Below are 71,093 nucleotides of genomic sequence, written 5' to 3'. Positions count from 1 at the left end.
GCTAGCACATGCAACATGATAACACGAAGCAAGAAGTATCCACCTGGGCACCATTGAGGACACTATGAGCTTTTAGATAATAAGATGTTTCTCATGAAAAATGATTATGCAAACAGAGAGTCACAAGGTGCACAACAATCAAATGGACATGACAGCATCGGTTTAGAGATGCCCTGGCACATCTATTAAAATTTGTGCAAATAATTATGCATAGCATATTACTTGTTGGAGTCTAGGATGCCAATTTTATATCAAACATTTAGATCCCTAGAGCCAAAGATAGTGAACTTTTGTAGTGTATAAACTATAAGATCTTGAAAATAAGGCCCAATATGAATTCTTGTGACCAGTATACAAAGAGTCATGGCAAGCAACTAGCTGTTTGTAATTTCTATTGCGAGAGGACAAGTACAAAATTTGCCCATCATGTGGATTGTTATGAAAAAATTCTCCATCTTAACTAATTGAAAATCAGTTATAGTGTTCTATATTTAAGCAAAGCATATAGAATTACAAAAATGATCCTGCTTCCTCAACAATAGGCAAAGACCTAGAAGAGAAAATATTCACATCTTGGAAACAGCTCCAAACAACATCATTGTCAAGAAAAATTAAAGAGTGGAAAACCAATATAGTTAGAAGTAAAATAGAAAACCTTAGCCCAAGAAACCCTCTTGTACTGATTAGCATGCTGCTGTACGATCCTCCTATGTATTTGCACCCAGTCATCTCCCAACAAATCCTTCGCTTCTGACCTGTAAATAAGATTTTAAAACTGCAAATTAGCATGAAAAGATTTTCACTATCTCTTGAATAAAACACTCTGAATTTGAAACAACCTCCGCACAGATCTCACTATATAGTGAATGTTGTTCATCAGAAATAGTTGAGTTAGTGCAGGATCTCTGTACTGTTTGGATTTCCCATCCAAGTTATTCTGAAGAGCCTGCATAATCCTTGTAGTTACTGTTGCCAACTGAGCTTCTGGATCACTTGCATCAAACTCTTGAAAGAGTTGCTTCAATGTTGATTGGTAACTGTGTAAATTGAAAGACAAATGATGAGATGCAAATTGCAAAATATTTTGAAAGAAAATCAGGTACCACAACCAACTGCAAGGAGAAGCCAGTTTACAACATTCAAGAAAGGGGCTACAAGAGAATGAATAGTATTGGAAATTGCTAGTGCGTGCTTCAGAAAATAAAGTAGGAGAGCTTTAAGAACAGAATTCAAAGGTAAGGAAATGCTACTTAAAATTCAGTTCAACAACGAAAGTATCTTATCCCAAATACTGGTAATATCAAACAATTCAAAGAAAGGGAATGCTTGGACTAACTCGGGCAACTCAAAAATTATGAAAATAAAGTTATTAAACTCTATATGATAAATTAAAGATTCTTGAAAAAAAAAAAATGAAGAAAAAAGAAATCACAACTTACTCGAATAGAAACTTCACGTAGTTTATCACATAGCTAGTCAGAGGATGTACAGTTCCATCAAGAACAGCAGTTTTGGTAGCATCTTTTTCGACCGCTTCTTCAAAATCACCAAAGGTTTCCTGAGCTGTCTGAGCTAGCCGCTTTGTCAAACTCAATGCAGTTTCCCGCATTTCAATGCAAGCTTTACTACCAAATAGTGATTCAATCTGCACATAGGAAGAAACAAAAGAATAATAATGAATAAAAGAAGAAATAGAACAAAAAAAAAAAAGAAAAAGAGAAATACACGCGCATATACACAAGTTATATATTATGGATGTTATGGTTTTATTAGAAAAGCAAAGCAAACACCATTGCCAGGGGAAAATGGTCAGAATGCAAACACAACGCTCAATTGAATATATCAGGTCCATTTATGAACTTGATCAAAGAAGAAACAGACGCGACCATTTTAAATTCTAATGACGGCAGCCCAGCGATTTGGTCAGTTAAACAAAATATGTGTATCAGTTTTGTTCTCATGTTTGCAACCCCTTTATAATTTATAAAGGCTGGAGTGGATCCTAAAGAAATCCCACTTCCTGGAAATTCTTGCTCCTATCAGACCATTTGTAACAATATCCACCAATCCACACGTGATGCATGAACAATGACAGTTGTGTACCATAGTCAGTAGCTAGGTCACGGTGAGACAAGCTGTTTATCATTACAATAGGTTTCAAATGGAAGTGCAGTGATTTATGCAGCTGAGGCATCCTGAGATTCCATTATGATCCAATTCTGACTAGTAATAGATACCAGGAAAGAGCATAACATCAATGGTTCAGCATATTTGGATTCCTATCGAGATCTGGTGATAGAATGCAGGGTCTTCCAAAAGTGGAACAAGTGTTAGAAGTGGTTATATTTTCATGTTTACAACCCCTTTTCCAAGCTACTTGGAATGCTTGTACCAGGAGCTCCATGCCAAAATTACAAATGTTTCAGAACTCTTAAGTTAAAACAGAAATAACGACTTAAATAATAATGTGTGTCATATAATTTTGTAACCAAAAACAAAAAAGAAAATTCTGTATAATTTGTAAAATTATACCTCTTTTTGAAGTTCCCTCATAATCTCATACATATCTAACAAAACAAATAATTTCTCAGGAGATCTCTTGCTTTTGGCTATGGCCTCTCCAAAACTAAGCAGCACAGCTACACTATTTACAGTGACTTCAGCAAATACTTGATCCCTAAGAGAATCAACACCAGCAAGTACTTGATCACAAATTTTCTTTTCCCCAGCAAATAGCAGTTTGACCTGTTTGAAACATTTCAATACAGTAGAGAAATCAAAAGAACAAAAAGTAATTCTCATAAACACTGAGAAAAACAATCGGCTAGACTGCATTTTCATTTAAAATCCTTACAGCAATCCGCATGTAATGTATCCAATTCCCAATCTTGGCCTCCAGAACCTCCCATTGCATTTTCTGGACATCATCTTTGCTGAGTCTCTCAACACCTAATTTCCTAAGGCTCTGCTCCAAAACTGAGGCACGGATGTCCCTAACATTTGTAATCAGCATATATTGCCATCAATAATTCCCAACTATAATGAAAATAAATAATACTCAACATGAACACCAAAATTTTAGTTATAACGTATTAATGCATTAAAAGGTAATCCTTCCATAAAAAGACTAGCAGTGTTAAGTTCTTCTATATGGCACTCTTCAGAATATATATATATATATATATATATATATATATATATATATATATTATCATTTTGGTGCTAAATTTTGCATCAAACTATTTCCATTAAATGAAGGATGAGGCAAGTGCAGATTTTCCTGGGTTAAATGCATATACAACTCTACTATTCGTGATCAAAGACTCAAAACTCAAGACCGTATAAAATTCACTATTCCTATCCACACAGAATAAGTTGGAAAAAATACCACAACACAACCAACAATAAATTTTCTTAAAGTTATTTTTGTTTTACCCTGGATCAAGTTGTCCTCAGACAAATTACTATATGTGCATCGCAAACTTTTATGTATTGCATTAACTGAGTCAGAGAGTCGTAATGAAACTTAATTAAAAAAGCAAACACGCATGCGCACACACACACACACACACACACAAACACACATATACATAGAAGATGACAAAAAATGGCATGACTTTACAGTGAGGAGGAAAAAGAATCACCTGTAGATTCTAAAAAGTTGTTGCTGATGGCCAGCCTGAACCATTTGTTGAGCTAGATCATGTAATAGTGGCAGAACCCTTGGAGGAATAAGAGTTGGAACTGTGTAAATGGGAGCTTCTGAGCTCTTGTTGTTCTCAGTACTCTTTGCATTAGCTGCTCCTTGGTGCCTAGGCGATCCTGAAGATGGTCGTAGAGAGTTGGGAAGGCAATCAAACAGATGATCAGGTTCCACGGGCTTGCTGTAATATCACAAGAAGCATAATTTACTTCAGGGACTAAACTAGTCAAATTATTATCAAACATGATAATGCACATCCATAGTCCCTCTAAACTTAAAAAAAAATCCATATGCATATGGATTAAAATCAAAGAAAATTACTGCTCTTACTGTCCTTTGTCCCATGGTTAAGAAAAGGCCAATTTCTTGATAAACTCAAAATTTTCCAAAAGTTAAATCAATATATATTTGAGAGAAATTGCTAATTATATTTTTGGGAAACAATATTCAGCACAATTAACAGAACTTTAGATATCCAAAATAAACAACCTGTAATTATTTAGTAGTTGTCTAAACTCTTCTTCTAGCTTTGAGATAGCCTTAGCAAGTAATTGATTGGCATGGTTAACCACCCCATCACTACTCTTAAAATTCTTATTGCTGCTAAAAAACTTGACATTGCTTTTCAGCTGTTCAATTGCCTCTAAATACATTTCTAAGTCTTCATGTGGCCCTCTCAGAATTTTAGCCTCTGCCTACATAATCAAATTTCCAAATTGAAAAGAAAAAAAAAAAGTTAGAAATTATCCAAACAACCACATTGCATTTCTTAATTTTAAGGGGAAACGAATTAACTGATTGAGCTATTAAATATTCAAAATGGCTAACAGAGATTAAACATACTGTTTCCAAAAAAGATTCAGAACAAACAAGACTGGGGTAAAATGGTCTCAGATTCTCCCAATGGTATATCACTTCGCATTTCTAATTCAGCTTTACAATTTATTATTAATTTATAATTAATGCAAAACGTAATATCCAAATGAGAAATAAAAGATTGGTTCGAGATCCAAATTCAATACAATTACGCACAAAAAGAAAGAGAACGAACCTTCCGTGTAACGTCGAATTGAGTCAAGATAACCTCAGCGGCTTTCAATGATTTATCGATATTCTCATGCGCTCTTCTAATAGAATGCGTTCTTATCTACAGATACCAAAAAAGAAAAAGCGCCATTGTATTAGATCTCATTATGCATAGTAACATAAGTATATAATGTACCTGAGTAGGACGCATGGCGGTTTCGAGGGCGGAGAGGCGGTGGTCAAAGGAGCCGAGAATGGCGACCATACTATCAGTGATGGTTTGGCTTTTTTGCAACGCTTCTTTCATGAACGTTGCTCGCTCCCGAAGCAATTCCATCGTGTGAGGAACTCCCATTTTTGTTTTTCAGTTTCCTTTGCCGTTCTCTTTCTTTTCGTTTGTGTCCTTTGTTCTTTTTGAATTTGATGGATCGATATTACGGATTACAGAAATGTAAGGAATTTGTTTCCTCCGGTTTTTTGGTTTTCATTTCCGTCCTGAAAGGAAATGCAGTGCTGCAGGTGGGGACAAAATATGAAGTAGTTACGAAGAGACATATCGATTGACACAAAATATCATTAGTAAATATTAAATGTTCTTCAATTTTTTAATAATTAATAACATTATTCATATTATTTCAAATAATAAAAATTTTAATCCTAAGGTATAACATGGTTGACATGAATATCTTACTCCTTAACTAAGGATTTGAGCTCGAATCCTCGACATAAAATATCTTTAAATACTAAAAAATGAGCATGTTATCCTTTTGTGGAATTACTTACGCGAATTCATATTAACTGAACATTGGACTTTGTATTTTAAATGATTTAATACCAAAAAAAATTAAATTTTCTACTTTCTTCTTTTTTAGTAATTACTTACAATAATAATATAATTTAATGATATTATCATTAATAAAAAAATTTTAAATCATTTTTCTTATACGTGGTTCTTAATAGAAAAAATATTCATAAAATGAATAGGAATAGATAAAAAACTATTGAAAATTTTAAACCTAAAATTTTGATGTGGTTATTAATTTTTAAAAAGACAAATTTTAAAAAATTTGAATTTTTAATTATTAGAAAAAAAATAAATCAAACAGTTTGTTCATTAATAAAATAAATTATTATGGGATTATTAATTATTGAATTCTGTCAATACATACGAGTAGATAAAATTTATATCTCAAAACTTTGGAATGTAATAAAAAGAATAAAAATAATAAATTCATATAATACTGTTTTTGAATTCCTTTAAAATAATATTATTTTTATTCTATAATACTAATCACATTTAAAAAAAATAATTCATTTTATAATATTTGTCGTATACGTGAATTCAAGGACTGATTTAAATTTAATATTTTAAAGATTTTGAACAGTAGGTTTTCAATCAATCGGCCATGTTTAGTTCCGAAGGAATGTGGATTTTTCAGGGTCCATTTCCGTTAGGTTGGTGGGCCCGATTCTTTGCGGACCCTTCACCAACATTACATTTTTCTCTTTTCTTCCCTTAATTAAAATATATCATATTTGTTTTTTGATATTTACTGGTCATGTGCCTGGACTTGCGCAGAATGTATAAATTTATTAGTATGTATGATCCATCCTATTTGTACCATTTTGAATTTTACATTATTTAAAAAAATTATTAAATTTGTTTAAATTATAATAAATTATTAATTAAATTGACTATATTACTCTTAATTTAATACTAATTTTCAAAAAAATTATTAAACTGAAGTAATAATTATTGGTTATATACAAAGGCAATCGTCAAAAAAAATATTTATTATTCCTTGAATCCACATATATGACAAATATTATGAAACAAATTATTTTTTCAAATGTGATAAGTATTATAAAATAAAAATAATATTATTTTAAACGAATCCAAAACAGTATTATATGAATTTATTATTTTTATTACATTCCAAATTTTTGAGATATAAATTTTATTTACTTGTGTGTATTGACAGAATTCAATAATTAATAATCCCATAATAATTTATTTTATTAATGAAAAAACTCTTTGATTTATCTTTTTTCTAATAATTAACAATTCAAAATTTTTAAAATTTGTGTTTTTAAAATTTAATAACCACATCTAAATTTTAGGTTTAAAATTTTCAAAAGTTTTTTATCTATTCCTATTCATGTTCTGAATCTTTTTTCTATTAAGAACCACGTATAAGAAAAATGATTTAAAATTTTTTTATTAATGATAATATCATTAAATTATATTATTACTGTAATTAATTACTAAAAAAGAAGAAAGTAGAAATTTTTTTTTTTTTTGGTATTAAATCATTTAATATATAAAGTCCAACCGTTCAACTAATATGAATTCGCGTAAATAATTCCACAAAAGGGTAAAATGCTTATTTTTTAGTATTTAAAGACATTTTATGTCGAGGATTCGAGCTCAAATCCTTAGTTAAGGAATAAGATATTCATGTCAACCCATATTATACCTTGGGATTAAAATTTTTTTATTTGAAATAATATTAATAATATTATTAATTATTAAAAAAATTGAAAGAACATTCAATATTTACTAATGATATTTTGAGTAAATCGAATGTCTCTTGTCTAAGCATGACTGGTTCATTAAATCGTCGGTTTTGATTCATGGAACCAATGGTTTAAAATTTTTAAAATGTTGAATCTGAACTAGCTTTTAACCGTCGGTTCCAGTTTCGATCGGTTTCGATTACGGTTTTTGGTGATATATTTTTATAAAAAAAAAATCGATTATAAGGTTATATCTTTCTTCGTAAATATTAATATGAGCATAAAAATTATTGGTAAATTTTATTTTAAATAAATTTTAAAATACTCATACTCATATAAGAATAAAATTAATTAATTTTACAAAATAATCAAATAAATTATCACTTTATTTTTTTTAAATGTTATTAATTAAATAAATTATAAGAAAATTTTGAAAAATGTTTCAAAAGAATGTAATTTTAAACTTAGTAAATAATTTAAAAGGGTAAAAAAAAGTTAAAAACAATATAAGTTTAGATTAAATATTTCTCTCGTTTTTTGACCATTTTACTTTAGATTTTTAACTTTTAAAGTAAAGTGTATTTAAAAAAAATAAAAATCTTAAGTAAAGTATAACATGTAGTAAAATAATGTTGAGACTTTTAGAGATGTATAAAATAGGCTAAGTGATTATCATTTTGAAAATAAAAATATAAAATTTCCAGTTCCAACCGGACTGGACCCGCCGGTGCCGAGCCGATTTAGATTCATATTTTAACATTCATATGAATCTTAACCGGTTTTTGTACCACTGGTTTTGGTTTAAAATTTTGAACCGCTAAATTTTGATTCAGTTTCGATTAGAATGAATCGGTGGCCATGCCTAATAAGGGTAAATCCTAAGCCGGCTCATGACGCACACAGGGCTTTGAACTAACTAAAACCCATGTGCAAGGGGCTATTAACACCAGCCCAAATATCAAGCTCAAACTGAAGGCGCGAATTGGCAAAGTTTTTGAAAAAGTTCATTGTATCTGCTAAGAGGGTCATTTATGCCTAAAATCCATAAAAAGTAAATGTTCAACATTTTTTAATTTTTATATAAATTTTTTAGAATATTTCTTGTTTGGCGTACACTTCTATAATTTTTATAAATAAGGAGTGACTCCACTGTAAAAAACACGTAAATTTTTTATCAACAAATTAAATTGTTTAACCGCATTCAAATCACTTGTATCCCCTTTTTTTTTCTAATTTCTTATATTTCTCTCTTCCCTTTCATAATTATTTTTTCACTCGTGAACTTTTCTTATTTTCATTCTCTTCTTTTCGAGCCAAACAAGCCCCGATGCATTTGTCCACTATCTGTACGTACTCCTAATAGATGTAGACCCAACAGACCCCATAACAATTTTAGACTAATCAACATTGTAAGTATTATATATCAAATAATATAATTAAAAAAGAGGACAAAATTATAATGGAGAATGATATTTTATCAACGGAGAAATCATTATTTACTAATCATTATTTACTGTTAGTTTTTTAATCCTTACACTACAAAATTTTGTTTATTATCGACGGAAAAATCCATTGGAAAAATATAAAAATCCGTCGCTAATTTTCAAATCCCGTCAATAATGAATTAACGCTTATTTATACCGAATAAATTTTTAAATTTTTTCAAGTTTCGTTGGTATCTATTGTTAATTGATTGGTAAATTAGAGACGGAATATGTTTCTTTGATAATTTATCGTTAATTGATTAGTAATCCGTTGATAAATTATTAAATTAGACGTGATTTTATGGCCTTTTTTTTTTACCTGCTAAATTTAAAATTCCTCGGTAAATTTCATTGTTAATCTATTGCTAATCCATTAGTAAAAATAAAAATTTAGCATGAACATTTGACGCTATGAATTACTTGCATAATTCAAATTCATCAATAATATGTCACTAATTACCAATGAAAAAGTTTCATCATAAAAATCCGTCGGTAAATGTCAAATTTCTAGTAGTGCTAATAATCCATTGGATTAAATTATAAACCACAACTTGTTAACGGCTAATTAAATACAAAATAACATAGTTCAAATAGTCTATATTTTAGTAGAATAGATTATTCGAGATATATTTAACAAAATAATAAGGTCGCAACGTAATTCACTAAAAAACATAACTAAAAATAATCAATGAATTTGTCAACTCCACCTCAGAAACAAACAAATTTAAAAAAAAAAAAAAAAGAGAAAAGAATTAAACTTATTAATAGTATAAAAGAAATTATTTGAAGAAAGAGAAGCACCGTAATATTAATTATTCATTAGTTACAAGCAGTAAGTGGGGTGGACTATATATCAATCAATGGATGCAATAAATCCAAGAACCATTAACAACCAACATATATGAAAATTGACATTGATGGATTCCATGTTGATGCTTTTCATCTTCTCAATAGTCATATCTGAATTAATTGTAGCTATGTAAAGGCTCCGTAAATAGATAGAGGAAGAAAGAGAGTAAGAGTCACACCACTTCTGCTAGTGTAGATTTTGATCACCGACTGTTTGCTCCTAAAAGAGTTAATTTGCTTAAAGGTGAATATGCACAATAAAGTAATGAAGTTATGGTTGATTAATTAGAGGGAAGAGATTAATGTTTATTCGTCTTTCTATAGTTATAACTAGCAATATCCCCGTGCAGTGTTTAAAATGTTTCAAATAGTGTTGGAAATTATTACCACACATGCATTGTGAATATGAAAAGTTAAATCTCTTGTAGTATGTATATTGAGTTCTTATATAGACTAAGTGTTTAATAAACACATTACGAGTGACATGTCATGTCTTACAGTGAGTCAAAGCAATCCTAAGAAAGAAAATACAAGCTAACTATGGGCAGTGGAATACGAGACATATGAATGAATCGAAACATATATCAAAAAAGGAGAAACTAATCATCAGAGGCACCTTTTAATGGAATGGCTTGAAGTGGTGGAATGGCCTGGAGAATTGGAAGAACTCCAGGATTAAGTGTACTCGCTTAACGGAAATCCGAGGATGAATGACCTCTTGGGAAGTTTTTCATTTGACCTGTATAGAATAAAATTTATTTGATCCAAAGCGGACAATTCTTCTAGTGGTTGGAGTCCTGCGTGACAATTGGCATTAAAAAATATAAATATAGATGAATAATAAAAAATGCACTCTGTGACTTTTTAGTAACGAGAATGAAAATTAGTAGATAAATATGTATTGAAAATAATGAAATTTAGAAATAAAAAAATTAACTAAAAAGGAGAATTAATTAGTTTGATTTATTTTATAATTAATAAAAAAACTCCCAACATCATTAAAATCTAAAAAATTAAGTAATTCATTTTAAATTTGTAAACTCCACCATATTTAATACAATTTAATTCAAAAAAATAAATAATTATTCAATTTACTTTCAAATTATTTATTTTAAAATTAATATAAAACAAACACCATGCTATCATTTAAATTCATAAATTAAGTAATTTATTTATGTCATTAAAAGCTATATAAGTTACTTACTTATACTAATCAATTGTACTAAAAATAATTTAATTCAAGCAACAAACAATATAAATTCATTTATTTTAAATAAATATAAAAATAAATAATTAATTAACTATAAAACCAAAAAATTATAAAAATTACACATGCTTGTGCTATGCAAAATTTTAATAAATATTAATTTTTAACGTTTAATTTCAATTTTAATATTTCACTTCTTATTAAAATTATTTTCTAATATTCGCATAACTCATTTGAAAACTTTCTAATATTCGTATAACTTATTTGAAAAAACTTGTAATGTCAAATTTATGATATTAAATTTTTTTCATTTTAAATAATAAGAATATCATGTTACAAATATAAATAAAAATCAACAATTATAATAATAAAAAAAATTTTAATGAGAATTAATTGAAAATAACAGTTATAACTCACATGACAATAAATAAAGAGAGATGAAATGCTATTAATAAATAACGATTAGGCAACATTAATTATATTTTATAATGTTGAAGACAATAAAGATAATCTTAAATAAAAGAGTTACATTTTCTAATTTACAACTCATACAATTTAATTTTAAGAACTAAATTTTTCTTAACTAACTAAAAATCAAATACTCAAATTCTATAAACTTTCTCTTTAGTGGAGATGTCACATAAGCAGGCATAAGAATAACCATGATTCTTTATATATATATATATATATATATAAAACTAGTGTTTAAGAATATGCGATGCACGTTGTTATTTATTGAACATACCTGTTCATTAGAATGATTATTTATAATTTATTTTATTATAAAGACAATATAAAATTTTATAAATTTTTTATTATAATTATTACATGTATAAAAATAGGTGTAAACCACTATCATATATATTTAGTATTTGATGAAAAATTTTAATAATTTTTTCCAATAGATTTTTTGACAAAATGAAATAGTTACAAAGTTAAAAATAAATAACTATTTGATCCAAGATCTTACCATATATAGAAATAAATACATATATAAATTATTGGTAATCAAATTCAAAATTTTTTTGTGATAAAAAAATAAAATTAATAAAAAAATCAAAAGTTAAAATTAATGCCTCAACTATTAATAATAATAAAGTGAGAAGTTTTCAATATAAAATAGCAAAGATACTCTTGATAGAATGATAGTAGAGAGTCTTGAATGAATTATTGATAATAAAAGCAAAAAATCTTTGATAGTAGTAAAAGAAAATATAATTATTTGATAGATTAAATTTTCAATTGAGTTATAATTTAAATATTTATAATTTATTATCATACTAATAATGTCATATTAAAATTAAAGTATAACAAATTTTTAAACTAAAAATATGCAACAACATTAAAAAAAAGAGCGTTAAATGTTAAAAAAATTATAATCATGATTTAAATAAATTTTTTTAAAAATTAACAAATTTATACTAATTAAAAATTGATCAAGAAATTTACTTAACAGATTAAAGATAAAATAATTAGTATTTTCAAGAGAATGATAAAGCTAGTAGCTAACAGTATAACCAAAACAAACAAAAGAAAATATGAGAGAAAAAAAAAAGAATTTCAATTTATAATTTATAAATTTAATTATTTTTAAATTTTTTAATATAAAATAGTTACATCCTTTTTGTAATAAAATTATAAATATAATTGATTTAATATTGGATTCAATCAAAACTTTTACAATAGGATTTTCATTCTTGATTAAGATTGCATAGAATTTTTCGGTTACAATTTTTAATATATATTTGATTTAATATTAATAAAACATATATATATATATATATATATATATATATATAGTTTAATTAATTAATTTATTATTATTAGGAATCCTATATATTTGATTAGTTTATTACATATGTATTAATTTAGATATTATTTAATATTACCTGACATTTTGCATGTATTAATTGTCAAGATAATACGAACATCAATTAACTAATACAAACTATGTTCACAAAAGTCAATGATGTTTATTTGCTACTTTTTTTTCGAACTAATGAATTTATTTATTCAAAAGTAAAATTCTTAAAGTTTTATATTCTTACTATATATATATATATATATATATATATATATATATATATATATATATATATATATATATATATATATATATATATATCTTATATAATATATAATATAATTTATTATTTTATCCAATAGAATTTATATTTAAATAAACTTCGCGCGCGAATATTGACTCTTTCAATATTTATTTCATTTGTAGAGATAGTCTGGGTATGATCTCTAACTAAATTAGTCTTCTGGTACCTTTCGCTCTACCCCGCCAAAAGCAATAAATTATTATGATTTTTTTTCAATAAATCAATAAAATATTATAGGTTCCGTCGTTCTCATCGCTTCTTCATTAATGCTTAGGTCTTAATTTTACAATGGAGCCAAGCTTGTCTTTGCGTCAATCTGCTTAGTCTTTATTAACTCGAGGCTCTTGATTTTTTTTTTTTTTATGAACAGATTAGTTTAATTATAAATCAATTGGTATTGCTGCTTTATTACATTAATTTTTATAATTTTTATGTGATGACTCATAGACCTTACATATTAGAATCATATATCATTGATATTCTTTTTCTCTCTTTCTCTCTTTCTTTCACCCTTCCACTTATCTACATAATTTTATATTTTGATTTACAACTCATAATCAGATTGGTTTTAGTAAATTTTATATTTCCAATAATTAAATTAGCTTTATTTTCAATTAATAAAATTAAAATCCTTAAAGTTTTATATTTTTACCATATATATCTTATATAATATATAATGTAATTTATTATTTTATTCAATAAAATTTATATTTAAATAAAAAATTAAAATCCTTAATAATTAAATTATCTTTATTTTTCAATTAATAAAATTAAAATCTTTAATAATTTCTTATTTCGAATTAGATTAAACTTAGTTTAATCCGTGATTGCTAGAACATACTTAATAAATATAAATAAAAATTATTCTATCAATTTGTAAATAGAGAAAGTTAATATTATACTTACCGCAAGAAGAAGACATGATTGCAAATTCAATATTTGTAAATTAGCAAAGGTTGATGTAATGATTCTTAATGGTGAAAAGCAATAAATTTGTGATAGTTAAGAGTAACAAATTCTTAATAGTCAAAACTCAAAAGTAATTAAAACTAAACGTGTATTTAGTGATATAATAGGACAAAATCCTAATTATAATAGTATTAAAGGACAAATTTGAGTGAGGTTAAATTTATCATATTAAAATAATAAAAATAATAAATTGATATCATAATTAGAATAGGAGTAAAGTCAAATTCCTAATTAGAATGAGATTAAACTTATAATATATTATATTATAATATATTTAAATTATAAGATATTAAATCATAGTATTTTTATATGTATAGGGATTCCAAAAGTTTTCTAATTAGAATAGGAGTAAATTATTTTTAATGATATTTTTAACTAATAAACTATTAAAATATCAAGAAAATTAATAAAATAGAGTTACTAATAAAACTAATAAAATACCAATAAAATTAACAAAAAAAGAGCTACTAATAAGGGATTAATAAATTTAATATTTTATAGTATAATATATTTAAATTATAAGATATTAAATCATAGTATTTTTATATGTACAGAAATTTCAAAAGTCTCCTAACTAGAATAACACTAAATTATTCTTCAATCAACTAATTAAATTAAAAGTCTGCAGAGGCATTTTAGGAATTCAACTTTTTCCCTCATTCACAATTTATATATATATAATTTGAAATTCTTATACATGCAAAAAAATTATGATTATTATATTATAATTTAAATATTGTAATTCTCTCAACTATCTTATTTTTATCGAGATATTTGAAGCTAAAAAAATAAAAAATAAAAGATATTATCTTACTAAATATTAATTTTACAATCTAAAAAAATTTAAATTTTTATTAATAAAATATAAAATAAAAGGAGGAAGAAATGAGAAAGGGAAGTGAAAATAGGTTTTGAGCTATGGTTATAATTTTAGCAACGGATAAAAATTCCGTTGCTAAACGGTTTATAGAACCAACTCAGCAAGGGACGAAAAAATAAATTTAGGTTGTAACTTTAAAAATGAAAAAGAATTCCGTTGCTAACACGTCTGTAGAACCTTCGTCAGCTCTTAGCAATGGAAATAATGAAATAAGATTTGTTAATTAATAAAAATAATATGATCAAGAAAACTAATATAATCAATCTACTTAAAAATTATTATATAATTTTAATCGATAAATAAAATTAAAAATTTTCTAATTGGAGGGTTCGTCCCTTTAAAATATTTTATGATAATACTATTCAGAAGGAAAAGTTTTTAAACTTGTAATTATTCACGATTATTAAATAATTACAGTTAATTTATAAATCTATAAATCTAAATTATAAGAACTATAAATAAAAACTATTATATCAATTTGTAAATAGAGAGAGTTAAGGTTAATACTCACCGCAAGAAGACATGATTGCAAACTCAATAATTTTAAACTAGTAAAAACTCGATGTAACAATTTTTGATAGTCAAAAGGTCCAAAGCAATAAAAATTAAACATATATATAGTGGTATGAGAGGACAAATTTCTAACTAAAATGAAAATAAATTTATAACATTAATATAACAAAAATAATAAATTGATATCATAATTAGAAGATGATTAGTAATGATATCTTTGTAAATTCATAAATTTAGCAAGGGCATTTTAAAAACTCAATCTCTCCTTCATTCGTACTTTTACATATAATATAGATCATAGATAATAATGATTACAATAATTGATATATTGATTAAAAAAAACTTGATACGAGTAAAACTCATAAATGAAAAGAATAGAAAAGGAAGAGAAGAGTACGAAAATATAAAAATTAGATAGATAATAAATTTAATTGGTTAGGTAATCTATAGTTGTAGGTTTCATTAACACATGTAAACCGACTAGACTTTCTTTATAAACACAGAAATCATATCTTTTGTACAACAGCAAAAGCAAAAAAAAAAATAGTATTTTGACTAGCCATACATTAAGAATTAGTACTTGGTAAGATTTGATTTTTGGGGAAATAAAATTCAATCGAGTCTTTTTGGCTAATTAATTCATGCAGTTATCAATAATTTCCGACTTACTAGGTAAGTTTCGATTTTTTCAATCAATGTTTATTGGTTATTATCATTAAATTCACTCAAAAAGAATTAGAAAGGAAACATATATTTTTATTTAAACTTCAAGGAGAGTTCAAGTATGTTATTTTACAGTTCTAAAGGCAACAATTCACTTCCCAGCTTTGAGCTATGTTCAATGATTATTCTTCCATCAATGCTTAGTATTGGCCATTTAATAATAATTCACTCCAAACCAAAAGCTTAGACATTATTTATTTCTACAAAGCTTTCAAGCATAAAACACATACTAAACATACCTTTTTCTCTGCTAATCTCTACCTATTTCTCTTTACCTTCACTGCACTGCACACAAAATCCTACAAATTATTTAACTTTCTTCTATTCTTCTCCTCAAAGGTCTTATTCTAATCATTTTCTTCTTCTACACTGAAATTGGAGAAGATAAGCTCAATAAGTCCAGTCTTGAGGCAAACCCATCTCTGGAGGAAGATGATAATAACAATCCTCTTCCTTGCTAACCCTTCTCATGGAGTTTCTCTGTTGACTATTGACTTGAATTTCCTGTTTATTTCTCACACCTGTCAAGAATTTAAGAGAATATACTATAAGTGAAACATCAGATTAGAGAACTATCAGAGGGTTTAAAATCATTAATGCAAATATTCTTTTGTTCTTCCACTTTCTTTTATATTAATTTCTTAGATATTTGTATGTATGTATGTACGCATGACCATCATAATCGTATCTGGAAACTCTCAGCAATTAAAGAGAGCATTCTTATTATGCAACTGAGTCCTGACAATTACCAGAAAAGCAAATATAGCTTTTACAGATTTTTTTTTTCCTCTTTTGTATTTGCAGTATGCCAGTACAGAGCTTCATAAAATAATAAGAGAACATAGCATTATCATCTGGGTCCATACAAGACATACATATTATACATTTGTTATGTTCAACATTTTAATCACCAAACAGCTCAATGGTCTCTATCTACAAAACAGTTAAAAGAAAAAGAAAAGCTCATGGCTCCTTTTTTTTTTTTTTTTTTTTTTGTTCTTTTAAATGAGTGTGTTAGGCATTGCTGTTTTTTTTTTTTTTGGGTGGGGGGGAATGGGGGATATTATGGGAGGGAATTTGAATGTAGCAAATACCGTTTGAGCTGTTACTAGGGAAAAAAGATTGCTAAAAATGATTTAGGAAACATCATTAAATTTATTTTTAAGATAATTTTTACAAATATTAATAATATAAACTTCAAAATAGCAACACCAAGACACTCAAAACTATTTTCTCTCAAAAGCATCTAAAAAGATTTTCTTTTTTCCCCAAAAACAATGTCAATCACAATACTAAGCCGCCCCAAAACCTCACCTCACACAGGTGAATAAAAACATCAACTCTTAATCCATTAGGAAGTGAAATTTTACATTATAATATATATAAAAAAAGATGGAATTTTAGTCAAGAAAAATACCAGACATATTAGCAATTTTCTTGAGATTTGATTTCAAGTCTTATTGATAATGACATTTATTATAATATATATAAAAAAGATGGAATTTTAGTCAAGAAAAATACCAGACATATTAGCAATTTTCTTGAGATTTGATTTCAAGTCTTATTGATAATGACACTTAACAGCTGATAATAATCCAATGGCCGATTACTCCATAAAAATAAATTTGACAAGCTAGTTTATACCCACTAAAGGAAGCATGAGCATAACCCCAAATTACAGGTTCAGTCAGTTAAAGAAGGAATTATAGCCACCATTTTTAGTTTAATACTTCCAAAAGCACAAAAGAACTTATTTCAGCCCAAAAAGCTAGAGTTTAGGACCCCACAACCTCAAAATTATAGGGGACACACCCCATGGAACATAAATCCCATACACACACCTAAAACTTTGATTATTAAAAACAAACAAATTGCAAGAAATGATACAAGTCACAAATGAAGTTTAACATTTCTAGTGTGTTTCAATTTTATTTTCTATAAATAAGTATTCTTATGCATTTACACCATCTTGACCTGAAACTCGTATTAGAAACACCCAATCACCAACAAAGGCCATATATCAAGAAACCATATTAAGAAAAACTAAACAAACCAAGATTACCAACAAAAGCAAGCCAACTCACCTTGCTTCCTTTTATAATCAGCATTAAAAGGAGAGTCATTTGTGGAGTTATGGACAATACGAGGGTGAAAAACACCAGTCCCTCCAGATTCTCTCCCTCTACGACCACCACCGCCACCAAATTCAAACCCACTTCCTCGAAATGGGTAAACCCGATTCTGAATTGGGGTTCGTGGCCTTTGCAAAAGCATAGGCCTTGTGTCCAAGTAGCTATCAACCTATACATGACAACCAACCCATCAATTTTTTTTTAAGGCCCCTGTAAGTGTAAATATAATATCTATTATTAAAGCTGCCAAAAAGTAAAGACCTTTGATAGGACAACCCATAAAAAGATAACAGAACCGGATTTATGTTCCTGTTTACTCACCTGTGGCTGGACTTGAAATTCGTAAAACGGTTCAGACCGGGCTAAAAAGGAACCGTTTCCGTACCCGTAAAGTCTTTGACCGATCTCAACACCAGCAACACCACCACCGCCATTAAAACCAACATGCCCAGCTGGCAAATGGTTCGCCGATAAATCCCTAACCGCCATTTTTACCTTCTACAACGAAACAAATACACCAAATAGAGCCAAAAACACCAGTTAGACAAGCATGCATGACAACATTAAAAAAATAAAAAGAAAATAAACTGGTAATGCTCAAATCACCTGATAATTTAACGGTGGTTTGGGAGGAGGTCTTGAAGGGGTTGAAGATGGTTGATTTTTAAGTAAAGAGAGAGAAGCGAAATGAGTAGCAAGATCTTCCATGCAAGAAAGACGATATGGGTTATATTTAGAGGGTACTTCAGTTAGAAAAATATCAGACGGAAGATATAGCTCTCCGTCATCCAAATTTGGAGGAAACTCCGCCATTGCTAACAAAGGCAAAGATAAAAACAGAGAAAGAGGGTATGTTTGTTTGAAATATAGGTGTAGAGAGCAAGAGAGTTCGACGGTTGTAAGCGGGATTTTTTTCGATTTTTGGAGAGGAGACTGTAGAGAGTAGAGAGTAGAGAATAGAGAGAAAGTAGTAGAGAAGGGAGGGCTCTGGTTTCAAAATGACGTTACAAGTTTCTCTCTTTATGAAAAGGTTTGGAGACAGTGACAGAGAGAGAAAATATAAAGGACTGTTTGTTTAGAAAAATTAGTGACATTAGAGATTTTCTAGAGGTCTTCTTAATTAAAATTAATTGCTGGATTTTTTTAAGTAAGAGGGAAAATTTTATGATAGTACAAATGTTATTTTATATAATACTATAATTTATAATAAAAGAAAAAAAATTTAAAAATACATGGAATATTGTCTCCAGTTAAAAGAAATAGATCTCAAAAGTATTTATAAATAGAGGTAAACACAAATCTCAAAAAGGAGATTAATCTCATGTAAAAATTACAGATATTTATGAGTATATATACCAAAAAAAGAAGAAATATAAATTTGAAAGTAAATTTTATTTTATATTTATAATTTATATATGACAAATAAAAGTGGGAAAAGGAAATGGAATATTGATATAGTTAAAAGTAGCTTGTTAAATTTATAAATTAACAAAAATATCTTTAAAGATTTTAATTTAATTGCTTGAAAAAATAAAAATTTCATATGTAAAAATTTATATTTTATTGGCTAAAAGATAAAATAAAAAGTAATAAAGATAAAAAATTTTTAATAGTGTACAAAATAGTTATAAATTTACTAAAATGAGAAATTCAATATATCTCTAATTGAGATATTTCACATGTCCTATTGTAGAGTTTTATCATATTTTTATTATTAAGAATTATTACAAAAATTTTGTTTTTTTATTAGGAATTATTATCTTATTGTAAAAGTTTTAATATATCTTAATTAAAAGTTATATATTATACATTACCACAATATATATAATTATGTAATTTTATTTAGTTTCACCGTCAAGGATTTCTTTACTTTTGATATCGTGTGTTTTGCCGTTAAGGATACATCAAACACTCGATGCTTGTTGTATTATTATTTAATTAGTCGTTTGCTTGCACGATGTGGATTAATATTTATAAATAATTGATACGAATTTAATTCAAAAATATAAATAAATTAATATGATGAAAAAAAATAATATTTGTCATTCATGCCTTTTTTTTTATTCTTGACTATGATAACAAAAACTGCTAATCCAATTTTTTCTATACATATAAAAATTATAAAAGAATTTTACACTAATAAATTAAAACAATAAACTCATATTTTTAGCTAATTTGCAAATTAAACAATTACTCAAACCATACAATTACATGAATGGAAAAGGAAAAAAAACTTTAGGAATAGTTAATTATAGATGTCTTTTGTTCAAGGTATGCATTTTTATTATCTAAAAATATATTAAATATAAAAAAGAAAATAAGAATTTGTATGATAAATTTAGGAGATGTAGTACAATCATATACACAGTACTCAAAAGGAAATTATTTAAAAAAAAAAGAAGATAAGTAAATTATAAAATACTAAAATGCTATATTAATTTATAGTGTGGTTATTAATTATTGAAAAAATTAATTAGTATTCTAGTATTAATAAAAAATCTAAATTACTAAGGTGCAGTTTGTTTTAAATTAAGTTTTTTTTTCATTTTTTTCCTTAAAAAATAAGCAAAATTTGTTTGTTTAAACTTGTTTAATTTTTTTTTTTACTTTTTAGAAATTTTTTTTAAAACAAAAAATAAATTTTATGAAACCACAAATAATGATTTCTGTAACTATGCTTTCTATTTTTATTCTACATTTCTCTTTTTTTTTATAAGACTTATTCTTATAAAGTTGTATTATTATTATTATTATTATTATTATTACTATTATTATTATCTATCCATATAAATCTAATGTCATTCATTTATCCAAAATATATAAGCATTAGTTTTATTATCTCTATTAAAATTTTACGATTTTTTTTTCATCTCTTCTCTATTTAGTATTATTAAGATATTTATTATTAGTATTTTCTCTATCCATATAAATCTAATGTCATTTAGTATTATTTATTTATTATAACTTGGATATTATATTTTTATTCAATTGATTGCATACATAATAATCAACAGTTAATTTAACTTTAAATTTAAAAATTAAAGTGTGAAATATTTTTAATTATTTTGTCTTAAATTTTATATTCATAGATTTTTTTATTATTAACTAAAATCTTTAATGGCTTAATAAGGGAGAGATTTGATAATTAGAAAAATTTTTCACATCATGAACTAAAAAAAGAAAAAAATAATTTTAGAAAAAAAACAACAGTTTTGAGAAATAAGTAACCAAACATTGAAAATAACTTTATGTTTCTAATAAATAAAAAACTAAAAACAAATAACTGTAACAAACGGGGCTTAGACTATTGATTATTGCAAAAGAAAGAAAACAAAGAGTTTTTTTTATTAATGAAATAAATTTATTAGATGGTTATTAATTATTGAATAAAGAAAATTAAAAGACTTATAATTTGATTTCTTCAAATTAAATAATTAAATAAAAATGTTAAAAATAATAAAATTTCACATCATTAATTAATAATTAAGTTTCATATGTCATGTAACTAAATTTGATTGAGCTTATATATAGAGAGAGATTGTTGATGTACTAATTTTAATTTCTATTAATTTCAATTCAATATCAATATTATTTTTTTTAGAAAATAATATGAAATTGCATTACTAATAGCTATCAAGCCTCAATACAATTAAAAGGTGAAACTAAAATTGGTGCAGTTGACAAAAATAAGATTGCCTTAGCTAAATTATGAACTACATCATTCGCAAGTTGATAAATAAAAGAATACCGACACTGGTTATTTTTGTGATTAGAGATTTAGAATCAGTAATGGTAGAGCTAAAAAAAGAGAAATCCCTTCATATGGAGTCATTGATAGAATTCACGCTAATGCGCGCTGTTTCATGTAAATTTCATGTAAATGAATTCTTTTCGTATAAATGAATTCAAAATATAGAATTCATTTGTAAATGAATTCTAATATAATTCATTTGTAAATACATTTTTATATTTGGTATGATTAATTAAAAAATATTAATCAATTAAATTCCACGTAATCATGTATGGAATAAATTCATAATTGAAAGTTCATAACTTTTGTTCCTCAAATATCCTTTGAAATAGTAAAATTTCACAAAAAAAAAATAATATAATATCAATTTTATTTATATTATGCTATATAATTTTTTATATTTTTATTAAAAATAAATATATAAAATAAAAAATATTAATAAAATTATTGTGTTTAATTCGGTGATAAGTATATATTTAACTTTAATCTCTCTCCTCAATAGTAAAAAGATGCTAAAAATATTAAAATAAAAAGAAGAAAAATATTAAAATAAAAAAACAGAATAATAAGAAAATATTTTCTAAAAAATAATTTTAAATGATTTTGGTCAAGTTGATAAAATAAATAAGTTAAATAAGTGAAAAATTGAAAATTTGACTTTGTAGAAGGAGAATGGTAGTTTTGTCATAAAAATTTTAATTACTTAGTTTTGTGAAATTCATTTGAAAATTTCATCTGTTTTTGTGAAATTTGGTGTAGTTATATTGAATTCCATAGAATTGAATTCCTAGAATTAAAATTTATCTCATTTTTTTTTATTCCAAACACATAAATATAAATTTCTCAATGAATTTCACAAAATTTTATGGAATTTATTTGTTCCAAACAAGTGAAAATTCAGCATCATATTCTAATTTAATATAGCTCCATGAGTGGGAATTTATCCAACTCAATGCCTCACGAATTGCAAGAGCTTCTGCAATTCTAGTAGGAAATATTAATATTATTCTATATTTGTTCTTCTTATTCATTATCAATTGTAATTGAATTTTAGTATTCCATAAAATTTTACTTTATGTTTATGTATAAATATTATAATCTTAAGTCTAATTCTTGTTTTATGTATTTAATTTTAACATGTACATTCTCATATAAGTTGGATTAACTTTATGTGTTACAATTATTATTGTTTATTTTTTTTAATAGGGAACCATTATTTTATATAATAAATTCATTATTATTTTTATTATCGTGTAATACGTTTTTATTTAATAATAAAATTAAATTTTAGATGTTATTATGAATTTTATTTTTTAGTTTTGTAAATATTTTTATTCAAATTTTATAGAAATGAATATAATAATAAAAAAAACTAATGTCTTCCCTCTATTGGGATCCCTGTGACGAAGAACAATTTTATGAATTAATGGAGAAGACGTGATTTATGAACAAAATTTACAAGACTAATTTCTTCTGTTTTTTCCTTTCTTTTCTGGAAAACTAATGTCTTCTTTTTCTTTTTTGCAAAACTAATACTTCCTCTGTTCCATTTTAATAGTAACAAATGAACATTTTACTTTGTTCTATTTTAAGTATTCATTTAGGATTTTGAGAGTATATGAATTTTTTTTTTCAATTTTACTCATATTTATTAAGTGTTTTATGACAAAATTAAATTGGCAGCTTTTAATTTTAAAAATGACAATTTAGACATTTTATCATATATTTGAGAAAATTAATGTGTCGCAGTCATTTTTTTAATCACTGTGAAAAGATCAAATACTGTTATTAAAATGAAACGGATAGAGTATCTTCTTTGAAAGACTAATGCTCACTTATTAAATTTCATTATAGAGATACATACTACATCCATTCTATAGTACATGTCACATTTGAGAAAATAGTTTACTCGAAAATACTTGTCACATTTGTGGTTTGAAGGAGTAATAAATCTTTTTTTCTATGTTTCCCTTTTGCATAATACCAATAATTATTACTTTAATTTAATAGTTTTCTTAGAGAATTGATATTAAATTAAAGGTAATACAGTCGATTTACTCAATAATTTCTTAGAGAATTTATCAAACTTTTAAGCATTATAAATATTTGTAAGATGAACAAAACCTTACCTTTATAGATTAGACGTAAAGCTTATTATCACGGTCAATAAAATTTATTGGTTTGTAATAAATCAAGGTAAGAAATTTCTAATTCTTATGGTTAATACTTTTCTCATTTCATCATAATAGAAAAATTAAAAAATTGATGCCTAAATTATAATTAAATTAATATACAAATATTTTTATTTTTAAAAATTACGACAAAGTCTCTAACTTATAGTTTCATTACATATTTTGGTTTTTTCAATCAAAATAACTTTTTTTAATTGTCAATTGATTTACAAATTGATTCCAAAATTATAGTTAAATTAACTATAAAGTCCCTTGGGTCCAATTTAAGTTTTACATAGATAAATAAAATACAACTAATATTATTAAATTATATTTTTTACTTAATTTTTTATTGATATATACTTATATTAACTATTAATTATCCTTATTTCAAAATTATGGAATTCATTAATATAAAAGCCAATAATAATCAATTTATTTCAATATTTTGATTAATGGTATAATAATATATTTCTTGACAAAAATACATATTAAATAAGAGTAAAATAAAAACTATAAAGATTATCATCTTGTAAAAAAGGAAATACAGCTATATAGTTTTGAACAAATATAAAAAGAATGTATATTTATTTTTTGGAATGAAAAGAGTATCCACGTTGTGAGAAAAGAAATTTTGGTGATTTTCCATTTTCATCTTAATTGAAATTTGAAAAATAAAAATTGAAAAAAAAGGCAAAAATATTGAAGTGCCATGGAAATAAATTGAACTCCAAACAGAGCCTTCAGAGAGAACCGTACTCAGGTCACGTGACTCTCTCGGCACACGCTATGAGCCCCTATAATTGGTCAGTGTCCGTATCGCTATCCACTCCCTCAAAGCCGTTTCCGCTAGTCCTGTTGCCTTCTTTATTTTTCCTTCACTCGCTAGCGAGTACATCTATCTTTACTCTCTGCACAAGTTAGACACCTGGCCACTGGACACGCGGTGATCATATGACGCGAGTTTCAAGTTTTTCGTACTTTTTGAAGGTAGAGCCGGTAGTATTGGGTTAGGCGATTAGCCGATGTGTTGCCAGAAAGAAATCAACGCCAATATCTGTTAGCAGTCTGTTCTCTTCAGTGACACGTGTCGATCCGGTGTTCATTTCAGAGAAAATACTAATATAGCTTCGCGGCCATTAACCTTATCGTGAGGTCTCCTCCATTGATGAGATGGTGACTTGTGCTGTCTTAATCATAGGAATGCAATTATGCATTAATAGTATAGCTTCTTTGTGACTCAGTTTAGCGGTTATTAAAGAAACAAAAAAACCTAAGACATTTCATTTCATTGTGAGATGAAGAAATATTCCATGTCAGAATTTTAGTATACGGTTAATGATCATGTTAATATATAAAAAGAATAATAGCGCCATTTGTTCATAAATTGTTATTTAATTGCTATTAAATTTTAACATTACTCCATATATTATCTTTATTTAGAAAAAAATTCTATTTAGAATATTTTTTACGTAAAGAAATTTATTTGAATTGAATTCTCACTTGATTTGAGTTTCCGTGTTAATTGTATATGGTTAGCAAGAGAAAGTGACAGACAAAAAAAAGGTTAGACATTTAATGCTCTTGTGTTTTCAAAGCAAATGTAAACAATTGTTTTATCACAAATTTATAAACTTCTGAAGAGTTAACGAATGTGTTTATATTAAAAATATATTGCACAAAAATCTGTTTTGGTTAAGGAGTACAAATCTAATGTGCTTCATTTATAAATGCATGCTCATTTTTTTATATTTGTTTATCAATATTATGTTTTCGAAAATTCATTTTTGGTCATCAAGTAAGTAGTTCAAGTCTGTCAATTAAAAAATAGCACGCATATTTTCAGAATATATGTCTGAATTAATTGGAATGTCATTAAGATAAAAAATAATGGATCTATAAAGTATGAAAAATTATAACCCCTTATTTTTAAAACTCTGTGAATGCAATAACATATTTTAGGTCAGGTAGAAATTTTTATGTAATCACACTGAGAAGACTGTTGCGGTAACAAAAAATTTTAACTCCAAATTTTCATTAAATTTGGGTGCATATCATTGAAATTGCTCAATACTTGATATAAATGTGGGAAAGTCAAATTTGAAAAAATTTAAATTCTCAAAACAATTGCAGCATTTCCTTAAATATTTTTCCATTTTAGGCATTAATTGCTGAATAAGTGTGCCCTTAAGACACTCTTTTTATGAGTTAGCTCCATCATAATTAATAGAGCAATTAATGCAAATTAAGAATATATTAAATAAAAATGGAAAAAGTATTCAATTTAACTATCACTTTTGTGCATTTTCTGTTTTCTCTTAACAAAGAAAAAGGGAGCATAAGTATTAGATTAATAAATGTAGTAATAACTTAAATATGACAACCTAAATATGATAATCAAATTATAACGGCTAGTTGTCCACATGTACATCGAATGATATATAATATAAATTCTTATTGAAAATACATCTTATGATATATTTGTTACCTCCATTCGTTAATTTTAATATTTTTTTCACATTTTTTATTCACTTAATTCATACTTTTTAAAATTCAAAAGTAGTAATATTAATTATTATTTTGATACCACCTTTATCTGGTTGTTATCATTATAATTTGTCCGTTTTAATTATAAAAATTAGTAAGAGGATAATTTAGTCATTTATTTTTATTTTTTAAAAATTTAAATAGTTTAATTATTTTCTTAATTTTTGTAAAAAAAAAGTCAAAAAGTGTCAAAATTAAACGAAGATAATAATACTTTTTAATTCTCTGAATATATGTAGTACTTTTTAATTCCCTGACCTATATATTTTAAAAATTTTTAAATTTTATTCAACTCAATGAAAATTTAAGAAACTCTTTAATTAATGCTTTTGTAATTACTTTCTTTGTTCCCCTAAAACTATCAATTTTTAAGATTTTTAGAATTTGAAAAAGAATTTATTGCCTTTTTATTTCTTTACCCTTATTTATTGAATTTTCTTTACCCAAAGGAAATATTAAAATTTAAAAAGGTGAAAGAGTATTTAGGTAATTTGAAATGAAAATTTTATAGAATTAAGGTAAATTAATCATTTTCTTGTGTGAAGAAACTGAAAATTGGAGGGAATAACAGTTATCGTTAATTGTCTCTATCAATGTATTTCAAAATAGACATGAAATTAATTAGCAATTTGATTCATGGGGTGTTGATGTGGCTTCAAAAAATGAACAGAAAAATAATTTGAAAGCTGTAAACAACTTGAAAACAAAGTTGGGCGTGCTAGTTATTAAATAAACCAAACTAAGACGCGGACTATCAATAGTTTTTGAGATAACTTTTAATATATTGACCTAAGTCAAAATTTTATTTTTATTAATTGTAGCGTTAACGTTACTTTTATAGTAGGTTTTAGAAGGTTATAAAGTTTTTCGTAAATCGTTAAAGACTCCAACGTTTAGCTTTTAATTAAAATTTTTTGATAAGCATATATACCCATTATTTTTTTTCCTTGAATTCTGCTAATTAAACAATGAATGTCTGTTTTTTTATCATTTTAAGTTAAACAACTATTTTTAATGAACACTTCTAATTTAAACTGCTATATAAATAACTATCAGCTAAAAACTAACACCTAATAGCTAATAGCTAATAGACCAACTAACAATTACTACAACTAACATCTACTAAGGGCTTGTTCAACAAAATTGGTTGATTTGGTAGTTGTTAACTGTTTTAATAGCGTTTAGTTGTTTGAATAGCTAGTGCCTATTTAAGTAGTTTTTCATAAAACACTAAAGTCTAAATGTTATCTGAGTTAATTTTTTATTAAAATCTTATTTTCTAAAAACTAATTCAAACGTTCTATTACCGAATATTATAAAAGATAACGTTTAACATATTGACTAGTCAAAACATTAAACACTACTTAAAAAATTATTACCGAATATAGTCTAATGGTATGTTCAGCAAAATGAGTTATTTTAGTAGCAGTTAGTTGTTTTAGTAACGGTTAACTGTTAGCTGTTTGAATAACTTTTTAGAAAACATTAAAAACTACTTAAAAAATTTGTTGTCAAATGTAGCCTAAAATAACTAATATTGTCAAACAGATCCTAAATAAATTAAATGGACCTTTTTGACTTTAAAACAAATGATACTACGTTATGTTAAATTTGACAGTTTTTAAATTTTTTACTTCATTCAAATTATATTTTTAGAAAATTAAAGTAATATTAATTATTTTATTCTAATTTTTTCTTATCAAGATATTTATACTAAATTTTGCCTCAATTAATTGAGCATTACTTGAACTTTTATTTTATTTCTAGAATTAGGATGGTTCAAAATTTTTTTTTTTAATTCTTGTGAAAAATCAAAACAGAGAGGTATATATTGCACCAAATGTTCATATGTAATTTTACAAAATAATTACTCAAAAAAATAGATTACAAAAATTGTAATCAATATAGGACTTTATAAAAAATAAAATTAGAAATAAATAGCAAGAATTGGAAATGCAGATAGTAATTACAACAGACGCAATTAAGACAAAGAGCCGAAAGTCTACTAATAAACCACTTATACAAAAAAAAAAAAAAAAAAAAAAAAACATAATCTTGTTTTGAAGTATTTGATTTAGTTAACATAGCATAATATTTGTGCGTAGGCGATCATTTACTTCACTTGGTGGCTATCATGGCCATTATTCGACTCTATTGTCTTTCTACAAGTTTGATATGAGGACTTTCAATTTCTTCTTTCTATTAGAGAGTAGATATGCACTTTTTTCTGTATAACTGTCCAAATGATAAAATACTTTAAATAAAATCACCATAACGGTGACAATATAAATAAGAACTACATGTGAAAACAAAATCTCAAGATATGAGTAATAACAAATATCAATATTCAGACAACAATAGTTCAAATATGTATTAAAAAATATAAATCTAAGGGATTCTTCGAAAAAATAAATAAATAAGGGAAATGAATGACCACATGTGGCCTCCAGCGAAAGAAAAAAAAAAAGAGAGTTTTTAGATTTTAAGAGAAAGTAGAGACCCTCAAATTAATTAATTAAGGTGTGTCGAACATTAAAAACATATAATAATAAAGAGTAAGCCCAATCGTTAACTAATTAATCAAGGCTCAAAGATAAAAATTTATAAATGGGTCAGCAATTAGCGTGCCAACATGGCTTTATAAAAAGGTCATATAACAATTTTTTTTAAATAGTAATAATGAGTTTTAAAGTACATATTTAAATTTCCGAATGGGTAGTAAGAAAAAAATATTTTAGGGAAAAAATAAAAATTAGTGAGGGAAGATGGAGTGGACAGAGAGGAGACAAATGAGAATGAATTAAGAGAAAGGCAAAAATGATATTTTTTGGTTATCTTTTATAATAGATAATAAGTTACCTTCAACTTGGCATTTGTCCAACTTTTCAATTTTAATCTTTGCATCATTGCATATAGATGGAAATAATCGGACTGTCATGGTTGTCCAACACTTGCACTTAAAAAACGGATCATTCTGTAACTTGTTAAAAGACAAGTGATCTGTTAGACATGATTTGCATTTTAATTCACTGAGTGTTATATTTTGACCCCATAAAAGGGATCATTTTGTAACTTGTTAAAAGACAAGTGATCCGTTAGATATGATATGAATTCTAATTCACCGGGTGTTATATTTTTTCGATTATCTTTTACGATAGGCAATAAGTTACCTTCAACTTGGCATTTGTCCAACTTTTTAATTTTAATCTTTGGATTATTGTATATAGACGGAAATAATAGGATTGTCATGGTTATTCAAACACTTGGATTAAAAAAAGAAATCATTCTGTAACTTGTTAAAAGACAAGTGATCTGTTAGACATGATTTGCATTCTAATTCACCGAGTGTTATATATTTCAATTATCTTTTATAATAGGTAATAAGTTACCTTCGACTTGGCGTTTGTCTAACTTCCAATTTTAATCTTTGGATTATTGTGTATAGACGGAAATAATCGGACTGCCATGGTTGTCCAACACTTGCACCAAAAAACGGATCATTTTGTAACTTGTTAAAAGATAAGTGATAAGTTAGACATGATTTGCGTTCAAATTCACTGGGTGTTATATTTTTCGTTTATCTTTTATGATAGGTGATAAGTTACCTTCAACTTGGCATTTGTCCAACTCTCCAATTTTAATCTGTGGATTATTGTGTGGAGACGAAAATAATAGGACTGCATGGTTGTCCAACACTTGCACAAAAAAAACGGAGCATTTTGTAACTTGTTAAAAGAAAAGTGATATGTTAGACATGATTTGCATTCTAATTCATCGGGTGTTATATTTTTCGATTATCTTTTATAATAGGTAATAAGTTGCCTTCAACTTGGCATTTGTCCAACTTTCCAATTTTAATCTTAGGATTATTGTGTATAGACGACAATAATAGGACTGCCGTGGTTGTCATAACACTTGCACTAAAAAAACTGTTCAATTGTAACTTGTTAAAAGACAAGTGATATGTTAGACATGATTTGCACTCTAATTTACAGGGTTTTATATTTTTTGATTATCTTTTATAATAGGTAATAAGTTACCTTCAACTTAGCGTTTGTCAAACTTTCCAATTTTAATCTTTGGATTATTGTGTATAGACGGAAATAATAGGACTACCATGGTTATCCAACAGTTTGCACTAAAAAATATTTTGTAACTTGTTAAAAGACAAGTCACCGGTTAGACATGATACCATGGTTGTCCAACAGTTTGCACTAAAAAACATTTTGTAACTTGTTAAAAGACAAGTCACCTGTTAGACATGATTTGCATTTTAATTCACCAGATGTTATATTGTTCAATTATCTTTTACAATAGGTTATAAGTTACCTTCAACTTGACGTTTGTCCAATTTTCAAATTTTAATCTTTGCATTATTGTGTTTGAACGAAAATAATAAGACTGACATAGTTGTCCAACGCTTGCACAAAAAAAAAAAAAAAGGATCGTTTTGTAACTTGTTAAAAGACAAGTGATTTATTAGACATGATTTGCTTTCTAATTTACTGGGTGTTATATTTTTCCATTATCTTTTATAATAGGTAACAAGTTACTTTCAATTTGGCGTTTGTCCACCTTTTCAATTTTAATCTTTGGATTATTATTGTATAGACGGAAATAATAGGACTACCATGGTTGTCCAATGCTTGCACAAAAATAACAAATCATTTTATAACTTGTTAAAAGACAGATGATCTATTAGACATGATTTGCATTTTAATTCACTAAGTGTTATATTTTGACCCCTTAAAAAAATCTTGATTTCATCAGTATAGCAAGTCTATGCTACATCTTTTAATCAATTAACAAACTATTATTATTTTTATAGTTTGGCGCCTAGAATCTCGGTGCCAGAATCTCGGCGCCTTTGGCACGCGTGTGGCGCCTAGAATTAGCTCATAATCTAGGCTAGCCATGCATATTCAAAGGTTCTTTGCATCCTTTCCGACTGTAGGACTCATCTAGCAATGCATATCCAAGGATCTCGCACTACCGTATATGGGCTCAATGCCTTCGGGCATCCCGGGCTGCATAGTCCTGCCTATACCGAAACCTTCACTTGAGGAGAGATGCGCACTATAGGCCCTCGGCCTTATAGTGTCCATAGAGCTCCTTCTCTATGGAGACATCAATCCCTCTTCATAGACATGATGCCCGCACCTAGCTCACTAGGGCTGGGTCCCGCATCCCGGCCCCGGGGAGGCGGAGAGAATTACACCGGATCTCCCCTCTCATATTCTTGGTCCATATGCCATTCAACATGCTATTCTCGTCTCCAATAGCCTTATTTCGTCCATAGGGTCGCCATGGTAAGGCACCATGGGTAAGGATGCTGGACTCACACCCTTACAAATATGTACGAAGTGCTTGCGCTACAGACTTTAATAAAATCTCCTTCCCAGCCTAAGACAATAATTTATTCTGCCATTCATGAACCTTATTCTATAACCGGGTCTTTGAAAAGGAAAAAATCTAGCGTTTATTACGTCCGATCAAAGATGGTAATCGTAAATACTTACCCCCTCCTACAGGATTATGAACCTCCAAAAGCCCCGATACCCTAGCACACACTTTATTATTAACATTCGGGCTCACAAAAATACCGGATTTTTGAAAGTTAATTGCTTGGCCAGACGCATATTCATATTCTCTCAAAATTCCCTTTACCCTTTGACCCTCCTGCTTATTAGCCCTAAAAAATAAAAGAGAGTCATCTGCAAAGTAAAGATGGGACACTCGTGGACACCCGACCCCTTCATGATGCCCATGTATCTCCCCCCTTCGCTCTACCTCATTTAATAAAACTGATAGTCCTTCAGCACATAAAATAAAAAGATATGGAGATAACAGATCCCCTTGCCTAATATCCCTTCTACGCTCAATAGGCCCCACAACCTCCCCATTAACCAAAACAAAATAAGAAACATGCGATACCACATAATATCATCCACTCAATCCATTTAGAATCAAAACCTAAGCCGTTCATCATGTATTTCAAAAAATCCCAGTCCACCCTATCATGAGCCTTACTGATATCTATCTTCAGAGCTACAGACCTTGTATTACCCCAAGAAAGCCTTTTCATACTGTGAATAGTCTCAAAAGCAACCAAGATATTATCAGTAATTAGCCTACTAGGTACAAAAACAGACTGACTTTGAGAAATAACATGGGGTAAAATCTTCTTAAGCCTATTCGCTAAAACTTTAGCCAAAATTCTATACAACACATTACATAAAGAAATAGGCCTATAATGTACTAAGTTTTGGAATTAGCACAATCAAAGTATCAGAAACGCTATGCGGGAAAATGCCTTGTTCCAACAAAGAAGTACAGCCAGTCACCACGTCCCTTCCAATGATATGTCAGAATCGTTGGAAAAATACAGGATTTAGGCCATCAGATCCTATAGCCTTATTTGGATGCATTTGAAACACAGCCGTGCGAAACTCCTCCGCAGTAAAAGGGGCTAATAATAGTTCATTATCCTGAACCGTAACTCTTTTATTAACCAGTCCCATAATCCATCTGGATTGGAGTTCCCAGAAACAAATAATCAATGAAAATAATCAAATATCAGCCAAAGGATACCCTTCTTGTCTTGAACATAATTCCCTACATCTGACTATAACCCCAAAATATTGTTCTACCTGTGTCGACCCTTAATGTTTGCATGAAAAAATTTGGAATTTTTATCTCCATACTGAGCCTAAAAAATCTTAGCCTGCTGTCTACGCTGCAGATCATCGGTGTCAAGAATCATATTCCATTATGTTCGTAAAGCATCATATTCCTCCACTGACATACCATCTCGATCCCGCTGAAGAAGTTTTCTGATCAATACCCGCCTTTTGTTCAAATCAAGTTTAAAAACCTTGATCATACCCATCATTGAAGAACCAAAAGGTCATTCTGAAGGAGCTATAGAAACTTGAATTTTTGTAGAAAGAGCCAATGCACAATCCTCATCTCGAGAGCAACATATCTCTATCAAAGTGAGAAGCAAAAGCCTTCGATCTAAAAGGAGAAGCAAAGCTTGCGCCTTATATCTCCGGCTAAGCTTAGTTCAATATAAATCATGGAACCAAATTAATTTGATCCAGTTCGATTTGCGATAACTTCAGTCTGAATTTGATTTTAATATAAAAAAATTTTCTTTATCTAATTTGATTTGATTTTCACTAAGTCTAAAATAAACTTAAATTCGTCGGAAAAAAAAAGGCTAAAAATTGACAAAACCAAATCAATATGATTTAATTCAATATAATTTTAAATACTAATCAATTTAATATTAATCTTAAAAGATTTCAATTTATATAATTTGGATTGATTTAGTTCAGGTTAAATCAAACCAACCGTAAGTTGATCACTAACTCATATTTAAGGAGAAACTATAGTTAAAACTAATACAAAGAGTAAAATAATCATACTCTCTCTAATTTATTTATTTGGACAAAATTTCTAATTAATGTATTTCATTTAAATAGATAATTTATTGAATTTGGAATAATGCTAAAGTACAAAGTCCATATTACCCTTTATTTAGCTTTATTTACAGGCATTAATACATGCAAATAACAAGAAAGCGATGCACAAAATACATCTAATGCATTGAAAGTACTTGGGTTACCAATGCAAAGTTATTATCAATTTTTCTCTCTGTACGAAAAGTTCATTTTATGGGCGCTATCAACTGCGCGTAACTTGAAATATTGCATTCATCTCACACACTTCTTACATATTAGATAATAGCATATTCGTTATTAAAAAAAGCCCTTTGCTAATGTTTTTTGTTTAATTCTCTTTTTGTCTTTTATTGAAAAATACATTATGGATCGCCAAAATTTTCAGCATTGAATTGGTACAATCCAACTACATGTACTAGGAAGATGGTATATGATCAAATATCCATAAGACTTTTTGAAGGATAATGAACATTTTTAGAATCAGAGGGGTGAAATGGAAGATAGAACGTTAAGGTCGAACGTATACAATGAACATATTTAGAAAGTGATTTTTATTTTTTATTTTACACAATGTAAAAAAAACTTCAGTCTGAAATGTTATTATTTATATAAAGCCATTTGTGAAGGAATTGAGGAGACGGTAAAACTTTGACCCCAAAATCAAAATTTTTTCATATTTTCATTATCAAATATGCACATATGTAAAGTTAACAATTCAGTTCAAATTTCCCTGCAAAAGCAAAATAGGAAGTTAATTTCAATCATGGGCAATGTGGTAATTTTCCTCCATTCAATATGTTAATTTTGGATTAAAAACATTAAATGCCTTTTGTTGGATGAAATCAGCGTGAGATAGTTGACTTCAAAAGAAAAAAAAGATGTAGTTAATGCAATGTTGGGGGCAAATGAGAAAAAAAAAAAAAAAAAAAAAAGAAAAAAATTTCAGCAAATAAAAAACTGCCATTTCTTAATTTATGAACAATTTCTGGCAATTTCAGTTCAAATAAATGAATTGGAGGGAGTAATAAATAATACAAGACAAAAAAAAAAAAAAAAAAATGATTGCTGCCTTCAAGATATAAGATATGGGCAAGAGAGAACGTTAATCGATTGAGAATGGAGTAGATCATTTCTTGGAAGACAACATAAAGGCATTTTCTATAATGCCTTGAAGGAAAATCAAGGCAATCAAGTTTTTATGGATGTTTATTGTAAAGAGTGACAATTTACAAAATAATAAGCACGATTACAAAAATATATTGTAATATTTTAAAATATCTTGTAAAAAATGACTATTTTTTGTAAAGTTATTGGATTACAAATAATAGCTCCAATTACCAATATTTTGTATAATTCTCAATAATTTATAAAAAAGTTATTTTTTTTTAAATTGTCAAATTACAAAATAATAGCTCCAACTGCCAATATTTTATAATACTTCATGATATTTTGTAATAAGTGATTTTTTTTTTTTTTTTTTGTCAAAATCGTGGGATTTCAAAATACTAACTTCAATTGTCAATATTTTATAATACTTTTTAATATGTTGTAAAATGTGACCCCTTTTTTTTAATGAAAAGTTAGTGGTTTACAAATAATCCCCGATTGCCACAGTTACCATTATTTTATAATATTTCATAAAAGATAGTTGTTTGTTTTTTTTTCAAATGATGAGTTACAAAATTATAGCTTTTTTATCAATATTTTCTAATATTTTGCAATATTTTGTAATAAGTGATTTTTTTAAAATTGCTGAATTACAAAACAATGAATTCAAATTTCAATGTTCTGTAAAATGTTTTAATATTTTATAAAAAGTGGTAATTTTTTTCTAAGTCAAGGTAAAAGTCTTCTTACTTTCCCCTAAAGGCAGAGTAGCAACCCCCAACTTAAAACCTTCATATCATAATTGGCCCTAACAATTACATTGACATTAAAATATAAATTGATTCACAACAAGTTGATAAACAGCTAGGAAGAACCCATTTTATTTGTCACAACTGTTAAGCAGGATGGTACTACTAATGCTATTTTCCTTTTAATAAATGTCCCCAATTGAGTACTATTGCATTGGAAATACAAATTAAAGCTAAGCAGCTTCACTTCACACTTCACATGCCCAAAGACAAAAAGGCCTTGGCCTTAAAATAAAAAACACAACCAAAGAAAAGAAGAAAAAAAGAAAAAGAAAGGAATAGTTCTCTTTTCATTTTTCAATCAAACATCAATAATGCCCTCTTTGATACCAAAATATCCTTTTAGCAATACTTGAAAGCTTAACCAAAAAGCACCTACCATCAATTGCCACTCTTTCTTTTTCTTCTTCAATTGGAAGCCAGATTCCAAGAAAAACCCAAAACCTAAAATCAAATGTCACCTTCTCCATTTTAACAATTCACAACCCAATTGTATTTTGTTTTATGTAGCCAAAAGCAGAATCCCTACTTCTTTGGAGGCACAAAATGTCCTTCGTATATACCAATACACCTTCATTACTATACCCCTTAATCTAACTTATTAAGGGTCAGATTCAGTATATATTTTCATGTACTTTGTGTAGTAAGGTACACCCTTCCTTACCGTACACTATACCACACCAAATCATCTCACCTTCCTCTTCTCTTGTTTTTTTTTTTTTTTTTCTGCTATTCACAGAAGTAAATCCTCAATCAAAACAAAAAAAATTCTCAATCGGATCCTTTAATTGGCCGGGCAATCGGGCCCGCCGGCGATCTGAATCCGAAAGTGACAGTGTCGTTAACACACCAATGGAATCCAACATCTCTACCCATCACTTTAGCCATCAAGCATTCGTCACAAACTACTGTTCTATTATTAACTCTTTCTGATCCCAAACTCAGCCCTTCATAGACCATACCCGAACCCAAACCCATATTCATCAAGTACCTTTCTTTCTCCATTTGCAACTCCTTGACCCGTCTTTCGTACCCGGCCCGACCCAAATCAACACCTGAAAACTCGTTAGTGTTGATTGCAATAGTATTACCGTCTCGCCTTAAGAGCATCATATTCGCCGGTGGATCGAACCGGTGGTTGTTCTGCATAATTTCGGCAACTTCGCGGCTTTTTCGCCTCCTCTCGCGCCTCGATCGCTTAAGAACCACGAGAAAGAAACAATCCTTCTCGCGAGAAACCGCTGAGAAATCAATCTTTCCGGTCACAGGGATTCTGGAGCCACGCCTATTCTGGTCCGTCATGTAAATAGAGAACTGGTGAGGAGACAAACCGAGTTTCTCGCTAATAGTCGATTGAAAAGCTTTGAAATTCAAGGAAGGTGAAACGACGACGTTGCCAAGGCTAGTCTCCTGCTCGCCGTCGTAGAATACCACCGAAAATGAAGACCCCATGGACTTAGCCGTCACAAACTCCTCCTCCATCATTATTCACGCCCGATTCCGGCAAGATGACGTCACGGATTAGGTGAAATTTGGGGGTTTTGAGTACATGAAAACGAAGAGAATTGGCTGTCAAGTGAAAACAGAGGAGAGGGGCTTATATATAAATGGCGGGGTTTAGCCTTTGCCCTTTAGGCAACAGAGGGATGACATGGTAAATACAGAAAGGCGGTTGGGGTATTTTGGGAATAATGGAAATTAATAACCAGAGAGCGTGAGAGGAAAGCATGTAGTTTTTTCTCAAAACGGTTTATATACTGACTTGGGGACCAAGTAAGTTACCAGAAACCGCAAAAACGACGCGTCGCGATGGGGTCGTGTGAGTTTCTACGAAATCCCCAAGTTTATCGGTTCTCAGGTCGAAACTGCCCTTCAAAGTTTGGCGAATTTGCGCCCGTACCATTGTTGACGTTGAAGAATAAACCCTGGAAGGTGTCTGCTTCGTTATCTCTAACAGCCTTATCAATGGAATCGCCTCCTCAAGGGTATAGAAGAAATGTAGGGATATGTCTCGTTAATCCCTCTAAACAGGTTAGAAATTTGAGGCGAATTTTTGTTTTTACATATGAAATGAGTTGTTTGGGTTCGTTAATTAGGTAATTTTTGGGTTTAATTTGTAGATCTTTACAGCTTCGAGGATAAACATACCAGACACTTGGCAAATGCCTCAGGTAGATTCAGTTCTTTTATGGGTTTTGTTTAAATTCGATTTTAGCTTCAGATATAGCTTTCAATAATTGGCATTGGAAAAGATACTGGTAGCTTGTTTTCGTTGAATTGATGGGAAATTAATGGAGTAGCAATTTTGAATTCTATTTAATTTAAGTATTTGCTTGTTAATATGAGTAGGGTTTCGTTTGAGTTGTTTCCATATTAAGGGATGAGAGGAGCTTGAAGAGATAAAATAACATATAAGAAGGATTTGTATTACTATGGCCTCATGGGCTTGTATTTAACAGGGGGGTGCTGATGAAGGTGAGGACCTTATAAATGCAGCGATGAGAGAATTGAGGGAAGAAACAGGAGTTACTTCTGCAGAGCTTCTCGCCGAGGTATTTAGCTTGTTATTTTCGGTTTGCCTACTTGAATGCTAATTGTCTTGACATGCACTATTTTGTGTCATGCAGAACATGTTAGAGAATGGAAAGACATGTTTACTTCATATATTATTCAGCTGATATTGATTTTGTATTTACAGGCTCCATACTGGCTAACTTATGACTTCCCACTTCAAGTTAGAGAGAGACTTAATCGCAGATGGGGTACAAATTACAAAGGTCAAGCACAGAAATGGTGAGCAAATTCTCTCTCAAAAAGCAATAACATTGAAATGGTCTATCTAGTGTGTTTTAGCTACTTTATTATTATTCATCGTATCTATCATCAATTCAAGCTCATGCCGTTGTCTTCCTTATGTTTGCTGTATTTTCTGCTGTTAATTATCGGTTGGCTATGATTTGTAATGGTTTAAAACATCCAATTTCAGGGAATTGTTTGTAGGGAAATGGGGGGCTTATTTGTTATTATGCAGGGTGTTGTATAACCTGATTTTGTGATTATCTCCTGTTCCGGCCATTGTGTACTTGTTCCCAGAATTTTGTTTATTCTGCTTTACAAATGGACTTTGCTTATTGTTAAAAGTTGTATTCTTTCTTTGTCATTTACCTTAGCACTTGGTTGGTATAAATGAATTTGAGATATAGATTTTATATAAAATTTAGTTTCGATATGCAGAATTCTGTTAATTGAATTCATAAGCAGGGCTATTTACAATTTAGGGAAACTGTCTTGGTGTTTACAATTTAGGGAGGTATTTACAATTTAGGGAAACTGTCTTGGTATTTACAATTTAGGGAAATCATTAAGCAAGATCGAATAATTTCTCATGTTAAAAGAATTGCAAATATGGAGTTGGTTCTGCCCATTAATGTTTAGTTTCATACTTCTTTTTCTTGATCTAAACATTGCCTTATGCAAACAATTTTTTAAATAATAACAGGTTTCTATTTAAGTTTACTGGTAAGGAGGAAGAGATCAACCTTTTGGGAGATGGATCTGAAAAGCCAGAATTCAAGGACTGGTCATGGATGTTACCGGAGCGAGTAGTAGAGCTTGTGAGTAAAACCTTACTGGATAAAAAACTTGCTGTAAGTTCTATATTTGTAGGTAGATACTTATTTTGTTTGGTTAAACAGGCTGTGGATTTCAAGAAACCTGTTTATGAACAAGTTATGAAGCTATTTGGTCCATATCTTCAGGGAGATGAAGATGAAGGGAATTACTCTGCTCAAAATGAAACTAACGCCAAAATGCATATAAAGTCCTCCCTATCGTAAACCCGCGTCAAAATGTTCATTTAGTAAATCTCATTGATAGCATAGCAAAAAGCCTTTTTCTTTTTGGTGCTTTGCCAGGTTTTGTATTCAATTTAGCCGCGTATATAAGAATCTTCTATGCAACTTGTTCAATCATGTGGATGATTAGATTACCGGTCTCTATTTACAGATGAAATAAAGCAGAATCGAAACATGCTTCTTTTTTAATGATCTTGATTAAAGTTTACATGATCAAGAGATGATCATTTGAAAGCTTATTGATGAGACGTTGAAACCTGAAGTTTGAATAATTGATTTGTGAATCATTTGTATCTGTTTTTACCCTAACATCCCTCAAAATGTAAGGTTCATTTGGCTCTAATGTGCGTATCGGAAATTGACATTTGTTGATAGGTTATTAATTTTGAATTTGCGTAGTTTCAGTTCATAATTTTCTTTTTAAGTTCATAAATCTTTTTTTTAGGTTAAAAGTACATTGAAAAATATGATATTGTTCCTTTCTTTTAGGTTAGAAATATTATCATTTCAAGTAATTTTATTCTATTTCCACTCAAGAAATTAAACATTTAAATTCCTAATGCATTGCTTCTTCAATGCTGAAAAATTTGAATCTGTTCTTTCTTGTAAAATAAAAAAAAAAAAGGAAAAGAAAAACAAAGCAATTCTACCTATTTCTCAACGGATTCAACCTTTTGAGTTTACTTCTTGCAAAATAAACATCTCAAAAAGTTCAACTTCTTGAAACCTTAAGAAAGATTCTTTCTTTTTCTACCAATAGTAAGTAGGGATACATTACCACAATTGGATACAAATTTCAATGGAGACGAGGATAAAGTGAACACATAAACATGCCACAACTAATTGTTGACTAGGTGAAGAAAAACAAAATTCACATACCATCTTTTTTTTTTTTTTTTTTTTAATCCATCAATTAGTGTGCAATTAAAGCATATTATTATTTTCTAACTCACTTATATGCCAAACCACAACGGGTAATGCAAAGAGGGCTAAAATGAGAGCATTCAACCGTCTAAAGCAATGGGCTTGTATACCATGAAAGATGCAGTGCCAGTAAAACTGGATGCCAATCCCTTTCCAGCTGAGGTTGGTGGTGAAAATGCAATCTGGGATTGTTCAAGAGTAAAACCCATGCAAAAACTTCTCCTGCATTCCATAGAAACACAAGTGAAATGTTAATTTTTTGAACCAGAATTGTAAGAGCCAGACCGACAATTCCGCCAAAGTAGTGCTAGAAGTGACAAGACAAATGTATTCACTCATTCGTTCATAAAGTCAAGACCTGTAAGTTTATTGTTTTCACACTTTCTTTGTTTTATCAAGTTTTGAAATGGTAACACATAAGCTCATATGAAGACCAATTATTTGCTAGTGGATTTCTGAAAAATTATAACCTCTATTGGAGTTCATATCAATGGTTTGTTTATTGATTTTAAAATCTAAAGTTGAAATTGTAACTGAACAAGGAATTAGAAATTGACTACTTAGACATATCTAATGCTCATATGTGGAAGACTAATAATAAACACTAAACTCAGTTCTAACACGGCGTATAAGAGAATTACATTTGAAATTATCAGAATTGTAAAAAGAGTTGAAGCTTGCTAATTTACCTCACAGCATCCAGTAACTGACTGGCAATGCGTTTTCTTCTGTTGGACGGAGTGACCCAGACTGCTCTAATGCCACAAATAGCAGGTGTAGCTTCCTCTTCACAGACAATAGCTCCATTGCTGTTCCTATCCAATACTTCAAGAGAGTTTACAGATGGTATTTTCTTTGTTATTTCTCTGTGCAAGATAATATCCCCAAATTGGAGAGTGGTACATTTTGATTTTGAATCCTTTTTAGTAGCATTATTAGATCTTCTATCTACTGAAGGCGGAAGGACTTTGAACGCTTCTTGTATTGGTTCAGCAACTAAACAACCAGCGACTCTGTGGGAACAGATGAAAAGATATGCCTACAAACTTCAGGGTCAGAAAGATTGCAAAGAAAGAAAATCAAGACTTGTCATGCTTCCAAAAGACGAAAAAAGGATAGGAAACCAAAATTTATCAAAGCATAAGTGAAAAAGCAAAACCGCACGATAAGATTTTGGATTGTAATTCTAATATACTCCAAACACCAGGTATATGGAATTTTCTAATTCAAAGCATTATGAAGAAGCCAGAATTAAAACCTTTAAAACAAAGGCTAATGAACTATGATTTAGTTGTACTGAAATTGTTTCTGGGGTTGAAATAGATCCTAAATGGGAGAAAAATTAACAAATGAAAAAAAAAAAAAAAAAAAGCTTAGAAATTGGTCGCAATTTAATAGTTCTCAACAAATCTGTTACCTTGCAGAGCTTACGAAAAATCCATCCACCTCCAAGCTCAATTTCCATCATCTTTACAACCTCCTGTACCTGTCAAAACAGTAGCATCCCAATTAACATGTGGACCTGTATGCACTTAAGGCATAGGTATCAAGTACTTCAAAACTATTTCACGACAATTTTTATCTTTTGAAAAACATAAAAACCAAATTCGAGAAATTGAAAGACAAAATGCAAACCTTATTCCTCTGAGCAGCAGAGTCACTATCTAAAACCAAAACAATGCGCCCCCCTTCATTGCAAGGTATATCAACAACCCTTTCATTCTGGAACCCCTATAGAATTCACATGTATAATAGATCAATCATGAAGACAGAACAAAATAAACTCAATTAGCCGCTGTAGTGTCTACAAATATACCTTGAATTGAACTCCATGAGTGTAATTCCTGTGAAATGTTTTATGTTCCTTCTCATCTCCTTCTTCCCCCGGGGCATATTTCACCCCACATATCGAACATGTACGGAGATTGAAATCAGATTGACCCAAGTCCAAATAAAACTGTGCGTAGTTTCTCTTCTTGTTGAGAACTTTCCCAAAACTCAATAATTCTGGTTTCAAACTCAGATCCCTTGAAATTGGTTTTGTTATTGTATCTTCATTGGCTTCAATCGTCTTGTCCCTAAATTTGACCAAAAAAAAAAAATTTCAACTAACAAGTAAAAGACGTATTTGGTTTATGATAAATGTTGTGACAAGCTGTATAATTTGCTCGATTGAATAAGGGAAAGCTTTCTTTTCTTTTCCTTTCCTAAGGTTTCTCATCGAACAAACAGAATCCAAACTGAGATATAAATCAAACTATTAAAAATGAAAGTTCAAAAACAAAAGAAAAAAAAAAAAAAAAAAAGCAGCTTCCCAATCCCAATCAAAACCGAAAAAAGAGAAACAAGAAGGAGATTATATGAAAGAAATTTCGTACCTGTCGTCTGATTTTGGAGCTCTACGCTTGTAAGTACTGATAAATTCGTGTTTAGTATTCTCCCAAAGCGCCAATTCATCGTCACCTTCGCGACAAATCGGAGCAGGACTCTGAACGGGCTTTGCAGAAGACGACGATGTGGATGGCTTAAAGAAGAAACTTATTTTGGACTGCATTTATTCATTGAATTCCCGTCTTCTTCTCTCCGTTAGAACCCATTTGGTTTCTTCACGTATATTTTCGCGATTTTAGCCCTTCGGCGCAAATTTATTTTAGCGGCAACAAGAATGAAAAGTTTAATTTCCCGCCAAATTCTGATTTTAATGGCTGAGAAATAGTAATAATAATATGAAATTAACATTAATTAAGAATAATATTTAATGATTTTTTCTTTTTGGATTTTCTACTATGAATGCTTCTCATGAAGAAAGTGGAAGTTTTTCATTTAAAATAGAACTTAAATTTGAATATTTTATTTATTCGAACGATAGAAATATCATGAAATTAAAAAAATTAAAAATAATAAAAGGTAACAATAAGTATAATAGTACTATATTTAAATAAAATTTATTTATTCGTTTCGAATCATTTTAAAAGCCCAACTGAATCATATAATTTTAATTTAACCTCAATTTTATAATTATATATAAAAAAAATTTAATTAAATTCAAGAAATTTACGAGCTACATGCAATTTAATTTCAAAATCCTTACAATATCAAATTTGAAAGTTAGATCAAGGTTAATGTTTGGAATTTTTTTTCCCAATTTCACAAATAATCTTTCCTTTGATATTAACATTTGCTGCTGTTAAAAGATATCATAACCCTAACCCTTAAAAAATAAAAATAATCAAATATGCATAGAACGATAATAGGACCTTTTGACTCAATTTCCTTTGGTTTACTCCTCTCGCTGGCTCTACTCACTTCTATTCTATCTTTATCCATCTATCTCTTTACGGATCGATCACCATATTGAAGAAACAGTAAATTTTTTTGTCCAGTAGATATACATACTGATATACAAAATTAAATAAAATAAAACAATGAACCATACCTTTATTCCCTAATTCTACCCATTCAAACCCAAAATCAGAAACTCTTGCTTGGTTTGGTTTGTGCCCAAACTCAAATGTACCCACTAATCTTAAAACCCTAATTTGCAAAAATCATGAGTAAAGTGAGAGAAGAAAAAGCGGCTTTCCCACATCTCATTGATGAAGAATTTGTCCTTATATTTTCTGCATTTTATAAGTGATATTCACGCGTAAATGAAGAGAACATTTTCACCTTAGAATCATCTATATTAGCTAACTCAAAACTGTAGGCATGCATGCCATTGCAAAGTGTGGAGGTACAATAAATCAGGGCAATACATCTTGCTATGCTGTTTGCGTCTCCCGAGGTAATGAAGTTGTCAGTGCCTTTAGTTGGTCTAATGCTCTTTGTATTCTATGCCTTTCTCCGATGTCCAGATTGCTTTCCTCAGAAGACTGCAAAACAGTAACAAGAGATGCAATAAAGTGCAGATTAAAACTGTATCACATAGACCTAGCACCTGCTAACTTCAAACAATTAAGCGGTACGTTTGAGCAAAATCTGTACCTGTAAAGAGCATATGTTTTCTGAAATAAGGTCAATCTCGGCCCTCGCTGAGGAAATAATTTGCTGCATTTTAGCATCCTTGTGCATCAATAATAGGATTGAAACAATAGCATTAATCCTACTCGAGTAACTCCTAGTATAACGAGTATGACCACTAGATGAAAGTGAACTACTTTGAGTTATCGATGAGCTCATCACATCCAGCACCAGATTCAAGAGCTTGGGACTTCTATCAAACAAGAAAAAACAAGGCAGAATATAGTAACCCCGTGTTAATACATGAACAGAGCCCATTGACTCCTCATCATCTCCTGGAACACACTGCAAGAAAGCAAAAATAATTTCATGATGAATCACACGGAATTGATGCACCAAAAGGACAACATAGTAAGCAAAAAGTTAAGGGAAAATAGACCCTCTTTTTCTCTCTGTTTTTTTTATAAAAAAAGAAAGAAAGAAAGAAAGAAAGACCAAAAGATAACATTTACCTAAAATCATTTAGAAAACCATAGCCTGGGTCCCTGCTAATTTAGTATTTCCCACTATTCTCTTCTGTGCATTTCATACATACATCAGGCATCCAGAACGGTACCGGGTATTTTTTTCACATAACTCTCTATATATAATAATGGAGGAAAAATGTACAAGAAATGAACATGTCCTAGTGAGATGGGTATGCACCTGACATCCAACTGAAGTCTTAACGACAGAAATTTAGGTTAAAACAGCAAGCTTAATCTCAATTTCAAAATCCAGCATAAAAATTATCCCGTTACACAGAGAAAATTAAATTAGATGCCAAGATATTTGATTATGACTAACTGTTAGCACTAGTTGAGCCTTCTTGGTCACAAGTTTTGAAATTAACATGTCTGAGTAAATAAATTTTCCATCTCTACCCATGCAGCTTATGAAATTTTTGGTAATTCATTGATAAATCACCAGGTGTCAGAAAAAGAAAAAGAGGAGGGAAAACGCAAATAAAATGTGAAATCGCAAAATGAATGCAACGAAAGGTCTGTGGTCATAGAAGGGTCAGAAGGGCTAGCTAATGCTTGAGGTTGACTATGCAACAATGTTCCCAGGTGTTTTAGAATACTTACGCTTTGTTTGGAAATGAGAGGAAGGAAAACAATGGAGAAAAATAATGAGAAATTGTCATTTCCTTTCCTATAGTTATTTTTCACCCTTGTGTTTGAATTAATGAAGAAAAGAAAATAAATTTGCTTTACTATGTTTGGAAAGGGCAAAATTTTGAAGGAAAGATAATGTTGTTATTGGAAATTGACAATTATGCGCTTATTTAAATTTTAAATAATAAAATGTGATTCTAGTTATTTTGGAATATTTGGATAATTTAATAAAAATAAGTGAACTTTTCATTTGTCTTCATTATTTTCTCTCTAAATTGGAGAAATTCGAAATATGTGGCCTGGGTGGAAAATAAGTGAAACATTACTTCTTTAATATTTTTCTCCCCTTTCCCAAATAATGAAAAACACCTTTCTCTAGATACTTTCCATGCCTATTTTTCTCCCTTCAAAAAAATACCCCCATCCAAACAAAGGCTAAGAATCGCATCAATTTATAAAAAGTTATAACTCACTGACAACATTATTTTCATTCTGAATGGCCCCAGAGATGCAAACTATCTGCATCTGCTGTTCACTTTTATCATCAGCTTTTCCTACCTTTCAGATTTATTTCATAATAATTTTTATCAGCTTAATGCATGCTGAAACAGCACAGAGCCACCATCTAATGACAACTTGCAAGGTTTTCCTTTTTATTAATGCAAGTATAAGCATCCAGCTCTAAAGTCTAAAGAGGAAAAAAAAAAAAAAAACTGTTATGCATATCAAAACTTCGCATAAAAAGAGACATCTTGCCAAAAAAAGAACAATCATTAGAGGACAGATGTTAATTTGAAACAGAGATACTTACATGCACAACATCAATAAGATATCCTGAAAGGAAATCACTCAAAGTGATGATACTTTGATCAGAAAGTCTGGTGGGCCTGGAGTCTAATGCAACAAGCATCCTCAGCATAGCACAGGCATTCTCCAGATGTGGCTTTAATAACTGAAATATGAACCATTATATCAATATAAGTCCTAATGGTTGTAAGGAACTTTTAAGGACCCCGTAAGATTTTTTTTTTTTTTTAAAGAAAAAACAAAGAATTTATCAAAATTAAAGTCTCAGAATATAAGTATGTACAGTAAGCCAGTGTAAAGAAAATTGTGACATGAAATAAAATGTGACTAATTTAACGAACTTACGAACTGCTCTAGTATAACTTTCTCCAGTATAAAAAAAACTAGAGTTTTATCACCCATCTGCGACAGGCATGAACAAACAACACTGGTCAACAACTTAAAAGTTCTACGATTTGATATCCTTGTATCTTCATTCATTGCAGGGGAAGTATTTTCTGCAGACATGAACATATTTTCAGATAGAAACTAGCTAAAATAATTGATCAGATTTTCTAGACAATAAAGAACTAATTCAACTTACCTGGAAAAACACTGAAACAGGAGACCAAAGTGATGAAAAAACTGATATGGTCAGTAATCTGAATATGGCCAGCTTTAAAGGCAGAATGCAAAACTTCTATGATCCGAAATAATACAAATGAATCTAACTCATGACCTGCAATATAGGAAAAGAAGATCAGAAAACATTAAGTTCCACCACAGCCAGTAAAAATGAATTAGTATTCTCCTTTGCTAGTATGTTGCCCTACTTTAATGCCATGGCATACTGTAAACTAGTAAGAAAATTTACTAAGAAAGTGATTGGACTATGACATCAAACAGCCCAGATGTTCCTAAAAGTAAAATACCAACTGGGGTGAGGTAATGACTGTGTTCAACTTCCAGGGGAACCTTATTCTCAAGGTGCAAAAATGTCTTCCATGATTGTTATAAAAGATAAACTCAAAAATAACTTCTCTTTCAATATTTTAAAATTTAAATGGGCATTTTGTTCAGGTTTCGTCCAGGATCAATTGTTCATTTTACGATCTACAGAATGAACTGTCTTGTGCCTTGAAGAGATGATTTTTGCTAAGTAATGAAAAAGACGCATGCATTCATAGAGGTGAGATTTCTTGCAGCATTTGCAGGAAAGTTGTCAATAATTAACTTGGAAGGACCATGAACATCAAATATGAATTTAATTAATATAAAAGCACCACACCTCAAAAATGCAGCTAATCATCTATTTTGTGTGAATTCCTCAAAGCCTCAGTACCAGGGACACCGGCACAGATTAGGTAATACTTTCAAAAAAATTGACAAGTAATACTCACAGAGGCAACAAGAAGCTATGGACTTCAAAAGAAGTGAATCCAAGTGAGAGAAATAATAAAGACAACAGATGGAGAGTTCTTGAGTCTCTCTTGGAAGCTTTATGAAAGGACCATAGCATATATTCCCTGATAAACACAAATGAGTACAATGAGGAAACATTTAGTTGAGCTCAGATGGACATGTAACCAACATGAAATTGTCAAGAAATCAGGACTAACCTTCTTCACATATGCTGAAGAACTCTTGCAGACGGTATTGCATGTCATCATATTCCAATGCAAGCAAAGAGTTCTTCATAGCACATTGAGCCACGCGAAGCAGAAGATGCAACACAACCTACAAGGATGATTGCTTTGATAGAGTTACTCAAGTGTTTCCAGGAAATGTTACAGATGGCAAGTATAGGGAAAATGCGTGAAAATCACTGTAACTTGTATAAGTACCTGGGAAGAGGTTGACTGCCTATCACCCAGCATGATTAACAACAGAGGCAGCTCTCTTATCCAAGTAATCTGATGATCCAGTAGCTCTGAATCACTTTCATCAGGGTAGAGCATTCCTTCTCTCTAAAAATTTTATAAAATAGATTGGAGAGGGAAATGGACACAGATTCAGTGGCTTACATACGGGAATGCCAAGTACAGATTCAAATAATAAGAGTAATTAAGGAGAAAGAAACTAGCTTTTCTGAGAGCCAGGGGTTGGACTTACAGGAAAAATCATTTTTTCAATTGCATAAAGGCAAGCCAATTTTACTGAAGATTCTGGATTGTAATCGAGGAATGTCTTTGTAAATGCCTGCACTTGAGGTTTGATTCTTTAATATCCTCATAATCAGCATTACAATCTCACAATTAGAGAAATTTAATTACCATAATATTCTGAAAGCACAATTCAAACCTGTAGAAGGCGAGACTTCCAATCGCCAATCACTTGTGCTACAAGTTTTGGGATAAAGGGAACTAGTGCAAGTATCTGCTTTTCTCTAAATGCTCTGCCAGACCTTGAGTCATTGCGAATCTGCAGAAAACATTAATAAAAATATAAACATGTTAATAAATCACCAAATGCACAATTCAGACTTAGGAATAGCATATATGATGATCCCTCAATTATACAATAGAAAGAAAACATTAGAAACTCCAGTAATTAATTCAGGCAGCATTCTTCCATTTTAAGGAGAAAATGTAAAATTATTTAAGATTCCAAATACTTTCTTATTTGAAAGTAATTCTTATTTGCAATTATGTGCTTCAGTTTTTTGGTTTACAGTTTGCCTTATTGTTATTTAAGCAGGTAATAATGCTTTAACATGGGACTACTGCAGTGGAGAGACCAGTATAACAAGCTGAATCAGTTTTGAGTTTCCTAAATTTTAGGGAGTAGGATCGATTGGGTCAAATTCAAAAAATAATATTAACATTTCCAAGAGACAAAGATTTCTCAATGAACATAACAGTAATATTTCAAAGTGATGCAACTTTAATTAAAATCTGGGATAGTGAGGAATCAAACCTTTATAAGCAGTGCATACTCTATAAATGCAAGAAATTTCTCTTGTAAGTCAGCAGGAGGGCAGATCAGTTCACTTAAGTTAAAAAATATTTCAGCAATCATTACGTTCAATATAAAGTATTTGTCATCATCCTGCAAAGCAATTGAAAACAAAAGTTGAGTACTACAAAAGCAAGAACAGTTACAGAATTTGAGACATACTAGAAGAGTGCATGTAGAAAGGAAAGACAAGTTACTAAAGAAAAAAACTTAACAAAGTTTTAAAGGGAGGAAACACACAGTGGAAAAAGAATGGATTATATCTCCATTTGTTTAGTTGAGAAGAAACAAATAAAAAAATAGTGAAGACAATTCATTTTTCCCCCCAAAAGCTAATCATATTTTATCCATCCATAAATGGAAAACAAATTATCCTTCAGTATGTTCAACCTCTTGAGTTCGTTTTTTAAATTCTGTCAGTTTTTACCATTCTTCTTAACCGAACAGACTAATGGAGAAACACACTGAAAGTAATGGTAAATTCCTACCTTTTCTGAAAGGTGATGCACTGGATTGAATGGGAATACACCTAGCAACTTCTTCAGTAATGTTGATGAGATGCTTTGATCCAACATAGGAGGATGTGATTCTGGATTATCCTTGTTGGTCTCGTAAACCAGAAACCAGATTACAAGGTCAATGCTCCTAAGAATGCTATGCATGCAATCAAATGATTGTACATCCAGCATTGGTAGACTATGAATTAACGGAATAAAGTCTTGGAAGCAATTGACTAAAACTGGAACAAAGTCCTTTAGCTTATTGATGATGACAGAAAACTCTACACAAACAAAAAGAGAGAAGGTTTGGCACATTAGCATCTAAAATTTGGACTATGACACAAACAAGAGAGGATGACTATGGTCACACCTCATACCATTAATGTGTAGAATGCTATCAGGTATAACAATCAGCTATCAGTAAATTTCTTCTCAAGAGCAGGAAGCTAATTGATATAAGCTAACAAACAAAAAGTAGCTAACAATACTTTAAAAAGAAAAAATTTATACAGAACACACATCAATGGTACAAATGCTGGCATTACAGCTAATGCAAAACTCACCATGTGCATGTGTGTTTATTTTATATATATATATATATATATATATATATATATATATATATAAATCATGAATTGCAGAGAGAATGATAGCATTATAAAGCATGTAATTAAGCTTAAGATTCAAAGCAATACCAGCATATTCTGTAGCCATGTCTGACTCAAAAGCATGCAGCATTTCTTGCCTGGGAACCTTCTATCATTTTTAAAACAAAAAAATATATATATATTATTAGAAAACAATGGACAATTAAAAAGCAAAAGGCTTAAGAACTTCTATTTTCCCATTGTTCCTAGATGGCACCTTCTCGAATGGGTCAGCTTCTATTTTATTAGATGGCAACAGAGACAAGCAGCGGACTAGACCAGCAAGCACATTTTTGAGCTTGCCCTTGTCTTCTAAATAGAACTGGTTCTTCCGTAGAATATCCCCATAATTTTGAATAACCTGTTAATGAACAACAGAATGAAATAACATCAGTTGCAAACATCATATTAACTAAAGTTCATAATTACTTCATTTGACAAAATGTGAGGGTTTGAATGCACCAGTACTCTTTCTAAGAATTGATTATCTGTGTGGTTATTTTGACAATCCATTGCCATTCTCTTTTGCTATAAAACCATTACCTTTTGCTGTAAAATAACCTAGAACTTCTGCATCAACAAACTGCTTCACCTAAACCCTCGTCTCTATCTAGAAAAACCAGGAAATCTACCAAAGATTTGAAAAAAAGATGTCCTTCAAGCAACTATCATACACTTATGTACCACGTACAAAACCACATTTGCCTTTTCAATTTCAACAATATTATGGCCTCAAGTCCTTTTATTAGAAAATGAAAAATTAGTAACAGAAGTTTGACATTTGGATTCAGAACATTATACAAGCAACATCACCTGCTACAAAAATTAATTAGTCTTAAATTATAATACAAACAAACATCAACCAAATAGATTCTCAAATTAGCAGGATAAACAATGCAGTCAAAATGTCTAAATATCATAATTCAAAGTAAGATACCTTTTCAGCATACATGGAAAATGCAGCTGGATAATGTTGTACAACAAGATCAAAAAACTTGAAAGCCATAAGCCGAACTTCAATTGCTAAATTTGTCATTGCATTAAAAATGTATGCCATCGTTAAAGAAATGAAAGGCCCTTGATTATCCTGGACAAGTAGTGCAGAGAAACAACTGTCAAAGCAAAAGATAATTTAATGATGATAAAGAGTAAAACAGTAATTATTGATAGAATGTCTCATTAAAATGAGAAAAGAATGAATAGTAAAGGAACAGAGCGGCAAATGTTATACGCAAATTGTGAATGCAGTGACAAGAAAGAAAACAAATACACTATGAAACATAATCTTGTTTTGACTTTGGTGAATGTGACGTCTAGAATTGAATAGAAACAACTAATCTTCATTCTCACCTAAGGTTGTATTCATATCTGCTAAACAAAAAGCCAAAATGTACATACTACATCCCACTGTCTAAACCTTTTCTTGGAAATTCATTCCCCAAAGGAGCACCAGATATCCAACAGTCTATCAAACAATATTCTAAGAGTCTGTTTGGTTTAGCTATTCAGACTAGCTAGCAGCTGATAGTAGTTGTTGATAGTAGTTGTTGATAACTAGTGGCTGATAGCTGGTGATTGGTAGTCTTAATGTTGGTTGTTTGGCAAGATTTTAGAAGTGGTTGCTTTTAAAATGCAAAATGACCATTAAGTATAGAATTATTTTTATATATAATTTGTTTTATTTTTATAAGTAAATTTCTTATTTTCTATTTTAATATGTTAAATATATAAAAAATTATTAATTAAAATTTTATAATAATATGTAATAGATATTTATTATTTTCAAACAATTATGAATAAAATGATCATATAAAAATATTAATTTAAAAAAATTTTAGTATTTATTTTTATAATGTTAATATAGCCAAATTAATACAAATAGAAATCAGCTAAAAGGTGATAAGAAAAAACTCCAAAATACTTAATGGAATTAGCAGCGGATTGAAACGTGTATCAGCTATGAGCTGCTATGTTGATTAAAATCCTTACCAAACACCTCTAGCCTAATTGTTTGGTTCAGATCAACTATCTTTTACATGAATCAGCTGAACCAAATGTCCCCTAAGTATTCAAGCATCTTCAAGGTCTCAAGTAATATAAGAATTTTAATAGTCCATATCAAGTACTTGAAATGGAAGACAGTAGCTACAAGTGATACACGCTAATATGCTTCCCAAAAACAAAGCCAAATAATCGTTAACAAAACGATCAAATGCAGTTGGCTCATCTTTTGTTGATAACTAAAAGACAAGGAAACATGTTATCCCAACCCCACCACCCAACCCATCCCCAACAAAAAAAATTATAATTCAAAGAATTGAGAGAAATCACCACACAACATTTATGGTACCAATGATAAAGACTGTCCTTATAGATCTGAAGTTGTCCAATTAAATATCCAATACAAATATGAGCTTCCAAGCAATAGAGAAAATGAAGAATCACCTCTTTGCATCCAGGTAAAATCACTGACTTAAGAAGTTGATAAAGGGTTTCTCGAACCATTTTATCATCATCACTGATGCGTTCACGTAGTTTTTCTATAACCGCATATTTGTGCAATTTCAGCTCTTCTGGATGCTTGACAAATAAATCCCTCATGCCCATCAATGCATCTTTTAAAGGAGCCAAAAACAATAAACAAGAACTCTTATCAACATCAAGATCGCCGCTGAATACAGAATAACAAATGCAAGGGCTAAAATACAGACAATAAAAATCAATATAGAGACAACTTTTCAAGTAACTTCCACTAATGTATAAGTTCAACCTAAGCTTCATGAACTAATAACAGAAGCACTGGAAACCTGTATATTTTATGAATAACATGCACAACTGACTCACATGATGACAAAAAAATTAAACAATAAAAAACTTCAACAAGAATATAAAAGAATCATGTAGATAGTAAAAACAAATATGCAGGTAAATTTCAACCATAAGAGAAAACAGTATTCAGTTACACTACTGGAAACATTTAAACCCCTTTGATACATATCCAATGATAATATTAGTCTAGAGTTTCAATATTTCCTTACCCAATCCTTGCCCAGAGGTCAAGAATATAAGTTCCTCTCTAAGTTAAATAACATATGTTAATATGTGGTTTTCTCCCTCCAACCAATCACTAAATGTTTAAAACTCAAGCTATGAGAATCATGCAACTGCCTTTCTCCTACATTTCTTGGTAACCAAAGGATTATATTGTTTGATATTACTCACAAGCTTGAACTCTTCAAGAGAGGCCTTTCACAATAATTCAATATTTTGATAGCAATGATGAAATACCTTTACGAATTTTTGCATTATGGTGGGAGGTTTGTTGAAGAAGCTCTTTCAAAGTCAAGCCTTTCTTACTCACAGCTAAACCCGATTTCTCTGATGCCACACTCTGCTCAGGAAGAACAATTGCTGCCCAAAATATATGCAAGTTAACTTTCAAGAGTCATGCTACTTCACAAAAGGCCATTTACAACTGAAAATATAGCAGCACATAAAGGGTCCATTAAACTTAGCAGAAAGTATTTGCGAACACATGAAACCTAGAGGCTTTATTCTTGACTTCTCGTCAAACATTCTATACTAACAAGCTGCAATTTTAAGTAATTACACTTCAAGCATAGTTTTCTGGAAAAATTCATTCAGATAACAAACACAGAAATTAACTTTCCTTTTCGATAATTAAGAGGGAGTGCTACATCTATTATTTGCTTTTGGCAGCTAAACAAAAAGATCTAACCTTTCTTCTTCAGAAACAATATTTTCCAGCGAAATAAAAATTTAAATAACTAAACAGGAGGAATGAAAAATAATGAAAAATAATAATAGTACTGATAATAAAGCTTCCACTTTATTACCTTTGGATTTAATTTCAGTGTTTGTAGCATTCTTAGGTGGCGGCAATTTCCTGCCTAGCTTCCGCTTAATTTTCTACAGATAAAGAAAAGGAAACAGAATCCATCTTAATAAGCCAACAAATTTGGAACACAGAACAGAGAAATTAGATTGTTAATAGGTAGATTACTCACCTTGAAATCAACACCACGCTTTTGCTGCTTCTTTGAGGAAGCCTTAGTTTTTGCCATTTTCACTGCGAATTACAAAATTAAACAAAAACCAAATAAATTCGATTTAGACTCTTGCTAAATGAATGTAATGTCGATGCTCGTGCTAGTTTATCTTTTCGCTAGGCCATGTAGAAGCCTGACTGTCTGTTTGGCAGCTGAGAAAACGAAGAAAACAAAATTTCACGAACTAAACAGATATATAGCAAGAGTTACATGTGGAAATAGATGAAGAGCAACAGAAATTGAAGAACCTATTTGGTGCTGCCGGAGTAGAAACTGAAGAGAACTCTTAACAGGAAGAAGATGATAACTTCAGTATTCACAAAAAAAATTTGAAACTTTGCTGTATATGCTTTGGAATAAAATGGATCAAGTTTGCCCGAAAGCCCGAACTACCTGATCTGGATTCTAGCTATCCGGGTTTCAATAAACCCGAACCATACTTGAAAACCGACTGCCAAATAATTTCTATTTTTTTCCCAATTTTCTTGGGTAGCATTATTGCTACATAGTATTATTTATTAATGACAAAATAATGGATTTATTAAAATAATACATTTCATAATTTTCAATTAATATAATATACTATAAATTCCTAACAGGTGATTTCAAAATAATATTTTCTAATTATTAATCATAAGTCCATTACCTAATCTCTATTTGTTTTAATGACAATCTTCATGACTATAGAACTATTAATTGAATTTTGACACTTTCTTGTATATCATTTTGTAGAAAAGTATATATTGATAGTTAATTTTCAGCCTTTACCATAATTAATATGTATTTACATTATTAGAGATTTAACTGTAAACACGGTAATAAATTATTGTTGTACTGTTTTATATACAATTGTATGATTTATATAATAGATCGCCAATTCTACGTGATATTTGTTTTTTCTTTTAGTTAAAGAGGCAATTTTCAATGGTCTTCATTTCATGGGATTGTTAAATTGAATTGAATTTTATAAATATGCTATTAAAATAATAGTGTAATATCATTTTAATAAAATAAATTGCAAAACAGTCAATATATTACTGTGGTAAAAAACTGATACGACAATATTATTACCCTTATTTTTTTTATTAAGGAAGCTTTTAAGTCCCTGCTATTACATAATTGGAATTCAAATAATTCTTGTGATTAAAATATTAATTTTTGAGAGAAAAATATTAATTTTTTGAGATTAAAATATTAACTTTTAATCCTTCAAAAAGAGAGGTTTTATTTCATTCATTAATTTTCGGGTTTCAGGATTTTGGGCTAACATTCTCGGATTTGGGTACCCGAAATGCTTTAACTTTTTAACGGTGGCGGCACTATCTGTTTTGGTCTAGCCTGAAAGTCCCAAAAAACCTAACTATCCTTTCTTTTGTAGTGTAGAGATCCATTAACGAACTGCACTTGGCTCGGAGGATCTCAACCAGAAAAGGAAAGGCCCCAACTTCTTGCCTCAAACAGCGCGCTTGAGTTACTACTAGGACTAATTCTCTTGTTTTTAGGGATGAAACTCAACGCTCTAATGCAACAGCAGCAGCAACAGCTGCAGGAGCCTCAGCCGGTAGGTATCCAGAATTCGAACCAGGTTTCACCAGCGGATGCGCCGCCGAAGCAGGTGGCAATGGCGATGGATAGACTGGCCCAAGCAGCTCGCCTCATTGCTGACGTGAGGCTCGGCGCTGACCGCATCCTCGAAGCACTTTTCATCACGGCGCAGCCTCATCAGAGCAACAAGCCCTTGCAATTGTTCCGCAAAGAAGACACTGCCATGCGGCAACACCTTGAAGAACTACGTTCCGTTGGTATGTTCTGTAATATGCATTTGCATTTCTCCTTGTAATTTCAAGCCCTTTAGGGTTATTTGTTTATTATTTTTCTTTTTGGCTTGGTAGCAGATGATAATAAAAATGCAAATATACTATACTAATGGAATGTCCCATATTTTACTTCCATTTAATGGAGAAATTGGAGAACAAACATATTAGTTTCTGGGCCGTGGATAATTTTAGTTTTCTGTATCTTTTTTGTTTTGCTTAACTTCTGTACTTAGGTGCTATTCTTCATGAATTTTGGATCTTTATAATCTTGTTAGGAAGGCAGCTAGAAGAATCTGGGGTTCTCAATGATTCTCTAAGATCACGAAGCAATTCTTGGGGTCTGCACATGCCATTGGTCTGCCCAGATGGTGCAGTGGTTGCATATGCATGGAAACGGCAACTTGCTGGCCAGGCTGGTGCATCAGCTGTTGATAGAACCAGGTTGGTTTGGAGATTTTTATGTTGTTATGGAAAATGCCTATATCAATTTGAAGTTCGATCCCTTTTCTGGCCCTAAACAAGAAATTCGGCTGCCTGTGTAGCATGGGTGTTAGGGCTCTGAGTGCAATTGTCAACAATTTGACTTATACACAAAGAATAGTCTATCTATCATCACATTTAGGTTGAGGACTCAGTTAAGTTAAAGTATCAAACCAACATGGTTTGTTTAGTACATGCTCTATTTTTGTCTTTTTCTACTAAGTTGTAGTTCTGAATGTATGCAGGTTAGCTCTTAAGGCATTCACAGATCAGAAAAGACGTTTCTTTCCTCATCTTGATGATGGATTGGATGGTCAAAGTGCTGAATCAATGCCAAAGAGACATTGCAGTTCCCAAGTACTATCAGCAGCTCTTCAAGAAGATCTTAGTGATTGCAAAACATTATCGGACATTCTAGTACGTGTGGAGAAAGAAATGCCTAATTTGAAAGTTTTCACTTATGAACGACTCGATTGGTTGAAAAGAGCTTCTTCACTGCCAACTTCAGCAAATGAGAATCCTATGGAAACATCAAAAGAGCATACTTTTCATACTTTAAATAAACTAAGAACAGGATCGCAGGGCTCATCTACCTCTGATAAGGTTGCTGTAATTGAATTGTTGTTTCCCTCTGTCTTCAGAGCTATTGTATCATTGCATCCAGCTGGTTCTATTGACCCAGATGCCGTAGCTTTCTTTTCACCAGATGAGGTAACTTGTTTTTGAGGTGCTTGTTGTATAGACTCTAGTTTCTCCTTACATTGGGAATTTCGTATGATTGGTTAGTTTCATTCGTCACGGTTCACATTTTACAATATTGCCTTACTTCACCATATGAATGTTTTACTGCACCTGATAGTTTAATGATTGTTCTTCTATGTGAAGATTCATTTTCAGATATGCAATAAAAAATTGAAGGCTTGCATTTTAGTGCTTGCTTGGTGGATGTGCTCATGGTCATATTATATCTGTATTTTAATATCAATATGGGTGTGTGACAGTCTTTTTTTTCTTTTGCCAAGGATTTTCGGATAGTGTGATTGTAATATCCTGACGCATGGTTAGGTGTTCAATTGATGCATCCTGCTGATGATATTTGGAAAAGTGGAAATCAATGATTGTAATCTTGGCAATTTGTTTGGCCCTTTGCAGGAAACCTATTGGCTCAGAAAACACGTTTTCATTTGTTGAGAATTAACATGTGTTGATGAGACTGGTAATAGGGATGTGCAGATAGCCTTGAACAAGTGATCTAGGATCTAGATATAAAGTGCCACATCAAGTGAATGGGGAAGAGGTTTGCCACATAGTAAAATAAGAAGTTCCCCATTCATTTATTTGGCGGGACAAAAGTTTATCCAGTGGTTTGAACTTAGAATTCATAATTGTAGGCCATAGGTAATGAATCCATAGGGATTGGGTGGGATCTTCTAAAGTTGGTAATCCCTTTCATGTAATCCAAGTTCTAATGTTTCATTTACAATTGGAGCTAGAATTTTGCTAATGAATGGACCCCAAGTAAATTAGGATTTTTGATCACTAGAGTCTTGCGTTAGTCATTTATGAGGTCTAATATGGTCTTGGTATCTGGCATGGTGTCATCACTTCAACCTTTTGAATTCAGCAGTAAACTAACATGATATGACAACCAGTTACATATCATATTTATTATACTTTTGTTTGTTGTTGTTGCACTACATGCTAGTTCCATTAGATATGGTTATCAGCTACGAAATTATGTTGATCCGCGTACAGTGCATTAAATAATCTTATGTTGTTCATTTACAAAGTTAGACATTGGTCATTTTACGAAGTTAGTTAATGCATAATCCAATGCTTTTGAGTTTGCTACTTCCTTGTTACCCTTATCATACTGAATTCATTATCGACTTGTTTCTTTTATGCTGCATTTAGCTGACATTATTCATCTTTTACATAATTGAATAGGGAGGCAGCTATATACATGCAAGAGGTTTTTCAGTTTATCATGTATTTAGACAAACCACGGTAACCATTCTCTAATTTTCTCTCTTATTGTGCTTGCTGAAGTGTTTGAATGTTTCATTTCAAGCTTATTTCTTTTAATGCTGTTGCAGGAGCATGCTACAATGGCTTTGCAACATTTTCTTGGTATTGGGACTGAAACAGCATTGTACTTTCTTTTGGTATGCTTCTCAATTTATGAATGCTGGTTTTTTTTCATGTTTTCATAAGAAAATGAGTCAACTTCAGGACATTTATGTTGTATATTTTTTGTTCCTTTCTTTTTGTAGCATTGGATTTGCAGCTATCAAACACTATTTACCAAAGTTTGCAGGTGACAGTTGCTTCTTTTAACTTTACGAGTTTATGCAACTGATTTGGATTATGAACTCTTTAGTTGTTGGTGCAGTAAGTGTGGGCGGTTATTGGCAATGGACCGAGAATCATCAGTATTGCTACCTCCAGTTCATCGGCCTTATCGGCATTTTTCTCCTTTGAAAGTTTCGACAACCCCTCCTATTTCCTCTACCAAGGACCAGACACCAGGAGCTTATCACATTGGTTGCTTCTCAGAGGACATGTCGTTTCCCAAAGGATTGACAGGAAAGGTTAAGCAAGAGTGAAATTTTTCGGGTAAGATTTCCAGTTCACTGAAGAATAGCAGAAATATGTATTTCACTTAGATGTAGGGGCTAATATCAATTTGGATTTGAAGATCCGTGGCACTGACCCAAAAAAGAAAAGAAAAGAATGTTGCTGTAGTTTGCGTCATAATTATAATTCAATGCACTTTGACAACTTTTAGATACGAGTGTGAATGTGTGATTACAGAATCATTGTATAGATTTAACCGTAGAATGATTCGTATTAAATGCTATTTGACCGTGTGATTTACGAGTCCTTGTATTGTATAGGTTTACCCGTAGAATGATATGTACTCCGTTCATTTTGAAGACATATTTTAAAAACCGACATTGCACAAAGATTGGTTTGCTTAACTGTTAGCTACTTACATATTTTGATATGATCTTTAATAATATTTGATTGATTGATATCTTAGTATATAACCAGAAAATCTTGTACTGCTTGTATGTGTAGGCTTAATGCATAAACTCACCCGTATGTTTTATAAAATTTTGTAGCATTCTTAATTTTTACTTTGATTATAAATGAGCATTAAAGAGTTTAAATTGCCAAACTACACGAAAATGTCAATTTGAAATGGTTTGATTGGTTTACAGTTTGATAAATCGCTTTAAAAACAATTTGATTTGATTTTTATATAATTAAATCATTTAAAACTGAACCAGAAATAATAAATTCTAAACCTTGATGAGACACAAAGTTTAGAGTATGGTATTTTTTTTCGGATGTTATCTTGTATATCATGTATGAATTCATTAAAATGTTGAATTATAATCAACATGATTTTTTTTTTTTTCGTTTTACATATATTTCAAAATCTTCACAATTATTTTGATATTCTACGATGTTCATTGCGTTAATTTTAATTATTATGTTTTACATCTAATTTGAAGCTTTAGAGATACACTTTGTGAATATGATAGTTTGTTTTCAAAGTCATTTCTTATGTTTTCAATATTATAATATTGAAAGACATTTATTTATTTTACAAATAGATTCTTATAAGTAAGGTCACACTTGGGTGACCATAAATGTTACTTGCATGTGATATTTTTGTTTTTATTGCATAAATTGATATTTTTTTATTATGCTTCTTTGCTATAAAACATTAAGCGTTTTTTTCCTAGTTGTTTTTTTTTTTTTTTTTTTTTGTTATGTTATATATTATATATTATACATGAATTCATTGCACAATTCATTAAATCATTTTAATGCATCAAGCTGCACCAAACTGCTTTATTGCGACCTGATTTGATTTGGTTTCATTGATTAAACGGTTTGGTTTGAGTTAAAAACTATGTAAATCGTAATTTCTGGTTCTATTTGGAATTTTTTCAAACTTTGCCAAACCGAAACGTTTTCATTTTTAATATTGACTATTGAACACCTCAATTTATAAAGTTTCTCAATTTAAATATTTGAATTTAACTCATTCAACACCATAAACACTTATTGGTTCAATACCTCAAACACTTATTGAATAGTTGAAAATAAAAAATTATTATTTAAAAATTATGCTATTTATGTATCAAATTTATTTGCATATAAAAGCTAAAAATTTTAAAAATTATTGTTACTAGTAGAACTGTGTAAATTCATTGATCAAATTGGACCAAAAACTGGCCAATTTTGGTTCGGTTCAGTCAGTTATTCAAGCGAGGTTTGAATTTTTTTTTTTTTTTTTTTTGAATCGAATTTATTATCCAATTTGGATTGATTTCATAGAAATTCATCGATTAGCTTAAAACTGAACCGAAATGGCAAAAATGACCAAATCAATTGTCGATTCAATTCAGATGCGAATTTCGTATTTCAATTTAGTCTATTGCTCAAAAACTTTGGTTTGCAATTTTTGTTTTTGGTTTGATTCAGTTCGAAGTGAACTGGCGGATTGGTCACCCCTAATTGCTAGTGTCTGCTGTGTGAAATTATTATAAAAAAAATACTCATTCCGTTTTACTTTAATAGCGACAAATAAGCATTTATTTCAATTTAAGTGCTTATTTAGAATTTTGAAAATATATTAATTATGTTTTTTAACTTTACTCTTATTTATTATGTGTAATTTATTTTTATCTTTATATTTAAGAAAGACAATTTAAACATCGTATCATATATTATTAAAAAATAATAAATTTTAATCATTTTCTGAAAAGAGAAAATGTTGATGAACGAAGGGAGTAAAATTTATGGTATTACAAGATCAATTTTGAAATTTAGAGACTATTTTGTTTTTTTACCAGAGTGTAGGAGTTAAATTTATGTATTTAGCATGTATGTATATGGTCATGATTTTATGCATAGAGCATATGCATTGCATAAAACCTGGCTAGAAACTGTTATAGGGCTTCAGACTGCAGCAGAGGCATAGACCAAAGCATATACTGCCACCGTGCCACGTAGTCTCTTCTTTCTGATGATCTATATTTTTTATATTTTTGAGAATTAGATTTATCCAGAAGATTCCATCTGTAGGTTAGATAAATTAAAATATAATTTTGAAAAGAATTATTCTTTTTTTTCTCAATAAACGGTTAAATATTTTATTTTAATAAAAAAATATTTTTCATTAATTTGATCTATAAATAAACTCAGAAATCGAGTAATTTCATCTTAATTAGATATTCAAATTATTCGACTTTACCCTCAAAATATATGAATTATTATCTCGATATTATTATAAATGTATAAAACTATAACATTAAGCCTAAGCTATTCCCAAATTCTTCCTTAAACCATTTTTTGAAATAAAAAAAAAAAAAAATTAACATGATAGTCTCAATCAGCAAACATCCCTCAATATCGCCAGCCTATTGCATTTGATTGGTGAGAAGCAGCAGCAGCATATTTCCATAGCCTAATGAGACCAAACCCTTGAAAAGCAACCCACATGGCCAAGCATCAATCAGCCATAACCAGTCCTGTTATATGTTCCGTATATTTAATAATATATGGTTGCAATAACGATAATGACATAAATTTCTTTGATCGCCACTTCAATCTTTATCTTCCCAACCTTTGCTGGATGTGGATCCTCTTACCGGAATCAATTTGCCTACTCAGGAGGGGGCCATCAATAAACATATGTGTGATCATGACCTCCATTTTTGCCGGTAAACCATAAAACCAGAGTTTCATTAAGTAACACTCTCAGTTTCCTCGGAATTTCCTTCCATTTCGATCATACGTCACTTTCTATCCTAATTTTCTGTCGATTTGATTTTACTTGCTTTACCAAATAAAGGAGGAGAAAGTAAGAAGAAAGAACCTTTCTTGGATTATCATTCAGCGTATTCATAACTCCGTGTACACATGCTTTTAAAAATATTTCCAACCCAACCCACCTAAAATAAACAACACCGCTTAGGCTATGTTCGACAATAACTTTTTTTTAAAAAATAGCTTTTAGAAATTAAAATAGCATTTTGAAATGTTTGACTTTTATGACAAGTTATTCAAACAACTATTTGCTACTAAAACAGCTAATGCCCTTAATCTTACTTACATTCCAATCATAAAACACCTTAGGAAATGGCCATAATCAGGTTAGATGGGTTTCATTTATTCACAATGGCAAAAGACAGCTAAAATTTGGTAAACAAAGACGCAAAGATGCTTCCATACATTTATCTGATAATAATCATTCCCATGGAAAAGTCATCCATAATTATTGATGGAAACATTTTAACATTCGCAATTTCGTCGCAGATGAGCATAAATGAAACTAAAGAGTATAGTACATCTAAGTTTTGGCTAAAAATGAACATATTTTAATGAAATTCATGGATATAATCAAGAAATAATTGACAAATAGTCTGCATTCATCATTCTTCTCTATCTACATTACCAATAGCATTTAAAATCTCACCTCTAAAAATTCAAAGCCTGCATGAGACCTCTTAAACATTTGGAATGCACAATACATCATAATAGCATTGACAGTACGACACTATATATTGACAATGAATTCTAACACAGAAACAACACAGCATAATATCTACAGCTAGAAAAAAGAATTTTTGTTGAAGAAAGGCAACAGCAAACCTCTTTTAACGACCATCTGCAGAAGTAAAAGACTCTGCAAAGCCAGTTGGCCTTGCCGGTATGCTACTCTTGCTGTCTTCTAGGTCCACATAACTGAAGTCTTTTCCTTCTGCTTCCTGCCAGCCCTTCACCATCTGATTAAGTGGGAGGCTATAATCAATACCACAATACTCTTCTGTGTCATCATCCAAAGGTTTCCATTTTTCGACAAGTGGGGCTAATACATTCACAGCATGGCTCATATCTGGCCTTTGACTTGGTTCTCTAGCTGTGCAATGCCCAGCAAGTTCAACTATAGTGGAGATACTCTGAAATTTTTCATCTTTCACATCAAGGGCAGGGTCAATGGCAGCCCTCAGTTTCTGCTCATCAGATTTAATACGCCAAAACCATGCAGCCAAGTACTGGCTCTCCTCTGGCCGGTCCTCATCGAGTGCCATCAACCCAGTCAACAGCTCCATTAACACAACTCCAAAACTAAAGACATCGGCCTTGGTTGTGATTTTTCCAGTCACTACAACAATTAGCATCAGGATGTGAGTGTCACTAGGATAGTGGCATTGGTGTAGCTCAAGCAGAGTACAGGAAAATAAAATTTATTCTAACAATCTATTCTGAAAATAAATTCTTTGACATTTGTAACTTGTTCCAGAGTTTTCATTTCCTATTGAAGTAATATTAAGGGTTTTAATTTTTTAGTCAAGATTATATACCTTAACTTGGGCATGAAATTTTCACAGCAATCAAACATTTACCTACATTTTTCAATTTTCTTTTTAAATTAATCTGAACCGCCAAAAGTTTCATATGAGCAAAATTAACTTAATTTTGAATTTTAAAACATTTTAATTTCAACTAACACTCATAAAAATCACAAGATATATTGGGGAAAAGGGGGGGAACAAAACCCCCTTTTTTTTTTTTGGAAAATTATATGTCACTTCAGCAATTACATAGTAACTGCAGCAAACCCAGAGAATATAGAATAGAATGCCTACCAGCATATTCTGGAGCCAAGTATCCAAAAGTTCCAGCAAGCCTAGTTACCACAGATTTCTCCCCATCAGGAGCAAGTTTTACCAATCCAAAATCTGAAACTTTTGCCCTGAAATCATCACCAAGCAAGATATTTGATGATTTGAGATCTCTGTGTATGAAGCTTCTGTGAGCTAAATTATGAAGATACTCCATTCCTCTAGCAACATCCAATGCAATATTTAACCTCCTCTTCCAAGAAAGAGGTTCCAATTTCAGGCTTTTCCAGTGGAAAAGATGCTTACTTAGAGCTCCCTGAGGCATATACTCATATACTAGAATTCTCTCATTTCCTTCAATTGAATAACCCAAAAGTGATACTAAATGACGATGTCGAACCTTTGAAAGAACAGCAATCTCAGATTGAAATTCATCCAAGGCTTTGGTGCTTATAATACCAGCCTCCATTCTTTTTACTGCTATTTTTGTTCCATCATCCAATTCTCCTTTATAAACCACTCCAAACCCACCACGGCCAAGCTCATTCTCCGGGGCAAAATTCTTTGTAACATTTCGAAGAACTTGAACTGATATAACCAGATTTCCTGCTTCAATGACATGAGAATCACCAAAACCACTACTATTTCTGCTTGCAGAACCACTCCCTGTTATGGTAGAAGTACTTCCATTGGTGTGATTAGCAACAGCAATCTTAACCACGTTATCTGAATCAGATGGATCTCTTGGGTGGATAACTAAAGAAGTTGTAGCCTGGTAAGTGTCTTTTCTCTTCTTACAATAGTAAATAGATAAAGGAATAATCAAAATAGCAACAGCCGCAACACTTGCAACAGGAGCTACAATTGCAACAAAAGTGGACCTCTTAGTACCTTTCTCATTTCTTGATTCCATAGAAGACTCACGGGGTCTGGGACCTGTGCCTTTGGTATTTGGAGATTGGGTTTTCGGTGAATCTGAACTTCCAGAAGATGGATTGTTATCATTAGGTGGTGGGATGTCTGGTTTGGACTTATCACCATTGAGTAGAGGATTCCCAGTAATAACAACATTCACAGTATTAGAGAAATTTGGAAATGGAGGGTAAAGGTTGTTATAGCTAAGATCTAAAGTTTTCAAGGAAGTCAAGTTAGTCCAGTTTGTTGGAACTTGACCACTAAGATTGTTACCCCCAAGTTTGATTTGATGAAGAGAAGCTAGATTTGCAACTGAAGGACTCAAGGTACCACTAAGATTAAAATTAGGCAAAGCAATTGAATAGACCATACTAGAATCACAAGTAATTCCAACCCATGATGAACATGGATCATTACCAGTCCATGAAGAAACAAGTCGTTGAGGATAATTCAAACCATCAAGGAAATCTATAAGTGCCATAACTTCTGGGGCACAAGGAACCCCTGCAGTGGATTGACAAAAAGGATTTGGAGTACAAGACACCTTAGCTGCTTTAAACTTTGGCATTGGGCCCATCAATTGATTATTATTCAAATCTAAATGCTCCAAAGGCAAATTTATCAAGCTATAAGGAATTAATCCAACAAGCTTATTGCCATTAAGATTAAGATCCTTCAAAAGAGTCAAACTACCAATGCTTTCTGGAATTTTGCCTGTGAATTGATTCCCATGAAGCCACAGAACACTTACTGATTCCATTGTTGCCACCAAATCAATTGTACCACTCAAGCCACCGCCTTTTTGATCATTTAGCCACAGATTCTGCAGAGACATACCACCTCTAAAGCTAAGAGGGATTTCACCAGATAAATTATTGCCTGAAAGTCTCAGGTTTTGCAAAGAAAACAAATTCCCTAAAAAATCAGGCAATGGTCCAGCCAGATTACAGTACATACAAGAAAGAGTTGTTAATTGTGAAGAATTCTGCAACGTATCAGGAAATGTCCACCCTGTAGTGGCATTAAAAGGGTTATTATCCAATGCCAAGACTTGCAAATTCACTAGACCATCAAAAAAATCAGATGGGATAGAATCAAACTGATTATAATCTAAATAAGCATACTTTAGATTTGATAACCCATTAAACGATGGTAAAGGCCCTGTAAATTGATTCCTTTGAAGGCCTAAATTTTCAAGCATGATAAGCTGGTTCAGGTTTTGAGGCAAAGGACCCTTCAAGCTCATATTTTGAACTTGAATCTGAGAAACCCTTGAACCAGAACAGTAAACATGTTTCCAAGATTGACCACATGGATCATCGCCATTTGCAGGCCACTCCAAGAGCGCTGGATTCTCTAACCCATCTCTAAACGCTTTGAGAATAGCTAAGTCATTGGGATCTGTGTCACTAGAAACCAAAGAAACATAACAGAGCAGTTGTAGTGCGAAAAATACAAGTCTTATGTAGTTGTTTCTCATAGCAGCAGATCTGCAGAGTTGCATTTTGCTTCATCAAGAACCATTTTAGCACCAACTGCTGCTTCTTGAACTACCCATCTCAAATCTCACATGGAAATGCCCAAAAACAAATTAAAAGACTCAAAATTTAAGACTGCATGGAATTTGCGGCTGACTATAGAGTTAGTGTGGTGAAGAAAAGGATAAAAACAAAATTAAGCTTCAAAACCAAAGACAGACCACAAAAGCTGGATTTTTTGAAGAATGGAAAGAAATATAAAAAATGAATTGAGCGAGAAGAAAGAAAATGTGGGAAATTGGTAACTGATAAAATTCTAAAGAGAAAGAAATGGTAAATTGTTGGTACGGTATGTTGTTCTGGAAAGTAGCTCGCCACACATGGCACTGGCAGAGCTCTACATTTTTATCTGTCTCAACAACATCATCCATTTCACGAAGGGTATTTTTGTCTTTCGAGCATTTGACAAATGGTGATTCGTAATTAGATTTGTTAGGTATTGACGGAGAAAAAATTATTTTAAGGCGAAATAGTGTCTTTAATATATAAACTAATAATGAATAATCTCCTTCTGTTTTTTTTTTTTTTTTTTTTTTTTTTGAAAAAAAAAAATCTCCTTCTGTTATGTAGTAATTATTTTATTTTTCTATTTTAGCATTTTGTTTATATATATATATATATATATATACATTCAATAAGTATATTTTCACTGGTTTTTATCTTAAAACTATGTTATTCTCTTTCATACATTTTAAGAATTCTTGTACTCTATTGTGGCTACTTATGGACGTAGCATATTTTTCGGTGTATGACAAAAATAATGTGTTTAGTAAATTTATTTATCAAAATAATGTAATTTTTGTTAAGTAATTTTTGAAAATTCAAGGAATATGAAGCTGTATATAACACAAGCGGATTCAGTATAACCAAAAACCGATTTATATTAAATCAGTATTAAACTATTGTAACTGAATCCGTTTATACCGTAAGTGGATTATGTATACCTAACATACATACATTGTTATATACATGTTTTTATGTATAAAAAAATATTAAAATATTGCAACCAAATGTTCCTGTACTTTAAATAGATTCACTGTACATGAAGAGGTGTATTGGTTCAAATTAAACCGAACCAAAAAAAATACAAATTGAAATGTTTTGATGACAGATTGAATCAAACCAAAATTAGCATTTAAATCGAACCAATTCAAATCGAACTAACCAGTTCGGTCAGTTTCGTAAGTTCGCTTTTAAGTCCGGCCGATAAATTTCTATGATATTGACACAAGCCAAATAATAAATTTGGTTTAAATCCAAAATCGATAAATCAAACCTCCTTCGAATAGCTGACCGAATTGAACCGAAATAGATCAGTTCGATTTTCAATTCGGTTCATTGGTAATTTTACACACCTCTAACCGAATCTGCTTAAAGTATAAGTGATTTCAATTATAGTGATTTAATAATTTTCTATGCAAATCGTTTTTTTATCATGCTGATTCCGCTTCAAAGTATATATATTTATATGTTGCTTGAAACTTTTTTTGGGAATTCCTCAACAAAAACTGCATTACTCTGGTAATTATTTTTATCTTTGCTGTCAAACTTTTATATTTTTCGTCTTTTTTCTTTTAAATATTATTTTATTATTTTTTTTTTTTGTTCTTCTTATAGTTTGAGAAAAAAATGAAAAATTATTAAAATATCTTAAAATCCAGAAATTTTTTTTATCGTAATTAATGGGAAGATTAATTAAAAATATTCATGAAAAAAAGTTAAGACTATTTAATTTAATTTAATAATTTTTTTTGTCAATATAATATTAAGATTCGATTATAATAATTTTTGTTGTAACAATATCGCCATCCAACTATTTAATTTAATTTAAAAAAATATTTTTTATTAATTTCAATATTAAAAATAAATTTAATATCCCATTCATTATTTATTTATGTTATTAGTTAGACTTTGAATATGATTAATGGTAAAGAGATTTTCTTTCTATTTGTAAAATTTTAACTAATAATTTTTTTTATTTTTCTGAAGTTTTTATCTATTTTCTCTTTTTATCTTTTTAAATCACGAGACCGTTACCGTAAAGGAGCCGTATACGTTAGAAACAAGACATTTTATGGAAGAACACAATCCCACAGAATTTTTGTGAAATTTATCTATAAATCCAAATATTTGTATTTTAGTATGAAAGAGATGAAGAATGAATTTTACTAATTTAATTTTATGGGTTTCAATATAATTAAATTGAATTCTACCTATAAATGTAGATTTCTAAATGAATTCATGAATTTAAACAACCTAAATTTTATGGCAAAACGATTTAAACTTCTAAAATTATTATATCAAAAGACAAAAAGTAAATGAATTTTTAAATTTGAATTTATTCAAAATATAAAAAATTTATTTATAAATAAATTATATCTTTGAATTTATTTATATCAAGTGAAATGGTCTGTAAAATGACTTAAGAGATGAATTTAGGAAAAGAAAGAGAGATGACGTATCTTTTCTGTATGCATTTTTTTATTTTTCGGTTTTATCATATTATATTTTAATTAGATTTAAAATAACTTATATATATACTTGCTACAAAAGTATTTTGGTTTTCGAATGTGCTTGAGACAAAATTTTCTTTCCAATGATTTTAAGAAAAATATTTCTCGACATTAACTCAGTCGTTGTCGAAAATAGAGAGATATTGATTTGACAAGTCAGTCAAATCTACTTTTAAATAAAAAAAATAAAAATATTAACCTTTGATTTAACTTTACCTTATTTATATGATTATCTACTTATTTTAAAACTATTTTTACCAAATAAAAAGACTATATTATACTAACTAATAATTTTCAAAAATGTCAGTACTATATCTTTTTAATAAAGTTTTAGGCTTTCTATTTCATTAACATCACCCCTTTTAGTAATTTTGGTATATCTATGTGTGTTTTTTTTTAATCCACCGGTATTCGGATCCATTATCAGAATTTATCTAATCCGTTCGAGGCTTAGTTATAGCTTAAGCTATTCGCTTATCCCTGTATATGCGTTTAGTAGGATAATATCAAGTGATTTTTAAGTACCTTAACTAAACACTTAGATCATGTTGAATAACATTAGCTATCATCATAGGGATTAATTATTATAATGGTCATAGACTATTTTACTAACTATTAACTATGAGATATAAGTTACTAGTGGTTAGCCATTTATGCAACGAGGGTTATAATGATTTAAAACATAAGTATTTGATAAAAATAAATATTTAACTAGTTTTTAAATGTAAACTAATTTAAAATAACTTTAGTTAATTGTTGAATGATAGGAAGCAACATTTTTGTGAAACACTCTCTCAACCTGTAAATGTTACTAAATATTATGTTATCAAACAATAAAATGAAAAGAGATAGTATTTTGAATCTAGCAAAAACATCAAACTCAATTTTGGTTTGGCACTTTTTTCCTTTAAGTAAAATCAAAACTAGATCAATGATTTTCGATTTCAAATTATAATCAAATCATATACTTACATTTTTATTTTTTATTTTATGAAATCAAAATCGATAATTTTAGATATAAATTTATTTTATAAAATTATATATTGGCATTTATTTCAAAAACTAAAATTTAATATATGCAATATTATTTGTTTAGAATAAAGAATTTTTTTTTAATTTTTAATTTTTAAATATTTATTAGAGTCGAATGATGATTTTAAAAAGAAGGAAATAGTTTTTATGTGCAATTTTGCCTTAATTGCAATTGAATGTGTGATACTATAAAATATCAAATTGAGGTAAAATTGACAAAAACATCAAAATGGACTAAAATTGAAAAAATCTATAAAGTTCGGAGTATTTTGATATATTAGGTCAATAATATTCATGAAATTAGTAATTACATTTTATAATGAAGAAGATTTAAAAT

The 71,093-nt window shown here is 29.9% G+C and overlaps 8 protein-coding genes across 10 annotated transcripts in view; 2 read left to right on the top strand and 6 right to left on the bottom strand.

The window, feature by feature from the left end:
* Window positions 1-5,270, bottom strand: part of EXO70A2 (exocyst subunit exo70 family protein A2) — a 6,211-nt gene extending 941 nt beyond the window's left edge. The window contains exons 1-9 of the mRNA XM_012218944.4: window positions 4,926-5,270; window positions 4,755-4,850; window positions 4,193-4,398; window positions 3,645-3,884; window positions 2,855-2,993; window positions 2,533-2,745; window positions 1,440-1,645; window positions 840-1,037; window positions 656-755 (exon numbers count right to left, since the gene is read on the bottom strand). Of these exons, the coding sequence (XP_012074334.1) occupies window positions 656-755; window positions 840-1,037; window positions 1,440-1,645; window positions 2,533-2,745; window positions 2,855-2,993; window positions 3,645-3,884; window positions 4,193-4,398; window positions 4,755-4,850; window positions 4,926-5,084 (1,557 nt within the window). The 5' untranslated portion in view covers window positions 5,085-5,270. The remainder of the gene's footprint in view (window positions 1-655; window positions 756-839; window positions 1,038-1,439; window positions 1,646-2,532; window positions 2,746-2,854; window positions 2,994-3,644; window positions 3,885-4,192; window positions 4,399-4,754; window positions 4,851-4,925) is intronic.
* Window positions 5,271-16,140: 10,870 nt separating this feature from the next.
* On the bottom strand, window positions 16,141-19,128 carry EDA12 (embryo sac development arrest 12). 2 transcript variants are annotated; one of them, XM_012218943.4, is made up of 4 exons: window positions 18,718-19,128; window positions 18,433-18,606; window positions 18,064-18,280; window positions 16,141-16,500 (listed from the first exon to the last, which is right to left on the bottom strand). In XM_012218943.4, the coding sequence occupies exons 1-4, from the start codon at window positions 18,922-18,924 to the stop codon at window positions 16,370-16,372; spliced, it is 729 nt and encodes a 242-aa protein (XP_012074333.1). In that variant the 5' UTR covers window positions 18,925-19,128; the 3' UTR covers window positions 16,141-16,369. The 2 variants fall into 2 exon arrangements, with proteins under 2 accessions (XP_012074333.1, XP_012074332.1); XM_012218942.4 differs by having other exon boundaries at window positions 18,433-18,609; window positions 18,718-19,127.
* A 16,878-nt stretch (window positions 19,129-36,006) lies between these two features.
* LOC105635819 (uncharacterized) lies at window positions 36,007-37,447 on the bottom strand. Its single transcript, XM_089717939.1, has one exon. It carries the CDS (start codon window positions 37,445-37,447, stop codon window positions 36,734-36,736), a length of 714 nt encoding a protein of 237 aa, XP_089574065.1. The 3' UTR covers window positions 36,007-36,733.
* Window positions 37,448-37,771: 324 nt separating this feature from the next.
* NUDX27 (nudix hydrolase homolog 27) lies at window positions 37,772-40,005 on the top strand. Its single transcript, XM_012218941.3, has 6 exons — window positions 37,772-37,993; window positions 38,083-38,133; window positions 38,422-38,514; window positions 38,661-38,755; window positions 39,462-39,576; window positions 39,658-40,005. The coding sequence occupies exons 1-6, from the start codon at window positions 37,772-37,774 to the stop codon at window positions 39,796-39,798; spliced, it is 717 nt and encodes a 238-aa protein (XP_012074331.1). The 3' UTR covers window positions 39,799-40,005.
* Window positions 40,006-40,469: 464 nt separating this feature from the next.
* CTF7 (protein) lies at window positions 40,470-43,375 on the bottom strand. Its single transcript, XM_012218939.4, has 6 exons — window positions 43,119-43,375; window positions 42,557-42,818; window positions 42,376-42,471; window positions 42,158-42,226; window positions 41,430-41,779; window positions 40,470-40,962 (listed from the first exon to the last, which is right to left on the bottom strand). The coding sequence occupies exons 1-6, from the start codon at window positions 43,292-43,294 to the stop codon at window positions 40,821-40,823; spliced, it is 1,095 nt and encodes a 364-aa protein (XP_012074329.1). The 5' UTR covers window positions 43,295-43,375; the 3' UTR covers window positions 40,470-40,820.
* A 925-nt stretch (window positions 43,376-44,300) lies between these two features.
* LOC105635817 (ARM repeat superfamily protein) lies at window positions 44,301-55,197 on the bottom strand. Of its 2 annotated transcripts, none has more exons than XM_012218936.4 (20): window positions 55,064-55,197; window positions 54,774-54,967; window positions 54,603-54,675; window positions 54,034-54,156; window positions 53,191-53,360; window positions 51,683-51,832; window positions 50,963-51,106; window positions 50,794-50,854; window positions 50,087-50,379; window positions 49,560-49,691; window positions 48,945-49,064; window positions 48,756-48,842; window positions 48,488-48,610; window positions 48,263-48,380; window positions 48,044-48,169; window positions 47,248-47,382; window positions 47,010-47,161; window positions 46,669-46,809; window positions 44,725-45,045; window positions 44,301-44,612 (listed from the first exon to the last, which is right to left on the bottom strand). In XM_012218936.4, exons 2-20 carry the CDS (start codon window positions 54,828-54,830, stop codon window positions 44,502-44,504), a joined length of 2,637 nt encoding a protein of 878 aa, XP_012074326.1. In that variant the 5' UTR covers window positions 54,831-54,967; window positions 55,064-55,197; the 3' UTR covers window positions 44,301-44,501. The 2 variants fall into 2 exon arrangements, with proteins under 2 accessions (XP_012074326.1, XP_020535670.1); XM_020680011.3 differs by lacking the exon at window positions 44,301-44,612 and adding an exon at window positions 45,213-45,276 and having other exon boundaries at window positions 44,911-45,045.
* Window positions 55,198-56,136: 939 nt separating this feature from the next.
* On the top strand, window positions 56,137-60,078 carry LOC105635816 (mediator of RNA polymerase II transcription subunit). Its single transcript, XM_012218935.3, has 7 exons — window positions 56,137-56,617; window positions 56,908-57,073; window positions 57,358-57,823; window positions 59,060-59,119; window positions 59,209-59,277; window positions 59,386-59,429; window positions 59,505-60,078. The coding sequence occupies exons 1-7, from the start codon at window positions 56,320-56,322 to the stop codon at window positions 59,716-59,718; spliced, it is 1,317 nt and encodes a 438-aa protein (XP_012074325.1). The 5' UTR covers window positions 56,137-56,319; the 3' UTR covers window positions 59,719-60,078.
* Window positions 60,079-63,506: 3,428 nt separating this feature from the next.
* LOC105635815 (receptor-like kinase TMK3) lies at window positions 63,507-67,550 on the bottom strand. The gene is made up of 2 exons (XM_012218934.4): window positions 64,783-67,550; window positions 63,507-64,298 (listed from the first exon to the last, which is right to left on the bottom strand). Exons 1-2 carry the CDS (start codon window positions 67,175-67,177, stop codon window positions 63,790-63,792), a joined length of 2,904 nt encoding a protein of 967 aa, XP_012074324.1. The 5' UTR covers window positions 67,178-67,550; the 3' UTR covers window positions 63,507-63,789.
* Window positions 67,551-71,093: the final 3,543 nt, after the last annotated feature.

Source organism: Jatropha curcas, chromosome 2 (genome assembly GCF_041381405.1).
Source record: "Jatropha curcas cultivar XTBG-Jc1 chromosome 2, XTBG_Jcur_1.0, whole genome shotgun sequence".
NCBI classification, from domain to species: Eukaryota; Viridiplantae; Streptophyta; class Magnoliopsida; order Malpighiales; family Euphorbiaceae; genus Jatropha; species Jatropha curcas.
The sequence above is the reverse complement of the archived record's forward strand: the minus strand, read 5'-3'. Positions and strand labels throughout refer to the sequence as shown.

What these genes read in the sequence shown, in the direction of transcription:
- EDA12 (XM_012218942.4), bottom strand. Translation starts at nt 18,924, where the DNA reads ATGGCGGAGTTTCCTCCAAATTTGGATGACGGAGAGCTATATCTTCCG. An exon ending in AATTTCAAGTCCAGCCACAG is followed by an intron (nt 18,281 to 18,432) that starts GTGAGTAAACAG and finishes TGTCATGTATAG; the next exon opens with GTTGATAGCTACTTGGACAC. An exon ending in TGATTATAAAAGGAAGCAAG is followed by an intron (nt 16,501 to 18,063) that starts GTGAGTTGGCTT and finishes AATTCTTGACAG; the next exon opens with GTGTGAGAAATAAACAGGAA.
- LOC105635819 (XM_089717939.1), bottom strand. Translation starts at nt 37,447, where the DNA reads ATGATGGAGGAGGAGTTTGTGACGGCTAAGTCCATGGGGTCTTCATTT.
- NUDX27 (XM_012218941.3), top strand. Translation starts at nt 37,772, where the DNA reads ATGGGGTCGTGTGAGTTTCTACGAAATCCCCAAGTTTATCGGTTCTCA. An exon ending in ACACTTGGCAAATGCCTCAG is followed by an intron (nt 38,134 to 38,421) that starts GTAGATTCAGTT and finishes TGTATTTAACAG; the next exon opens with GGGGGTGCTGATGAAGGTGA. An exon ending in AAAGGTCAAGCACAGAAATG is followed by an intron (nt 38,756 to 39,461) that starts GTGAGCAAATTC and finishes AAATAATAACAG; the next exon opens with GTTTCTATTTAAGTTTACTG.
- CTF7 (XM_012218939.4), bottom strand. Translation starts at nt 43,294, where the DNA reads ATGCAGTCCAAAATAAGTTTCTTCTTTAAGCCATCCACATCGTCGTCT. An exon ending in TTTTTCGTAAGCTCTGCAAG is followed by an intron (nt 41,780 to 42,157) that starts GTAACAGATTTG and finishes TGAAGTTTGTAG; the next exon opens with GCATATCTTTTCATCTGTTC. An exon ending in CAGTTACTGGATGCTGTGAG is followed by an intron (nt 40,963 to 41,429) that starts GTAAATTAGCAA and finishes TATGGAATGCAG; the next exon opens with GAGAAGTTTTTGCATGGGTT.
- LOC105635817 (XM_012218936.4), bottom strand. Translation starts at nt 54,830, where the DNA reads ATGGCAAAAACTAAGGCTTCCTCAAAGAAGCAGCAAAAGCGTGGTGTT. An exon ending in TTTCCATGTATGCTGAAAAG is followed by an intron (nt 51,107 to 51,682) that starts GTATCTTACTTT and finishes GTTCATTAACAG; the next exon opens with GTTATTCAAAATTATGGGGA. An exon ending in ATCTTATTGATGTTGTGCAT is followed by an intron (nt 45,046 to 46,668) that starts GTAAGTATCTCT and finishes GCTTTCTTGCAG; the next exon opens with TGTGTTCCAGGAGATGATGA.
- LOC105635816 (XM_012218935.3), top strand. Translation starts at nt 56,320, where the DNA reads ATGAAACTCAACGCTCTAATGCAACAGCAGCAGCAACAGCTGCAGGAG. An exon ending in TGAAGAACTACGTTCCGTTG is followed by an intron (nt 56,618 to 56,907) that starts GTATGTTCTGTA and finishes TAATCTTGTTAG; the next exon opens with GAAGGCAGCTAGAAGAATCT. An exon ending in CTTTCTTTTCACCAGATGAG is followed by an intron (nt 57,824 to 59,059) that starts GTAACTTGTTTT and finishes ATAATTGAATAG; the next exon opens with GGAGGCAGCTATATACATGC.
- LOC105635815 (XM_012218934.4), bottom strand. Translation starts at nt 67,177, where the DNA reads ATGCAACTCTGCAGATCTGCTGCTATGAGAAACAACTACATAAGACTT. An exon ending in CTTGGCTCCAGAATATGCTG is followed by an intron (nt 64,299 to 64,782) that starts GTAGGCATTCTA and finishes TAATTGTTGTAG; the next exon opens with TGACTGGAAAAATCACAACC.